At 43.3% G+C, this 72089-nt stretch overlaps 2 protein-coding genes across 2 annotated transcripts in view; both read left to right on the forward strand.

Moving 5' to 3' along the window:
- Positions 1 to 214: 214 nt before the first annotated feature.
- On the forward strand, positions 215 to 55352 carry LOC137372900 (melanopsin-like). Its single transcript, XM_068037365.1, has 9 exons — positions 215 to 439; positions 29504 to 29604; positions 37945 to 38078; positions 39994 to 40197; positions 40560 to 40731; positions 42466 to 42627; positions 45821 to 45928; positions 49224 to 49392; positions 54182 to 55352. Exons 1-9 carry the CDS (start codon positions 215 to 217, stop codon positions 54584 to 54586), a joined length of 1680 nt encoding a protein of 559 aa, XP_067893466.1. The 3' UTR covers positions 54587 to 55352.
- A 16209-nt stretch (positions 55353 to 71561) lies between these two features.
- The window catches only part of LOC137376980 (PDZ and LIM domain protein 5-like), a 241400-nt gene continuing 240872 nt past the window's right edge, over positions 71562 to 72089 (forward strand). Inside the window, 1 exon segment of the mRNA XM_068046029.1 lies at positions 71562 to 71750. The gene's annotated coding sequence lies outside the window, so the exon portion shown is untranslated.

Here is a 72089-nt window from a genome sequence, read left to right on the forward strand (position 1 = left end):
GTACTTTAGACATGGTATATACCCAACTTTCCCTATTGCAAAGCCATGGGGAAAATGCAAGAGAGAGTGTGGCTAATTGGATAATTTTTTCAAAGAACTAGCACAGGTACGATGGGCAGAATGGCATCCTTCTGTGCTGTATTATTCTAAGTACATAGTGATGCATGCATAGAGAAAAAGAAGAAAAAGCTCCACAGATTTGAAATTTGAGACAATGTTGCAGCATGACAGTTCATCTAAAACAGAATCTGAGTTCAATCTAAACAAACTTAACTTTGATTTGGATTTCGACGAGCTAAGACTTATGAAGCTGGTTTGTATTCAGATGCTTATCAGAATGTTCTGCCAGCATCCGCCAGTGAATGGAACCTGTCCAAAAACCCACTGCATAGCAGCTAAAAAGAAAATATATGAGCTAACTTCCCCAGTGATCGTGTTGGTGCTGGGCTGTTCAATTCCCAGTCTATCCCGAGTTTGCTGCTCCCCACTGGGCGGCACAGCCATTGCAATAGGCGTCCCTGGTTCTGGGCAAGGGAGTGCAAAACTTAATTCAGGTTATTAACTGGTGATCTCTGCTGTGTGTCTCCACCCATCAGCTGCTGAACCCCTTATCCATGCTTTCCTTACTCCAGACTTAACTATTCCAGTGCTCTCCTGGCAGGTCTCCCCCCTACCATCTCCCTAAACTTGAACCCATCCAAAGCTAAACCACCCAAATCCTAACATGCACCAAATCCCGTTCACCCATCACCTCCTGTGCTCATTGACCCACACTGGCTCTTGGATTAGCAAAACCACAATATTAAATTCTCATGGCCATCCCTCCATGGCCACGCCTCTCCCCATCTCTGTAACCACCTGCAATCCCACAGTCCTCCGAGATCCAAGCACACCTCCAATTCTGGCCCATTGTGCATCCCTGATTTCCTTCACTCCACCATTGGCAGCCATGCCTTCAGCTGCTTAGGCCCTAAACTCTGAAATTCCCTTCCTAAGTCTCTCCACGAGTCTACCTCTCTCTCCTCCTTTAAGTCGCTTTTTAAAACCTACCTTTTTTACCAAACATTTGGTCACCTATTTTAATATCTCTTTCAGTAGCTTGGTATCAAATTGCGTCTGATCACACTCCTGTGAAGCAGCTTGCGATGTTTTATAACGTTAAATGTGATCCTCTGAGTGAGAACCGATGTAACTCCCTCAGGGTTTTAACAACCTGTTGACTTTGCCTTGGCTGAAGGATAGCCACTAGGACAAGGCACCAGCATAGTTTCCACCATCGAGTGGGCCTTCAGGAAAGGAGAGGGCAAACTGAGGGATAATGTGAAAGAGAGATAGGGATACAAAGAGTGAGAGAGATAGAGCGTGATAGCAATTGAGAAAGAATGAGAGTGAGAGGGAGAGATAGGCCGGGATTTTACAGGACTCGGCGGGAAAAGGAAGGCGGAACCAGAAACAGGTGGCGAAGGGACTCCTGCTCCGACTCCCTTTCCCATAGTGACCTCGCGCCAGCCGGCTAATTAACATTTGGCCAGCGGGATGGCTGACGACTCAGTGGCCAGTTTTGGTTGTTGAAGCAGAGCTTGCGTGGCATCACCTCACACGGAAGGAAGTGCTGGCGCCATGTTTAAAAAGCCGCCAGTACCCGAGCCCTGATGCAAACATCCTTTGTTTCAACACTCATCCCAGCAAACCATCCTCCAAACACTGACCCCTCCAGCACCCTTCGGAACACTGAACCCGCCAGGGGAATACTGAACCCTTTAGCAGAGCACTGAACCCTCCAGCACCCTCGGAACATTGACCCCTCCAGCATCCTCCCTGTTGCCAGACATTAAAACCTGCTGAAGCTTCGATGCCCCTTGTTCCCTCCCTGTGCTTACCAATAAATCCAAAAACGGCCCCTAAAATCGCAGTCTATTACCTCATTAACTATCTTAAAAGACTGTCAACTGCTCATTTTGAAAACGCGAACGGCCTCCACATGCGGCTTCCCATCCGCCACTCGTAAAATTCAGGACCGAGGGGGGGCGAGCCAACACCATCCCGCACTATTTTACAAACCACCCACCTCCATTGCTGTCTGTTTCTGTGGCGTAAAACTCCAGCCATAGTGAGTGAGAGAGATTGTGAGACTGAGTGACAGAGAGAGAAAGATAGAAAGAGAGAGTGACAGAGAAAATTTGACTTGGACTTATGATAGTTGGATATTTGGAATTTGATACTGTACCAAAATGGTAAAAAGAAAATTGTGAATGCTGGAAGCCTGAAATAAAAACAGACAATGCTCACCCTAAAAAAGAGAAATATTTTGGACAGGGTATTGTTTCAGGAGGCAGTCACACCCCTCAGGTTAAGTACTTCAGATTAGGTTCAATAAAATACAATAGAGATGGCAGGGCAGGTGATGTGTTGCAGCAGCAGCATGTGGGAGTTGGTGCACACCAGTGTGATCCACAGCAACCACATCTGCAGTAAGTGTCTGCAGCTCGAGGAACTTCGTGGCAGATTTGATGAGCTGGAGTCTGAGCTTCAGACACTGCAATGCATTAGGGAGGGAGAAAGTTATCTGGAGAGGAGGGTCTGACTACGAGTGAGGCAGGAATGGAGATCTAGAGGTAGAATTGGAGGAGCCTCAGCTCTTGCAACCTGTGTGGCCAAGAGCAGGGACTGCAGGGAGGATGAGCAAACTGACCACAGCAACATGCGGGAATTGAAAAGGAATTGAGTAGTGGTAGGGGACAGTAGAGTTAGGGGGCTAGATACTGCTCTGTGCAGCTGTGAGCGTGAGTCCTGAAGGTTGTGTTACCTGCCAAGACAGCTCCTTGTGGATGATGAGGAACTTGGAGTGGGAGGGGAATGATCCAGTTGTCATGGTCCATGTGGGTAGCAACAACATAGGTAAGACTAAGAAAGCAGTTCTGCTGAGGGAGTATGAGCAGCTGGGGGGTAAATTAAAAAGCAGAACAACAAAGGTAGTACTTTTTGGATTCCTACCTGAGCCACAAGCAAATTGCCTTAGGGCCAATACAATCAGAGAGTTGAATGCGTGTCTCAAAGATTGGTGCGGGAGAAATGGGATTCGATTCATGGGGCACTGGCACTAGTACTGTGGAAAGAGGGAGCTGTTCCACTGGGATGGGCTTTACTTGAAGTGTGCTGGGACCTGTATTTTGGCAAATCAAATAACTAGTCTGCAGATAGGGCTTTAAAGTAAATAGTGGGGAGGAAGGTTCAAAGGGAAATTTAGAAAGTCAAAGGACAAGACAATAGTGTATTGTAGCAATGCGGGTAATGATAACCAGAATAAAGCAGAAGTGACAGAGTATACAAACATAAAAATACATCAGCAAATAGGGTCTGAGTAGGGAAAAAATTTAAAAAGACAAACCTAAAGGCTCTTTATCTGAATGCATGCAGCATTCGTAACAAGATGGATGTATTGATAACACAAATAGAAATAAATAGGTATGATCTGATAGCCATTACAGAGACATTGTTACAAGGTGAGCAAGATTGGGAACTGACTATCCAGGGATACCTGACATTTTGGAAAGACAGGCAGAAAGGAAAAGGAGGTGGAGTAACTCTGTTAATAAAACATGAAATCAGTACAGTAGTGATAAATGATCTTGGCTTGGAAGATCAAAGATGTAGAATCAGTTTGGGTAGAGATTAAGAAAAATCAAGGGCCTGAAGTCACTGGTGGGTGTAGTTTATAGGCTGCCCAACAGTAGCCACACTGTAGGACAGAATATTTAGAAAATCATAACATAATTAAGCAGAGTCAACATGGTTTTATGTAAGGGAAATCATGTGTGATAAATTTATTGGAGTTTCTTGAGGATGTAAGAAGTAAGGTGGATAAAGGTGAACCAGTAGATGTAATGTATTTGGATTTCCAAAAAGCTTTCGATAAGGTGCCACATAAAAGGTTACTGCTCTCATGGTTTTGGGGGTAATATATTAGCATGGATAGAGGATTGGCTAACAGGAAACAGAGAGTCAGGATAAATGGATCATTTTCAGGTTGGCAAACTGTAGGTAGTGGTGTCACAGGGATCAGTGCTGGGGCTTCAACTATTTACAATCTATATTAATGACTTGGATGAAGGGACCTTATGAGGAAAGAGTGTATTGTAGCCAAATTTTCTGATGATACAAGGATTGGTGGGAAAGCAAGTTGTGAGGAGGACACAAAGGCTGCAAGGGGATATAGATAGGTTATGTGAGTGGGGAAAAATGGACTATAATGTGGGAAAATGTGAGGTTATCCACTTTGGTAAGAAGAATAGAAAAGCAAAATATTATTTTTAAATAGAGACTACAGAATGCTGCTGTACAGAGGGATCAGACTGTCCTCGTAGGTGAAGTACAAGAAGTTAGCATGCACTACAGCAAGTAATTAGGAAGGCAAATGGAATGTTGGCCTTTATTGCAAGGCAGATGGAGTATAAAAGTAGGGAAGCCTTGCTGCAACCGTAATGGTGTTGATGAGACCGCACCTAAAGTATTGCGTACAGTTTTAGTCTCCTTATTTAAGGAGGAATGTGCTTGCATTGGAGGCAGTTCAGAGAAGGATCACTAGGCTGATTCCCGGGATAAAAGAGTTGTCTTATGAGGAAAGGTTGAGCAAGTTGGGACTACATTCATTGGAGTTTAGAAGAAGATCCTCTTGAAATATATAAGATTCTGAAGGTGCTTGACAGGGTAGATGCTGAGAGAGTTTCCACTCTAGAAATCTAGAACTAGGGGGCATAGTTTCAGAATAAGGGATCTCCCATTCAAAACAAAGATGAGAAGCAATTTCTTCTCTCAGAGGGTGATAAATCTTTGGAGAGCTGTGAGGCTGGGTCATTGAATATATCCGGGGCTGAGCTGGACAGATTCTTGAGCTATAGGGGAGTTGAGGATTATTGGGAACAGGTAGGAAATTAGAGTTGAAGCCAAGATCAGATCAGCCATGATCTTATTGAATGGCAAAGCAGGCTCAAGGGGCCGAATGGCCTACTCCTGCTCCTATTTCTTATGTTCTTAAGTTCTTCTACCAGAAAATTAGGGTAATTTCCAAACTGGAAACATACTTAGCAAAACAGATCTTAGCAGTATGACTATTATGTATAGTTCCCATGGTAATCATCAGACAAAACATTGGACTTAATGCATTTAAAGAGAAAAAAGTAAATTTGTTTAGAAGTTCCATTGTTACTGTAGGGCCTCCATTATCTTTAAAGTGTAAGTAACCTGACCTTTCTGTCATGGTACAACAAGCTTCAGGAAAGGAGGGGGAGAATTGAAAGAGGGAGAGAGTGTGTGCAAGAGAGAGAGTGTGTGAGAGAGGAACAAATGCAAGAAAGTAGTGGCAGAGGCATTGCTTTTATTAAGAATCACATTCATAACCTACATACATAGATCAGTTATCACATCTTCAATAATCAAATCTGACACATTAAACAAATACCGTTCAACTTCCTGAACTCTATGGGGTGGAGAATGCAGTTAAACTGGTTGGCTTAACTAATGAGGCATACAATTGAATGTACATATAGTCAATAATTGTGACAGTCAGGCATTAAGTAGGCCAGAGAGCTTCAAATCTCAAAATCACCCACAACTATGTTAGGGGGCTGTTACTGTAATTGGGCATTGTGTCTGGGAAGCATCTACATGAGCTGTTGAGTTTTATTTCTTGCTGAAATGCATTCAAATATAAAATGGTGGGGGAGGAATTAAAAGTCTGTTGCTGTTCTTCTTGCTAATCGAGGCTGTTTATTGTTAAAATCTGTAGAAAGTTCCTCCTTCCCTTCATGAAAAACAACACATTTCTCCTGCACATATCAGAGGAACTTTTTTAACTGTGTTACGTGTCAGAAAACTGACTGCGAAGAAGTCTGTACAAAGGAAAAGGAAGGGACAGTACCCAAGTTTCAGGTAAGCAACTTACGTTCATAACACCAATGCCAAAAATATTGGCAGAGCATATTATTAAAAGATCAAAAGGTACATTGGAAATACATTTCTCTACAGCGGTTGTCTATTTTTCTCTCTCAGATTGTGGGGGAAGGTTTTTAATGTCTGCTGACAGTAATGATCAGAGAAAGTTGTTCTCCCACCAAAACATGAAAGGGATGGAAGGTGGTGGGGGAGGAATAAAAAAAAATTGGGAACATTTCACTGGAGATAAAAAGAGTTTGAATATAATTTAGGGTTAAGGATTAAATAAAGTGCAGACTCTTTAATGTTGCTTCTGTCATAGGATCATTATACCCTTGCAAAACTATTAGGCCAATCTTTTACCATTTATTTCCAAATACGATTGACGAAGCTGAGGTTGTTCTTAGAAAAGAGAAGGTTAAGAGGAGATTTGACAGAGGTGTTCAAAATCATGAGGGGTCTGGACTAAAGGTCTGCAAAGGAAACCCGACCAAGCTCAAATGCAGGGCCTGGAAGTGCGACCCAAACCGACCCCCGAACCCGACACATGTCGTTGGGTCCCGTTGGGGTCAGGTCGGGTAGCAGGCCTTTACATCAGTACATGGGTACAGGCCTGCTACCCAACCAAACCCCAAAGGGACCCGACAACATGTGTCGGGTTCGGGTCGGGAATTTCCCATATAACAGGGCATTGTAATGCTTTAGTCTGGACAGAGTAGATAGGGAGAAACTGTTCCCATTGGTGGAAGGGTCGCGAACCAGAGGACACTGACTTTAAGATGACTAGCAAACAAAACAAAGGCATCATGAGGCAAAATCTTCTAACGCAGCAAGTGGTTAGGATCTGGAATGCACTGCCTGAGAGTGTGGTGGAGGCAGGTTCAATAGAGGCTTTCAAAAGGGGATTAGATAATTATCTGAATGGAAAAAATTTGCCGGGCCACAGGGAAAAGGCGGAAAAGTGGGACAAGCTGAGTTGCTTTTACAGAGATCTGACATGGACAAGACAGACTGAATGGCCTCCTTCTGTGCTGTAACTGGACTATCTTGTCAATGTACTGTAAGTATCAAATGAGGAAAGCAGACTCTGGGACAAATTAACAGGAGTTTATTTACAGGGGTCTTCTTACTAGGGTATCTACATGAACACTGATCAGCACGAGGTACAGACTCATGACATCACATCCTGTGATGATGCTTAAAGTCTATATACAAAATCTACCCAGCAACAGTTTATGTACATTATACTGCATCTCCCCCCAAGTCTCTGACTTCACTCATCAGGTCTGTAACGCTGTGGGATTCTTATGACTCTGTCATAGCGTGTTCTTCTTTCACTTGCTTGGGGTATTGAGTCTTTCAGTCCTTCTTCCTCACTTTCTTGTGTGTGAGTGGAATTATCAGATGACCCATGTTCTCTGTCATCACTGTCGTCTGGGTTATCTGTTGTTGGTTGTGTAACCGGTTCATCAACTTTCTCTGGTAGCTATTTCTGTTGATCTTTCATCAATTCTTTATTCAGATATGCCAGTACCAAAGATTGTCTGTAATCCTCCTTATCCATCTGGACTATGTATAACGGAGGATACGGAGATTTCTCTACTACTTCTGCATATCAACCGATTGACCTATTGATCCAAACCAAATCTTCAGGTCGCAGGTCTGTTTGGTTCTTTGCTCAGTAACGCTAATCATGATTCTCTATTTTAGATGACCTTTCTTTCTCTTCTCTCTCCCTCACCCTTTGTGGTCCTCACCACTGACTTGTGGCTGAAGGGTGTTTGGGAGTGTGGGTAGATGTGTCCTCAACCTTCTACCCATTAGCAACTCACATGGATTCAACCCGTTCTGGAGTGACATTAATTGGTAATTTAACAATGCTAGCTTTTACAGTAGCATTTTCATGTTTCGAATGCTTCTCTTTCTGCTTCTCCATTGCCCTGGGGGTATCTCGGAGAACCCATAACATGGGCAATCCCATACATTTCTGCAAACTGCTGGAATGCCTCATTTGCAAATTGTGGACCATTATCAGAGATCATTAGGTCTGGAATACCATGTGTGGCAAAAATCTCTTTCAGTGACTTTATTACAGCTTCAGAACTCTGGCCATTTATTGATTTTACTTCAACCCATCGAGAGTAATAATCCACCACAATGAGGAAAATCTTCTCTCTGTATTAAACAGGTCCATTCACAGGCACTCCCATTGCCTGGATGGAAACAAATACATCAGTGGCTCTCTGGAGTCCTGTCTGGTTGTAGCACATGTAATGCACAGAAACACAAGAACACAAGAAATAGGAGCAGAAGTAGACCATATGACCCATCGAGCCTGTTCCGCCATTCAATACGATCATGGCTGATCTCGAGCTTCAATTCCACTTTCCTGCCCACTCGCCATATCCCTTGATTCCCTGTGAGACTGTTTGTTTGTGGGTTGAATATCGGACGATAGCTCCCAAATTTCTGTTGCAACCAGGTGAGAAAGGGGTCTAGGGGTTCCTTCTCAGTCTTTTCCTGGTTTGACCGTAACCGGATTTAATTTTAGTTTCCCCTCAGTGAATCCTTGTTCACTGCTCTCCAATTGTTGTGACAAAGAAATCGACCAGACAGGTTTTCTTACCTTTAAACCAGAAAGGTGTAAGTTTATTAACCTTAAAGCTCTAATGCGGTTTAAACTACTATGAATATGCGACGCGACCACTCTAGCATGCATACACGATAAGCAGACATGCGGCTAGAGACAGAAAAGGAGAAACAAGAAAGGGGAAAAGTTTGAAGCAATAGCTGGAGTTCACTTACTGTTTTGAGTTCGATGTAGTCTTTGATTGCAGTTAAATCTTGCTGTTTTGTTGGGGCCCAGTGCACGCTTTCAAACTTGTTTCAATGTAGGAGTCTTCTCTCTTGAGGTTTAGGTGGCTTCAGTGGATCTGGAAATTCATGAGAGAGAGAGAGAGCTAGGGAGAGAGCCTCTTTCTTCAAGTTCAGTTGTAGTTTGACCCAAACTGTTCTGTGAGCAGTTCAAAACCAAACCTGGGCCAGCAGGTTAGTCATGTGGCAAATTTTACACAGTTCCCAGAGCAATCAGGGCTCATTTTAATCAAATCCGCCAATCGAGGAACTGGCGGGATTAGGTGCAATGGTGGTTTCTCACCCCGCCCAAATTTTACTCTCCATTCAAATCAACAGAGAGTAACAATGGGTGGGGTTATAAAAGCAGCATTCTACCCAATCCTGTGAGTTTCCCGCTAGGCAAGTTAGGTGAAAATTATCTCACTCACCTCAACTCTACCCCTGCGACATGTCTGCAATTATTCACTTAACTACTGGAAAGAAAAATCACTTTGTACATTCGTTACACAAAATAAACAGGGTAAGTTTCAAAAGCACTCGTCAGTTTCAAGTTGTTACAGCAGACAAGTTCTATTGCTATTACAGTTGCTATTAATGTCAAAATTGTTTGTAGCACAGTGAATTTTTTTGGTGGGGAATTTTTGTTTATGAAATGTGGTTGTACATTTGGGTAATGGAAAGTATCTCATTTATATTCTCTTGCAGACTGTAGTAATGGAGCCTCCCCACCATCCTGTCAAAAAGGTTGACGTTCCAGACTATGTTCACTATGTCATTGGCAGCTGTATTATTGTGATTGGTACCACAGGTGTTTTGGGGAACCTACTGGTGGTGTATGCATTTTACAGGTACATCTATAACATATAAAATCCTACATCTGCACGCGCTTCCTATGTCAGCTTTTCCCATTATATATTCCCATGTCCTTTTTTAGAATAGAAACTCCCATGTAAACTTGTCACGTTGCAATTACACCCTCCCACCAGCAATGGCACCATGTCACCTCAATTTTGCATCTCCTAACCTCCGAGCCTGAACTTCAGATTATCTTTTTAACAAAACTTAGCTTGAGCAAACTCTATTTCTCTGCTTCCCAAACTGCCATCCTTCTTCTCAAATTATTAGACAAAAAGAAATAAAGACAGAATATATGACTTTAAAAATGGCATTAAATTACATATACATACCCTGGTCCAATTATCCCAAACCCTTTAGCCCCTTTCACCTGTACACAGCATTTAGACTCAACTCGATCTCCTTAAGAGATCGGCTAACATTACAGGAAAGTGTTTTTGCCCCGTTTCCAGTACAAGAATTCAGAAAGGCTAAGGCACAAAGGACATCCTGTTTCTTAACTGTTCTGAGGGACATCATTTGAAAGATCTTATTCTTTAATGTATCTGATTTGTGCTGTTTATGGTTCAACATGTTTCTTATAATGTAGATGATCCAGGAAAATTGCACAACACCAGCTCCCAAAATATTCTAGTCTGTACAATATGGCTGTTATGCTGTATTATAAATACCTCCAGTCTGTCTATGCATCCATCACTTAGATTGGAGGCTGTTCTGAAAATCTAACATCCTTTAGGTAACTTTTGCTCAGATTACATATTATAGAAAGGGATATAAAGAATCTGCAACACACCGCTACCCGAAAAGGTGGCGGAATTAGATTGAATAGGAAATTTCAAAAGGCAATTGGACATGAGTTTGGACAGAACTATTTTGTACAGTTACGGGGAGTAAGCTGGGGTGTGGGACTAAATTGGGTAGCTCTTTCAAAGAGCTGGAGCAGGCTAGATGGGCTGAATGCCCCCCTTCTGTGATGCAAGATTCTATGGGCTGGATTTTAAGTGCCTGCCGCCAGGAGCAGCGATGGCCGAATAAAATGGGCACCGCCGAGCTGCCGCAATCTCCCGCGTGGCGGCTCATTTAAATACCCAAGTCAGCCCGTGCTGCCAATCACATGGAGGGACCGGGCTCTCCGACATCGGCAATGGCGTCAGCTGCCTGTGCATAGACGTGGAGCCTTTTTAAAGGACAGCCAGCCCTGCCATTTAATTTGAATTTTTAAATGGATTCCGCCCCCCCCCCACCCCCGTTCAAATCAAAATTCTAATGCCACATTCCCAACCCCCAAAACCAATAAAATTAAGTATCAGCCCTTCCCCACAAACCCCCCCGCCCCCCCCCCAAACACTTACCTTACAAATATTACCTTCCCCTCCCCCAGACTGTACAAAGTTCACAGTTCACCCCGACACTAATGACGAGAGTTTGACCTCATGCCCCCCCATCCCTGCACTGAAAATCTCATGTTCCCCCTTCCCCACCAGTGTGGCACCTGCCTTCCCCAGATGGGAAAGTAAAGGCACGGGAGTGCCGGCCACTGCTCTGAAGATCGCAGCAGGCCTGTAAGATGGCAGGTAAGTGTATTTTTATTTATTCATTTAATTCATTTACATATATTATTCTGGGTCTCATTGCCCAATGGCAGGGCGGGGTGGAGCCATGGAGCCTCGCTGCTGCCTGGAGATCGGGCCCGGCCCTCCCAGCGTCACGCTCCATGGCAGGCCTCTGCCAGAATGATCTTCCAGCATCCCCACCATGGAACCCGGCGTCAGGGGCCATGTAAAATCCCGGCCTATGATTCTATTCCATGAAAAATAACTGTGATCCACTGCTGGCAATTGCCTCAGAGTTTAATCCCACCTCACACTGTAACTTTACGGAAAGTGTAGCGGACACTTAATTTGTGCGTGAAAATACTTACTTTGCGCTCTTGCATCCTTTCCGACAAAATATCTGTGGCGAAGTCAGAGCAACTCTGAGGGAATCCTGGCCCTGAGTCTTCTTCATGAAAAAAAATGAGCAAAAAATCCCAAACTGTGGCATTGGAACAGGAGGAGGACATTCAGCCCCTCGAGCCTGTTCCACCATTCAGTAAGATCATGGCTGATTTGCAACCTAACTCCATCTACACACCTTTGCCCCATATCTCTTAATACCTTTGATTAACAAAAAGCTTATCAATCTCAGAATTAAAATATACAATTGATCGAGTGTCAATTGCAGTTTACAGAAGAGATTTCAAATTTCTACAAACCCTTGTGTGTAGAAGTTTATTTCCTAATTGAACTCCGGAAGGACTGGCTGTAATTTTAAGACTACACTCCCTCATCCTAGATTCCCCAACAGCAGAAATAGTTTCTCTCTATCTGCCCTGTCTGTTCACCTTAATATCTTGAATTTCGTATCACCCTCAATGTATAGATAAATGGATCTATAGTCAAAATATATAAAATGGAATCATTGCATCCTTCTCTTTCATTTATAAATGGCCTTTGCCTCATTTTTCATTTGGTGGCAAGAATGTGTTACCCCTCAACCCAAGTCCTCCTCCCCTTCTGCCCAAAATCGGTTGCGGCATAATTTCTAGGCCTTTATATGAAAGGGGTATTTAATGTCTTTTTTGGCCTCCTTGACTCGAGAGACAATGGGTAAGCGCCTGGAGGTGGTCAGTGGTTTGTGAAACAGTGCCTGGGGTGGCGATAAAGGCCAATTCTAGAGTGACAGACTCTTCCACAGGTGCTGCAGATAAAATTGGTTGTCGAGGCTGTTACACAGTTGGCTCTCCCCTTGCGCTTCTGTCTTTTTTCCTGCCAACAGCTAAGTCTCTTCAACTCGACATGCTTTAGCCCTGCCTTTATGGCTGCCCGCCAGCTCTGGCGATCACTGGCAACTGACTCCACGACTTGTGATCAATGTCACAGGACTTCATGTCGCATTTGCAGACGTCTTTAAAGCGGAGACAAGGACGGCCGGTGGGTCTGATACCAGTGACGAGCTCGCTGTACTATGCGTCCTTGGGGACCTGCCATCTTCCATGTGGCTGACATGGCCAAGCCATCTCAAGCGCCGCTGTCTCAGTAGGGTGTATATGCTGGGGATGTTGGCCGCCTCGAGGACTTCTGTGTTGGAGATACAGTCCTGCCACCTGATGCCAAGTATTCTCCGGAGGCAGCGAAGATGGAATGAATTGAGACGTCGCTCTTGGCTGACATACGTTGTCCAGGCCTCGCTGCCGTAGAGTAAGGTACTGAGGACACCAGCTGGATACACTCGGACTTTTGTGTTCCGTGTCAGTGCGCCATTTTCCCACACTCTCTTGGCCAGTCTCGATATAGCAGTGGAAGCCTTTCCCACGTGCTCGTTGATTTCTGCATCGAGAGACAGGTTACTGGTGATAGTTAAGCCTAGGTAGGTGAACTCTAGAACCACTTCCAGAGCGTGGTCACCGATATTGATGGATGGAGCATTTCTGACGTCCTGTCCCATGATGTTCGTTTTCTTGAGGCTGATGGTTAGGCCAAATTCGTTGCAGGCAGCCGCAATCCTGTCAATGAGTCTCTGCAGATACTCTTCAGTGTGAGATGTTAATGCAGCATCGTCAGCAAAGAGGAGTTCCCTGATGAGGACTTTCCGTACTTCGGTCTTCGCTCTTAGATGGGCAAGGTTGAACAACCTGCCACCTGATCTTGTGAGGAGGAAAATTCCTTCTTCTGAAGACTTGAACGCATGTGAAAGCAGCAGGGAGAAGAAGATCCCAAACAGTGTAGGTGCGAGAACACAGCCCTGTTTCACGCCAGTCAGGATAGGGAAAGGGGTCTGATGAGGCGAGGCTATCCTGAATTGTGCCTTTCATATTGTCATGGAATGAGGTGATGATACTTAGTAGCTTTGGTGGACATCCGATCTTTTCTAGTAGTCTGAAGAGACAACGTCTGCTGACGAGGTCAAAGGCTTTGGTGAGATCAATGAAAGCAACGTAGAGGGGCATCTGTTTTTCACGGCATTTCTCCTGTAGCTGGCGAAGGGAGAACAGAATGTCAATGGTGGATCTCTCTGCTCGAAAGCCACACTGTGCCTCAGGGTAGACATGCTCGGCCAGCTTCTGGAGCCTGATTAAAGCGACTCGAGCAAAGACTTTCCCCACTATGCTGAGCCGGGAGATTCCACGGTAATTGGTGCAGTCACCGCGGTCACCCTTGTTCTTATCGAGGGTGATGATATTGACATCACGCATGTCCTGTGGTACTGCTCCTTCGTCCCAGCACAGGCAAAGCAGTTCGTACAGCGCTGAAAGTGTAGCAGGCTTGGCACTCTTGATTATTTCAGGGGTAATGCCGTCCTTCCGAGGGGCTTTTCCACTGGCTAGAGAATCAATGGCATCACTGAGTTCCAATTTTGTTGGCTGTACGTCCAGCTCATCCATGACTGGCAGAGACTGGGCTGCATTGAGGGCGGTCTCAGTGACAACATTTTCCCTGGAGTACAGTTCTAGGTAGTGCTCCACCCAGCGGTCCATTTGCTTGCGTTGGTCAGTGATTATGTCCCCTGATTTAGACTTGAGGGGGCGATCTTCTTGATGGTTGGCCCAAAAGCTCTCTTAATGCCATCATACATTCCTCTGATGTTTCCGGTGTCAGAGGCCAGCTGAATATGACTGCATAGGTGTTGCCAGTAGTCATTTGCGCAGCACCTGGCTGTACTTTGTGCAGCGCTTCTGGCTGCTTTAAGTGCTACAGATGTTAACGCGCTGGGGGCTTTCTTGTAGTTCAGCAGTGCAATGCGCTCAGCGGCTATGACAGGTTCCAGCTCTTCAAAGTGAGATTGAAACCAGTCTGCATTCTGCTTCACACGTTTGCCATAGGTGGTCAAAGCTGACTCATAGATGACGTCTCTGATGTGGGCCCACTTGGTCTCTGCATCCCCTGCAGGAGTCTTTTGAAGGGCTTTTTCAAGTGAATTTAGAAACTTATGTAACAGCTGTGGATGAGAAATTATGCTAGTGTTGATGAGCGGGCGGCCCTTCTGCTTGGAGTGATGCAGCTTCTTTGGTTTGAGTCTAACCTTGCTGCACACTAGGGAGTGGTCAGTGTCGCAGTCCGCACTGTGGAAGCTGCGTGTGATTTGAACGCTGTTTAAAGAGGCTCGCCTTGTGATGATGAGGTCCAGCTGGTGCCAACGATGTGATCTTGGGTGCCTCCAAGAAACCTGGTGACAGGGTTTAGTGTGAAAGAACGAGTTTAGATTAAGATTAGATTAGAGATACAGCACTGAAACAGGCCCTTCGGCCCACCGAGTCTGTGCCAAACATCAACCACCCATTTATACTAATCCTACACTAATCCCATATTCCTACCAAACATCCCCACCTGTCCCTATATTTCCCTACCACCTACCTATACTAGTGACAATTTATAATGGCCAATTTACCTATCAACCTGCAAGTCTTTTGGCTTGTGGGAGGAAACCGGAGGACCCGGAGAAAACCCACGCAGACACAGGGAGAACTTGCAAACTCCACACAGGCAGTACCCGGAATCGAACCCAGGTCCCTGGAGCTGTGAGGCTGCGGTGCTAACCACTGCGCCACTGTGCGAGTTGGTGATGCAGAGGTTGTGATAGGTACACAACCCAAGCAGTCTCTGTCCATTCTCATTCATCCTTCCAATGCCATAGCGCCCAAGGCAGGAGGACCATGAGTGTAATTCAACCAATTTGATGAAATCTGATTTCTATGGAATTGATTGTGGCAGCATCAGAATTTCATGTCACTAACATTATCTGGTACTGTACTTCATATATATATATATTTAATATATATGTAAAACAACATATGTCTATAGAGCCTTTAGCTGAATAAAACATACCATGGTGCTTCACAGGAGCATTATAAAACAAAATATGACACAGAACCACATAAAGAGATACTTGGTCAGATTACAAGAAGCTTGGTCAGAGGTTGGTTTTAAGGAGTGTCTTCAAGGAGGAAAGTGAGGTAGAGAGGTGGAGAGGTTTAGGGATGGAATTCCAGAGCTTAGGGTCCAGGCAGCTGAAGGCACGTTGGCCAATGGTGGAGCGATTAATTTCGGGGATTCTCAAGAGGCCAGAATTAGATGAGTGCAGATATCTTGGAGGGTTGTGGGGCTGGAGATAGAGAGGGTGAGGCCATGGAGGGAATTGAAAACAAAGATGAGAATTTTAAAATCAGGACACTGCTTGACCAGGAGCCTTTGTAGGTCAGCGAGCACAGGGGTGATAGGAGACCAGGACTTGGTGTGAGTTAAGACATGAGCAGCATACATAGATAGAGAAGCGGAATATTTTAAAGTATAGTTTTGAATAAGCTGAAAATGTCCCCGGTTAATAAACATAAAACATGTTGACATCTGATTATATCTGGGTTCATAACATAAAGAGGTGTCAAAATCACCTTCTCCTTTAAATCCAAAATATTGTAAGATATTCCCACATTTGCAAGATTTTATGGACTCTGAACTTTATTCATCACAAAAGTAAATTGAACAGCTCTGCATAGCAAGACATTGCAAAACTATGAGAAGCTACAATGAATTAGACACATGGGGTGTAGAGCATGGCTACCCGACCCGAACCCGACCAGACCCGATGACATGAGTCCGGTTCGGGCCAGGTCGGGTCTCTCTTCTGGGTCAGGCATTCGGGCTCAGGTCGGGTTGGGCCGGGTTGGACACAGTGCTGCCTTTTGCTCAGGAAGGGAAAAGCTTCAAACTTTGAACAGCCAGGACATCAAGGCGGGAAACGTACATCCGGACTCCACACTAGTCTGCAGTGAGCGAGTGAACGGCTCCATTCCATCCAAGGTAGAGCGCAACCTCTTTGATATAATCAACTGCATTCCGGTGGTCAGGTCGGGTTGGGTCGGGTCGGGCGCAGGAAAAAATCAAAGGACTTGGGCCAGGTCGGGTTCGGGTTGGATGTGGTTCTGTTGGCCCCAGGTCAGGTTTCAATTGCATACCCAAGCAGGCCTTTAATGAGGTGCATCCGTTTTGATGGAAAGAATAGACAAGGTGCAATGTTCCAGAGTTTTCCACTTGCTGACGTACCTAAACCATTTCACGAGAAATGGTCCTGACAAGTTCAGGCCAGAAAAATTCCTCATTGCATCTAACTACCCACACGGAAATGAAAAGAATTTATTTTCACTAGGCAGCTGATCAGTGTGGAAATCTCTCCACTGGATTAGGAAGGTAAGATGTAACTAGATTGGTTAATATTTGCTTTTTGCAAATGCGCTACTTGTTACAAGGGATTTCCTGGCAATTGCTGGAATTGCTCAACTGAACAGGCCAGACGAATGATTAAATTTCCTTTATTTGATTGTGACAATGAAGAGCAGTTACTTATCAAAATCTGGCTTTGGAGTTGGTAACTTGAACAACACATGTTATTGAGAGAAGCGATAAATTCAAAAAACCCATGCCCAGACTTTGTACAGCTTGAGGAGTTTACAGAAGTGAAATAGGGCGAGGTCATAGAGAGATAAAACACCAGAATAAGAATTTTAAAACTGAGGGATTGATGGATCAGGAGCCAGTGTAACTCAGGGAGCACCGGAGGGTGGGGTGGGGGTTGGTAATGGTGGGGGGGTGGGGCGGTGGTGAACAAAACTTGACTTGAGTTAGGATACAGGCAGCAGAAAGCTCGGCCATGCATGTGTGTGTGGACAGAAGCAGGTTCAGCTGCAATGCAACCAATGGAGAAATAACCAGGACTCCAGCAATGCTGTCGTGAATGGCTTTAGTAACAGGGACTTGGGAAACTATCTAGGCCTCAATTACAGTGGGCTGCATGAGGCAAGCAGAGCAGGACACAGGGAAAACTCCCGTAAAGCATTTCGAGCCGGCAGCAGGAGAGCTCATCAATGCATCAGTACAGCTCAAAACTAACAAATGTTGGGAGAGCTGTCATCGAGCAAAACTGCTCCAGGCTGGAGAGAGCACATTTTAAAAACAAATTGTAATGCTGTGAAGGACAATGACCTGACTCCTTCATGTGAAAATAAATCCAAGAGAGAGAAGGGTTTAAATCCTGGGCAGAGAGAGAGGTAGAGATTTGGCAAAATTGGCATTTGTTGGTAAGAAACAAGGGTCAACAGAGCCCACCATGTGATCACACCACCAGGGAGAAGTTCTGCACTACTTGGTGAAACTGCCCCAGTTGAGAGTTCCAATCACAAATTGTGCTGAAATACCAACAGTCCGCTGCTTTGTAGGAAACTTTGTCCCTGTATCTCAAGCATTTGGATATTACACAGTGAATTTTTGGAAAATGTACATGCAGGTTAGTTTTACATTTAATGATTGTCAACCAGACATTTTGAAATGAGACAGCCTTACGATTGCTGGTGGAAACACTGCCTATCAACTAGCTGAAGCTTATATAATTCAGGGACTTACATAGCTGTTGGACATTGAGAGGCTGTGGTGGCTATGACACAAGGAGAGGAAAGAGCAAACAAAATATGTGGAAGATGTCAAATGCTTATAAAACAAATAGTTCTTAGAATCATAGAACGTTTATGGCACAGAAAGAGGCCATTTGGACCATTGTGTCTGCACCGGCCGATAAAAAAGAGCCACCCAGCCTAATCCCACCTTCCAGCATTTGGTCCGTAGCCCTGCAAGTTACGCCACTTCAGGTGCACATCCAGGCACCTTTTAAATGAGGTGAGGTTTTTCTGCCTCTACCACCCTTTCAGGCAGTGAGTTCCAGACCCCAACCACCCTCTGGGTGAAAAAATTGTTCCCTTAATCCCTCTACCAATCACTTTAAATCTATGCCCCCTACAGTCACTGACCTCTCTGCTAAAGTAAATAAGCCCTTCTCATCCACTTTATCCAGGCCCCTCATAATTATGCGAGGGGCCTTCAATTAAATCTCCTCTATGCCTCCTCTGTTTTAAGGAGGACATCCCCAGCCTATCCAATGTTCCAGTCCTGGAAACATCCTCGTAACTCTTCTCCATACCTTCTCTAGTGCAATTATATCCCTTCTGTAATGAGGTGACCAGAACTACACAGCCGTGGGCTGGATTTTAACAGCCTGCTGCTGGGACCGGCGGCTGGCGAAAGAAATGGCGGCCTGCACATGCGGGCCGTGTGGCAGCTCATTTAAATACCCGAGTCGGCCCACTGCCCCCCACCCAATCACATGGAGGGGCGGGCTGTCTGTCGCCAGCAAAAACGTCAGCTACCTGTGCGCAGGCGCGGGTGCCATTTTGAAAGGGCAGCCAGCCCTGCCAGTAAATCTAAATTTTAAAGAAATACCCCCCAAAATGTACGGAATAAAATTCTAACGCCCCTTTCCCACTCCCCAATAACAATTAAATTAAGGATCTGCCCTTCCCCCACCAAAACACTTACCTTTAGAATACGACCCCACCCCACCAATCTTTTTTTTTATTCGTTCAAGGGATGTGGGCATCACTGGCTAGGCCAGCATTTATTGTCCATCCCTAATTACCCTTGAGAAGGTGGTGGTGAGCTGCCTTCTTGAACCGCTGCAGTCCAAGTGGGGTAGGTACACCCACAGTGCTGTTAGGAAGGGAGTTCCAGGACTTTGGCCCAGCGACAGTGAAGGAACGGCGATATAGTTCCAAGTCAGAATGGTGTGTGACTTGGAGGGGACCTTGCAGGTGATAGTGTTCCCTTGGATCTACTGCCCTTGTCCTTCTAGGTGGTAGGGGTCGCGGGTTTTGAAAGTGCTATCTAAGGAGTCTTGGTGCATCTTATAAATGGTACACACTGCTGCCACTGTGCGTCGGTGGTGGTGGTGAGAATGTTTGTAGATGGGGTGCCAATCAAGCGGGCTGCTTTGTCTTGGATGGTGTTGAGCTTCTTGAGTGTTGTTGGAGCTGCACCCATACAGGCAAGTGGAGAGTATTCCATCACACTCCTGACTTGTGCCTTGTAGATGGTGTACAGGCTTTGGGGAGTCAGGAGGTGAGTTACTCGCCACAGGATTCCTAGCCTCTGACCTGCTCTTGTAGCCATGGTATTTATATGACTACTCCAGTTCAGTTTCTGGTCAATGGTAACCCCCAGGATGTTGATCATGGGGGATTCAGCAATGGTAATGCCATTGAATGTCAAGGGGAGATGGTTAGATTCTCTTTTGTTGGAGATGGTCATTGCCTGGCACTTGTGTGGACCGACTGTAACTTGCCACTTATCAGTCCTATCCTGGATATTGTCCAGGTCTTGCTGCATTTCTACACGGACTGCTTCAGTATCTGAGGAGTCGCAAATGGTGCTGAACATTGTGCAATCATCAGCGAATATCCCCACTTCTGACTTTATGATGGAGAGAAGGTCATTGATGGAGCAAATGAAGATGATTGGGCCTAGGACACTACCCTGGGGAACTCCTGCAGTGATGTCCTGGAGCTGAGATGATTGACCTCCAACAACCACAACCATCTTCCTTTGCGCTAGGTACGACTCCAGCCAGCGGACAGTTTTCCCCCTGATTCCCATTGACTCCAGTTTTGCTAGGGCTCCTTGATGTCATACTCGGTCAAATGCTGCCATGATGTCAAGGGCAGTCACTCTCACCTCACGTAGTAAAGTAACTGTAAAATGTTCACAGATCACCCCTTCCCACCATCCCCTGCACTGATGATGATTATTTGCCCCCCCCCTTGCAACCCCCCTCCCGCACTGAAAATCCTAATTCCCCCCCACCACTCCCCACCAGTGTCACGCCTGCTTTCCCCAGACGGGAAAGTGAAGGCGCGAGAGTGCCGGCCGCTACTCCGAAGATGGTGGCGGGCCTGAAAGATCACAGGTAAGTTTATTCAAATGTATTCATTTTATTCCTTTACATATTTAGATGCAGGTTCCGTCGCCCAGCGATTTTCCGTCACCCCCACCAAGGAGCCTGACGCGGGAGCCCTGTAAAATCTAGCCCAGTACTCAAATTGTGGCCTAACTAATGATTTATACAGTTCCAGCATAATCTCCCAGCTCTTACATTCTATTCCTTGGCTAATAAAGGAAAGGATTCCACATGCCTTCTTAACCACCTTATCGACCTGTCCTGCTACCGTCAGGGATCTGTGGACATTCACTCCAAGGTCCCTCACTTCCTCTACACCGCTCGGTATTCTCCCATTTATTGTGTATTCCTTTGCCTTGTTTGACCTCCCCAAATTCATCACCTCACACTTTAAAGGCCTGCTCAGTTCGGGAAAAAGAACCTGACCGATCCACAGCAGACCCGAGTCTGACCCAGCCTGAGTCCCTCCAATTTCACTCTGAGCCTAACCTGACCCGACCCCAACCCGACCATCCCTTTACTTACCTTCTGACTGGGAAGCTCCACGAAGCTGCAGCGCATGTGTGATGATGTCATAGTGACATCACTCGCTCACTGCGCAGACTCAGTTTCGTCCCGGACTCCCAGCTCAGATAAGTTTTTTAATTTCAATACTTACCAGCAGAGCACTTACCATGTGTGTCCAGCCCGACCCGACCCGAGCCTGACCCGTACCTGGCCCGACCCGACCTGAGCCCGAAAGCCGGACCTTGAAGAGGGGCCCGACCCAGCCCGAGCCCGACACATGTTGCCGGGTCCCGTTGAGTTCGGGTTGGGTAGCAGGCCTTTATCACACTACTCTGGGTTAAATTTCATTTGTCACTTTTCTGCCCACCTGACCAGTCCATTGATATCTACCTGCAGTCTACAGCTATCCTCTTCACTATCAACCACACAGCCACTTTTTGTGCCGACTGCAAACTTCTTGATCATTTACATCAGTTACATCCAAATCGTTAATATATACCATAAAAAGCAGGGGACCTAGTACTGAGCCCTGCAAAAACAGCTTTCCAGTTGCAAAAACACCTGTCAACAATTACCTGTCAACAAGCTCTTTTTTCTTGATTGTTGTAGTCAACACTCAGGCAGTCATTAGGGAAATGGTCAATAGCTTAGATAGGCTAGCAGAATCAGCAGACAAGTGGCAGATGAAATTTAATATAGAGAAATGTGAGGTGATACATTTTGGCAAAGGGTTAGGGAGAGGCAATCTAGACTAAACGGCACAGTTCTAAGGAGTGTGCAGGGACAGAGAGACTGGGGGTTCATGTGCATAGATTGAGGGGAGATTTGATAGAGGTGTACCAGATTCTGACAGGTTTGGATAGGGTAGACAAGGAAAAGTCATTCCCAGTAGCTGATGGTACAAGGAGTAGTGCTACAGATTTATGGATTATGCGAATGCATGCAGGGGGATGTGAGGAATAACATTTTTACGCAACCAGTGGTAATGACCTGGAACACGCTGCCTACGACAGTCGTGTAAGCAGAGAAGGAAATTGTGCCTCAATCTAAGGAGTTAACTCTGCAATTTGCAAGTTCTAGTGAGTAGGAAGGCTTACAGAGGAAGCAGCTTGAGAAATGTTTGGTACACATCCTGTGATTCTCCACCATTAATTTTAATGGCATAAAACCAGGAGCTGCTTGTTTGTGATTTCCCTGAGAGTGTCACTCCCTGTTCAGGAGCATTGGGTTTCAGAATCATACTTGCACTCATACATGTCCTTCTTGTTGGCAGCATAATATCAAGTGTTCCCTTCTCGAATTCTTGTGAGGCTGGTTGCTTCCTTCTGCTTTAATTACATGTATTTGCACTTTTCCTATACAGTGGACCATTGTATAAGCTTTTTGCATACTTCTGTCCTTACACTGATCCATATATTACATAATACCGTGTCGGGACTGCAATATCACATCTCTGAACATGCTGGAAGCTATTCATAAAAAAGCAAAAAGCATTCATTCTTGGAGTGATGAACTGGAACTGTACGTTAAAGCCACCATGTGGACAGCATGAGGACACTGATTTCCTGCGCTGCTCAGAGAGGTACCAAGCAGAGGCCACCTTGCAGAAGGGAAATGCAATGGAGAATCTCCAGCAGAGTGCTCTCACATGCTTTCTGTTGGGAATGCATTGCTAATGGCTTGAAAGCAAAATTATGCCCCAGCCTCTGATTCAAGAAGGGTATGGAGCACTTGGAAGGAAGCATGAAAGGGCAGGAATTGAATTAAAAATGAAGAAGACACACCCTATCATAGCATGCTACATAATTGTCATATAAAGTGATTGTCTGCTGTGGCTCAGTATCACTCTTGTTTCTGAGTTAGAAAATTGTGGGTTCAAGTCTTGCTCTGTAGACTTTACTATACAATCCAGTCTAATGCTCCCAGTGGAATACAGAGGAAGTGCTGTGCTGTCCTTTGGATGCAATGTTAAACTGAGGCCCTCTCTGCCTTCTCAGGGGATGTAGAAGATCCCAGGCCACTATTCTGAAGAACAAGGGTGTTCTGCCCGGTGTCCCGGCCAATCTTTATCCCTCAACCAACTTCACTAAAACATATTATCTGGTCATTATTGTACTACTGTTTGTGGGATCTTGCTGTGTGCAAATTTGCCACTATGTTACAACAATGACCACACTTCAAAAGTACTTCATTGGCTTTAAAGCACTTTGGGACATCGTGAACGGTGCTGTATCAAGTCTTTCTTTCACAAAAAACTATGAAAAATAAAATTGCGATGGACCAAGATTTCCCCCAAGGAGAGGGTCAGTTCAATATTTGTGATGGATGGCGACAAAGTTACTGGGAGTGTCATCCTGCCACTTCCAAAGGCAGAGTCATAAACATTTATTTTAATGCTTCCTTACAGGAAGTCCAAGCTCTCTGAAATCAATTGTCTTGGCTCTGGAACATTATAGTGGGGATTTTGAAAGACCCACACCTGCAGTGGCTGGAATGAACAGTAGTGTACTGAGTAGAATTCCTGGGACTGTCCAGGAACACTTCCCCAAACTTCTGCTGAGATGATTTGTGGGGGATTGGCCCCACATTTCCAACCATGGACTACCCCAAATTCTGCCCTGCCTCTCCTCTATGGGCAAGACGTTTGACCTGCCCTCACCCATTCCAGGAATTTCTTCCCTTTTACCAGATAATGCTGTGCATTACTGAAGGGCTGTAAAATTCTGTAGCTGCCTCTCTGATCTGATTCTTTTCATGTCCAAACATTAAGGTAGATAAGTCCACAGGGCCTGATGGGATCTACCCCAGTATACTGAGGGAGGCAAGGGAGGAAATTGCTGGGGCCTTGACAGAAATCTTTGCATCCTCATTGGCTACAGGTGAGGTCCCAGAGGATTGGAGAATAGCCAATGTTGTTCCTTTGTTTAAGAAGGGTAGCAAGGATAATCCAGGAAATTACAGGCCGGTGATCCTTACGTCAGTGGTAGGGAAATTATTGGAGAAGATTCTTCGGGACAGGATTTGCTCCCATTTGGAAACAAATGGACTTATTAGCAAGAGGCAGCATGGTTTTGTGAAGGGGAGGTCGTGTCTCAATAACTGGATTGAGTTTTTTGAGGAAGTGACAAAGATGATTGATGAAGGAAGGGCAGTGGATGTTACCTACATGGACTTCAGTAAAGCCTTTGACAAGGTCCCTCATGGCAGACTGGTGCAAAAGGTGAAGTCACACAGGATCAGAGGTGAGCTGGCAAGATGGATACAGAACTGGCTCGGTCATAGAAGACATAGGGTAGCAGTGGAAGGGTGCTTTTCTGAATGGAGGGATGTGACTAGTGGTGTCCCGCAGGGATCAGTGCTGGGACCTTTGCTGTTTGGCGTATATATAAATGATTTGGAGGAAAATGTAGCTGGTCTGATTAGTAAGTTTGCGGACGACACAAAGGTTGGTGGAGTTGCGGATAGTGATGAGGATTGTCAGAGGATACAGCAGGATATAGATCAGTTGGAGACTTGGGTGGAGAAATGGCAGATGGAGTTTAATCCGGACAAATGTGAGGTAATGCATTTTGGAAGGTCTAATGCAGGTGGGAAGTATACAGAAAATGGCAGAACCCTTAGGAGTATTGACAGGCAGAGAGATCTGGGCATATAGGTCCACAGATCACTGAAAGTGGCAACGCAGGTGGATAAGGTAGTCAAGAAGGCATACGGCATGCTTGCCTTCATCGGTCAGGGCATAGAGTATAAAAATTGGCAAGTCATGCTGCAGCTGTACAGAACTTTAGTTAGGCCACACTTGGAATATTGCGTAGAATTCTGGTCGCCACACTACCAGAAGGATGTGGAGGCTTTGGAGAGGGTACAGAGGAGGTTTACCAGGATATTGCCTGGTCTGGAGGGTATTGGCTATGAGGAGAGGTTGGATAAACTCGGATTGTTTTCACTGGACTGACGGAGGTGGAGGGGCGACCTGATAGAGGTTTACAAAGTTATGAGTGGCATGGACAGAGTGGATAGTCAGAAGCTTTTTCCCCGGTGGAAGAGTCAGTTACTAGGAGACATAGGTTTAAGGTGCGAGGGGCAAAGTTTAGAGGGGATGTGCTAGGCAAGTTCTTTACACAGAGGGTGGTGAGTGCCTGGAACTTGCTGCCATGGGAGGTGGTGGAAGCAGGTACGATAGCGACGTTTAAGAGGCATCTTGACAAACACATGAATAGGATGGGAATGGAGGGATACGGACCCCGAAAGGTTTTAGTTTAGACAGGCATCATGATCGGCGCAGGCTTGGAGGGCCGAATGGCCTTTTCCTGTGCTGTACTGTTCTTTGTTCTTTGTTCAAAGTCATTAAAGGTAGTTCGGTGTGTGCAGGAATTTAACATAAACTTATAAGCATTATAAATCCTATGTATCATAATCTGTTTCAACAAAATTCATAATGGCAAATTGATTACATAGCATTTACAGCCCAGCTGGTCCAAGCCTGTGTCCCTTAAACGCATCCGTGCTAGTCACCTCAAAAACGTATTGTGGTAGCATGTTCCACATTCTCATCACACTCTGGATAAGAGGTTTCTCCTGAATTCCCTGTTGAGTTTATTAGTGACTATCTTATATTTATATTCCCTACTTCTGGTCCCCCCCATGAATGGAAACATCTTCTCAATGTCTATCCTATCAAACTCTTTCCTAATCCTAAAGACCTCTGTCAGGTCACTCTTCAGTCTTCGCTTTTCTAGAGAAAACAATTATCACAAGAGAGTCTTGAAACTTATTTTCCATTAGCCTTTTCACTGCGTGCTTAAAGTAACAAAACGCCATAAAATACCACTATTGACACATATATTTGTTTATCTAAATATGTGATTTGTTCTGTCACAAAACAAGGACTTCAAGGAATCTGATTCACCTCGTTAACAGCTGCATCTTTGGCATATACACTCTGACTCACATATCAGCTTTCTGCCCAAATGCAACCTTGTCCATACTAATGCTTTCTTTGAATGGTGCACTCTAAGTATGATGAAAACAATCAATGTCACAAAATGTTCTCAGGTAAAAAAAAAGTTCCTGGAATAAAATGTACCTTGACACTTCCAAAACTAAGCACATAACATGTATGGGCAGGAAAATATTTGGCATTCCTTCCTATATTCCTCAGACACTGCTTGAATATATACTATTCAACTTGATAAAATATTGAAACCCCACTTGCTTCATATAGAATGTTACAGCACAGAAGGAGGCCGTTCAGCCCATCTTACCTGTGTTGGCTCTTTGAAAGAGCTATGCGATTAGTCCCACTTCCCAAATATTTTTTCAGGAGTTCAAGAGAAACCTCATACCCAGAGAATGGTTGGAACGTGGAACTCGCCACCACTAGGAGAGGTTGAGGTGAATAACGTATGTTGTGATATTGCTTTAACTGTCTGAGTATTAGTTAAAATACAGTTGAATATGTAAATAGTTATTTACTAAACTATTTATCATCGCTGGAAATGATGTAAGCTAACATGTGATATAGCAGTTGGAGTAGTGTTAGTTAACAGTCAGCACGTGTATCTTAGAGCTCACCTGCAAGGCTGTTATTTTGTAATAAAGAACACTTCATTCAACTTACCATTCAGCCTCAGATTGTTTGGTACATCGATGCATTTAAGGGGAAATTCAATAAGCACATATGAGGGAGAAGGGAATAGAAGGATATGTGGGTGATATAATAGGAAGTAAGGCGGCAGGAGGCACATGTGGAGCATAAACACTAGTACAGACCTGCCGAACTAGTTGGACTGTTCCTTTCCCCATGGCCCTGCAAGTTTTTCCTTTTCAAGTATTTGAAAGGTCTTGTTGAATCAGTATCGACAACCCTTTCAAGCAGCAAAGTCCTGACTTTAGATGTGGTTTAGTTGTTGGCACTCATGCATGAGTCAGTAGGTTGTGAGGTTAAGTCCCACTCCGAGGATTGGAGCACAAAAATCAAAAATCTGACGGTCCACATTAAACTGAGTCTCCAGCTGCCCTTTCAAGTGGACATAAAAGATCCCATGGCAATATTTTGGAGAAGAGCGGGGGAATTCTCCCCAGTGTCCTTGCCAATATTTTTCAAACAATCAACATGAGACAAAACTGATTATCTGATTATTATCACATTATTGTTTGTGGAAGCTTGCTGTAAACAAATTGGCTGCTATATTTCCTATATTACGATAGTAATCCATTGGCTGTAAAGTGCTTTGGGATGTTCTGTGGTCATGAAAGGCGCTATAGAAATGCAAGTCTTTTCTTTCTTTGTAGCAACTGGCTGCATAAAAAAAAAATCTCATCTCACCTCTGGTTCTTTTGATAATTACTTTAAATCTCCTTGGAGATATAATTGAAGTATAATCCCAGAAGATGGGTTTGCAAAAGTTCCAGTAATTACTCACGATTGTAACAGAATTTCTCGAACCAGGTTGTAAAGAAGACATACTGATAACATTCATTTGGCCAAGAGATTATTAGCTGCCTTCATTAACCATTCACAGATATTAATGTCAGTTTGGATCAGTAGTAGCACTTCCTCCTTAGAGGTAGAAAGGATGGGTTCAAACCCCAGAGACTGGAGCCCATAATATAGACTGACCCTGACACACTGCATTGTTGGAGGTGCTATCTTTCAGATCAAGGGGCCAAGTGAAAGAGTATGGTTTTTCCCTGTGTCCTAGGCAAAGGTTAAATCTCAACCAACAACAAAAACAAACTGGGTAATCATGTATCATTGCTCTTTGAATATTGCCTGCCTAACAACAGTGATTATATTTCATTAGTAATCATTGGCTTTGAAGTACTTTGCGACAGCATAAGGACATAGAAGGCACTATGTAGATGCAAACTCTTTTTTTAATGAAAGTTAAATAAAATCAATTTCTCAGAAGTTCAGCATTGACACATTGGGCTGGAATTTACCAGCTCCCCCAACATCGGGGGTCATGGCAGGGGCCCAGAAAATACCTCCAGGAGAGGCCTGCCACAGGCCTCGACGCCGGGAATGCCCCGCCCCATATTACCAGTGGTGGCGAGTCCTCACGGCGCACCACCCCCCCCCCCCCCGCCCCAGCCGCTCGGTGATGGGAGACTAATAATATATTTAAATTTATTTAAATAAAGGAATAAATACTTTCCACGTCGCAACGGCCACCCTGCTGCAATATTCCGGCTGGTTGCCGGAACTCTTGCGCCTTCGATCTCTGTTCGGAGATCCGAGGTGGAACATTGGTTGGGAGGGGGGAGCAGCTAATTTATCAGGGTGGGGGGAAATGGAGAAAATTAAATTGATTGGTGGAAGGGGTGGTGGGAAGGGTTTGAAGGTTAAAGGTTTTAAACTCTTGGGGGATGAAAGGTCAGGATGGCGAGATTAGTTTTTTTGGGGGGAGAGGGCAAATAATAAATTGATTAGTCATGGGGGGGGGAAGTGAAAGAGGGGATTGAAACTTTGAATGAATGTTTAATTTTCTCTCCCCGATAATTTAAAAAATTTAAATGATTCAGGAGGTCCTGAAGCCATATAAAAATGGCACTGGCGCCTGCGTGGTGGCGCCAGATGCCGTTGCCGGGGACGGAACATCCGCCCCCTCTACATCATCGGGGGCGGGGTGACCGTCCTGGCCATGTAAATGAGCCAACCATCGCAGCGGCTCCACGGAGCACTCGTCGCATGTGTGTCATGCCATTTTTGAAGCTGAAAAAATTCAGTCCGCTCTCTTTGCACATCATTTATTATCATTTTGTTTAAACAAATATCCAGTGTAGCAGGCCTACGACCCAATGGCCACCTACACCATTGTAATGAAACTCATCGGAAGCTTCAGGAACATCACCTCATCATTCAATTAGGCATTTAACAGCCTTCACGACTTAACATTAAATTCAACAATTGCAGATCATAACCACCACACCCATTTTCTCAGACAGCAGTTGTTGGTAACAATTCTGCAGTTGCCAGTTGCACCTCCTCTAGACCCATCATTTGTTTCTTTACTTGTCCCACTACCACCCACTTTTGCCTTGCACCATCATCCCTTTAGTCATTTAATCTCTCCTGCCTTTTGCCCCAACACAGACCTTCCCTTTAGTTCTTTCCTGTCCTCCCCCTTTCCCTGCCTTTGTACTTGTTTAAAACCTGTTACATCTCTAACTTTTTGCAGTTCTGATGAAAGTTCATCAGCCTGAAACGTTAACGCTGTTTCTTTCTCCACAGACGCTGCCTGACATGCTGAGTATTTCCAGCATTTTCTGTTCTTATTTCAGATTTCCAGGATCCGCAGTATTTAGCTTTTGTGAGAGTTGTGTGAGAATTGTTTGATGAGAATGTCCCTCTCACTTTCCCTCCATCCCTGTGCATTATAAACACACTGAGAGACTGTGCTATCCTTATGATGTACTGGAGCTTTTTAACATACTGAGAAAATCTGTTGATGCACCGTCGCACAAAGTATGTTCATGAGAGCTGTTTGAAGTCATTTCCGTTGGAGGAAAGTGTTGTTTACAAATTCTTTATGAACAGGATGCCAAACTGCGTCACATACGATCCCTTCTGGACAAAGCAGAAAAGTCCAATTTGAATAATTGCACAAGTGTGCTGAATACATTCAAATGCGTACATGTGTAAGAACCCTTTGTTTATGGAATGATAGAGGTGAATGTTGGTTTTGAACTTTCCCCTATTTAATAATCAAATGGAAAGCTCAAAACTGTCAGTAAAGTTTTGGGTTTCGAGGACAGTTTGAGAGCAGTATGTAAAATGCACAAACACCTCGTCGTTTTGAGGTCAGTGCGCTTTCAAAGCATTTTGATTATTAAGTCTCTCGATCATGTTCTGTAGAAAGCATGAGGTATTGTTGATACAATATAAATTGTAGATTCAGTTTTTATGAGAGATGTGGCTGATACTATTATATTGGCTGAAAAATATTAGGTATACAAACTGGTGTAATTAATCATGGAATCAACAGATTACTGAGCAGAATAGGGGTACAGGCATTTAACCAGTTGTATGGTGATTTCACATAATAGAGCATTCAAATGTTACATTCAGTAGCTAATAAAATACTTGATTGCAGAACACCCTCTTCACGCTATCCTTTAAATCAAGATGTGCAAATAGCATTAAATACTGCATCAATTTAGAGGTCTGGATTAGCACACAGACCTTTCACCTTTTGGGCCTCGATGGAAAGGATTAAAATCTTTTCTTCTGTACAGGCGAAGTGAACTTGAGCAGTTTCGACCAAGATCCTTAAGGGGGAAGGACATAACAGGAGCAAAGAGCAAAGGAACAGACAGTTTCAACACATGGCTGTCTGTTTGTCAAAGGATTGGTGTAAAATCCATCTTTTGTATTTACTGTCTTTTTACTGCTTACTGTTGTAGTGTAATCATTAGAATGATTGATGCCACTGTTGTATATCATTGATAGTATTTAAGATGCTAGGTCAAGCTTTGTCTGTAGAATTCTTGGAGTCTGTGTAGGTCTAAATAATAACTCATTTATTGTATTTACACAACTATATACACTCTCCATAAGCACGTCCTGCTAGCACCTCTCATGATGCTTCTTGCTTCTTCCAAGCCTATTACCCATGTGACTATTACATTATCACCACCACTACAGTGGGAGGGGTTACTTTCACTGTCTCAAACATTAACCCTTTCAATCCCTTATACAACATCTTCCCCCACGTCGTTGTCCAAATACATTTTAGATATATACATTCATACATTTTGACTTTACATACTACCCCATCTCCTCGCAAGTCTCTGACATCACAAATTCAATCTGTCAGGAGGCTTCACGATGCTCCCTGATCATGTTCTTGTTGGACTCGCAGGATCAGCAGTCTTTGTCGGCTTTCTCAGAAGTTTTGGTTGACGACTTGGATGGCTTTGACTAAGGTTTGTAGTATCTTGTTATCTCTGGGTTTCATGAACACTATCTGGTTCATCCAAATATCTAACTGATTGTTGTTTCTGAGGATTAGGGATAAGGTTTCTCCTATTTTGTTTTATAGTACCTTCTAAGGTATGTACTAAATAAGATCTCTGATAATTTTCATCTTTCTGGATGACTACACCGTCTCTTCCTAGGTCTCGCATCCATACCTTTTCCCTTTCCTTTAACTTCAGTAGGCTTCTGGTATGAAGTCTCTTATTGTAATTGTGAGCTTTTTGTTTCCTATAAGATTTCACTCTGTCTTGAACTCTCTGATAATCCTGGACATTTATTTATTTATTTAGAGATACAGCACTGAAACAGGCCCTTCGGCCCACTGAGTCTGTGCCGACCAACAACCACCCATTTATACTAATCCTATGTTGATCCCATATTCATACCACATCCCCACCTTCCCTCAATTCTCCTACCACCTACCTACACTAGGGGCAATTTACCTATCAACCTGCAAGTCTTTGGCTGTGGGAGGAAACCAGAGCACCCGGCGGAAACCCACGCAGACACAGGGAGAACTTGCAAACTCCACACAGGCAGTACCCAGAACTGAACCCGGGTCGCTGGAGCTGTGAGCCTGCGGTGCTAACCACTGCGCCACTCTAGCACTGAAAATAGTCCCTTGGGTAGAATAGGAAGTTGAGTTTTGAGCTTCCACCCCATCAACAGCTCTGAAGATGACAGTCCACATAACAATGGAGTAGATTGATAATTCAATAGTGCAGTTGGAAGATTTTCATTCTTCTTCAATAACGACTTAATAGTTCTGACTCCTCTTTCGGCTTCTCCATTAGATTGAGGATAGCTTGGGGAACTTGTGAGCTGTTCGAATCCCCACTTTCTCGCAAATTGTGTGAAATATCCCTTTGCAAACTGTGGTCCGTTGTCTGACACGACCTCATCAGGAATACCGTGCGTTGCAAAGGTCTCCTGTTAAACTCGAATGATAGATTCTGTAGTTTTGAGTACCACCTTTTCATTTCAATCCATCTCAAAAAATAATCAATCACTAACATGTAGGAATTTTCCATTATACCTAAATAAACCCATACCTAGACATTCCCATGATCTGTTTGGAAATTGTGTCAATATAAGAAGCTCTCTCTGGTCTGGTCCGTGGATGACTGAGTCCATGCTCTGCATTTCATGATACTCATGTGGACCTGTTGTATTCTTTCCACGGTATCTGACCTAAGTGAGATCGAAATGACCAGTCTGACATTATACACCAGTAAATCATCCACATCAGTGAAGTGTTTCCTGAATTCAAATAAGGCTTTTATTATCCTACCACTGGCTGTGGCCAACTCTGTGTGCAATATTGGCGTTTACAAATGCATTCCTCATCCCGCTTTTGAGCGTGACGAATTTTCTTGGAGCTTTTGTGAACTTGCTGGCCATTGTGACACTGTGCACTGTGAATACAACTCTATCTTGTCCACAAAGTTAACATCCTGTTCTCCAGGATGCTCTTGATAATGCATCAGCAGAGGTTTGCATTTTTCCTTGCATATATACCGTCTCGGTATATATATACCGCTGGCGGGCAGCCATAAAGACAGGGCTAAAATGTGGCGAGTCGAAGAGACTTAGTAGTTGGCAGGAAAAAAGACAGAGGCGCAAGGGGAGAGCCAACTGTGCAACAGCCCCGACAAACAAATTTCTCTGCAGCACCTGTGGAAGAGCCTGTCACTCTAGAATTGGCCTTTATAGCCACTCCAGGCGCTGCTCCACAAATCACTGACCACCTCCAGGCGCGTATCCATTGTCTCTCGAGATAAGGAGGCCCAAAAGAATACCGTCTCGTATGTATATCTCACCAACCTCAATCGGAGCCTCTGAATTTGTGGATGCATCCTCACAATTTCCTTCTCATCCAATAAGGAAATTGAGGATTTGTGGTCGGTCTCAATGACAACTTTTAAGCCAATCTTTCAATCTGAGAACTTCTCACAAGCACACGTCATTGTGAGTGCTTCTTTCTCAATGACAGCATATCTTGTCTCAGTTTTGGACAATGTTGTAATGCATAATAGATCAGTCTTCGACATCCATCTGGCTGTTCTTGAAAAAGGACTGCCCCTAACCCTGTAGATGAGGCATCTGCTGCAATTATGATTGGTAGTGAAGGGTTATGCACTTAGACATCTGGCGATATGAACATTGCTTTGATCCTTCAGAATGCGTGCTCTCGATGTGTATTTCAAAACCACACTTGATCTTTCTTCAAGAGTTGTCTTAATGGATTGGTAATTTGCGCCAAATTGGGTAAACATTTTGCCAACTGATTCACCATTCCAAGGAATCGTTGGAGATGTTGGACAGAAGCAGGAATTGGGAATTTCCTAATGGCTCTCGTCTTTTGCGGGTTTGCCATTACACCCTTGCTACTTACAATATGTCCTAAGAAACAACTAGACATTTCTGAGAATTCACACACTTTTCATTAAGTGTCACCCCTTCTTAAAGACAATTTAAAACCACTCGTACTTTCTGGTCATTTTCTTCAATGGATTCCCCATGGACTAGGATGTCATCTAGATGGCATATTCATCCTTTGAGGCCTTGTAGAATATTCAACATAGTTCTTTGGAAAATTTCAGGTGCAGATGTTATACCGAATGGTAAACGATTAAAACAAAATCTTCTAAATGGAGTGATAAATGTTGTCAGTAATCTTAACTTTTCATCCAAATGAACCTGCCAAAAGCCACTATTCACATCGAGTTTAGTGAACATAATGCTTTTGGATAACCTTAATAAGTTTTTGTTTACCGAAGACATCTGATAAATTTCTCTTGCCATAACTTTGTTAAGCTGCATTAAGTCCACACAGATACGAAGAGTACTATTTGGTTTTGAAACTGGAACCATAGCCAAACACCACTCTGTTGGACATTGTGACACTGTGTACTGTGAAGACAACTCTATCTTGTCCACAAAGTTAACATCCTGTTCACCAGGATGCTCTTGATAATGCATCAGAACTGATGAAAGGTTATTGACCTGAAATGTTAACTCTGTTTCTCTGTCCACAGATGCTGCCAGACTTGCTGAGTATTTCCAGCATTTTTTGTTTTTATTTCAGATTTCCAGCATATGCAGTATTTTGCTTTTATTTTGATGTTGAACTTGGTTCATCAACGGCTGTGGTATCTTCCTAGGCGTAAAGATACATATCAGTCTGGCATCTTCTCTTAACGTTATGCTATATTCGGATCCGAAAATAGTTTTGGAAAGTCTGCTTGAAAGCAACTGTTGGACTCTAGCTGTTGGATTTCATCCATTGTTTCAATTAGACATAGGTCTAAGCATGCTTTTCTGCTTAACAAAGAAAATTCCTGGATTTTCAGAACATACAGGGTTTCCATTATCTGCCTTCCCCTGTATTGAAGTGTTGCTTGTAGCTTTCCCTTGACCTTCAGTTCAATCCCTCCTGGACCATGTAACTGAGTGTCTGCTGGTTGCAAGCAATGCATCGACAATCATGGCTCTTGGTCTGACAACACTGTGACACTTGCACGTGTGTCCAATTAGAAAGTAGTAATATGTCCATTGATGTAAATGTCTGCTGTCTAGAATACCTGATGGAGATCATTAATCTACCCTAGGAAGTCTCCTGGTTTATCTTCCAATGGAAGTTCTTCCACTTCATTCACAGGTCTATGTGTGAAGACTTTTTGTTTGGCATATTTGTAAGAAGAGGTCTTGCCCTGGCACATCTTTCTGAAATGGCCCGTCTTTTTGCAATTAAAGCATTCTGCTTTACTAGCAGGATACTGTTCACACCTGTGGGTCTTTCTAGCTCTGCAGCACTGGCAGGGTTTCACAGCATCTTGCACCTTCCCCCCTAACTATACCTTCTTATCTGTAGATTGCTTTTCCACCCTGGCTTCAGAAACTGTGCCGTCATCGGATTGTTTCTGATGCAAGGCTTCTCTTCAGCCGTCATGGTGGCTCTATTTTGTCTTCTGACCTCTTGCCTGTCGCACCATCTGAATCACTTTCTCGAGGGTGAAGTCATCATTTGACTGTAAGAGATCTGACAAAGACTGGTCAGCTATTCCCACTACTATTTGGTCCCTTATCAATTCAGACTTCAGTTTTCCATAATCTCAACCCTCAGCCAATCTGTACAAATCATCAATGAGTGTCCACTGATTTGCCCAGCTTCTGATTCTTTTATTAAACTTTGCTCTTTCCAGGATCTTATTGCTTCTTAAATTAAAGTATTTACTGAAGGCTTGTAAAACATCATCAAACTTGTCTGAAGCTGCATTGATGCCTTGTCTTACAATCACATCATCAGCAGTTGCACCCATGAAGTATAGTAGATTTACTATAGTATATTTACTTGCTCCATTTCAGATTTGGTGTGCAGCTGAGAAGCTATTCTAAATCTTAGAAAACTTTTTCTCCACATCGGCCAATTCTGTATTTGATTGGGCCCTTCCAAATTCTGAAAGCTTTCAGGCATCATTTATTTTGAATCCATCCTTTGTTAAACTCTTTAGGGTGTTCCCTTACTATTTAGAAATTTCCGTTGCTTTAATGGACGTGTTCCCACTGTTTTCAGCAGTTCCCGTGCGTTTCCGAGGTTTCCCATGCTTCAGCTTCACAGTGTGCTTGAGTAATGGCCACCAACTCCAGACCCACTCTTTATGAGGGATCAGCTTTTCTCCCCGATTCGCCTGCCCAGTGAGCTGTTAGACAATGTTTCTACCCTTTTCAACAGGTTTCTCACCCGATCCCCGACTGTCACTTGATTTTGTGACTTGCAGCATGTGATCATTGGACCTGGATTCTTCTCGCAGACCACCATGCTTCTGTGATGCAACCTAAATGCCTGTGCGACTGACTCACTGACTGTCCGTGTCTTCCTTCAGCTACGGAGCAGCTCTGGAGCTCTTTGCAGTCTTCTGATGAGATCTGCAATCTTCTTGGTTCTATTGTACCAGGTTAAATCTTTCAATATTCTTTGGGCATGTTCACCTTTGCCACCATATTGGATATTGTTGATAGCATTTAAGATGCTAGGTCGAGCTTTGTCCACAGAAATCTCAGAGTCTGTATGTCTAAATAATAACTCGTTTATTGGATTTACACAACTATATACACTCTCCATAAGCATGTCTTGCTAGCTCCTCTCATGATGCTTCTCGCTTCTTCCAAGCCTATTACCCATGTGACTATTACATTATCATCACCACTACAGTGGGAGGGGTTACTCTCACTGTCTCATACATTAAACATTTAAGACCCTTATACTACAGCCAGCTTGTTGAGTAGACTAGGTTTATATTCCCTGGAGTTTAGAATGGTGAGAGGTGATCTAATTGAAAATTATAACATTTTTAAGGGGCTTGACTGGGTAGATCCTGAGAAAATGTTTCCCCTGGCAGGGGAATCTAGAACATGGGTCTTAGTCTCAGAATAGGGAGTCATCCATTCAGGATTGAGATGAGGAGAAATTTCTTCACTAAAAGGGTTGTGAATCTTTGGAATTCTCTACCCCAGCAAAGTGTGGATCTCAGTCATTGAATATATTCAAGACAGAGGTTGATATATTTTTGGGTACTAAAGAAATTAAGGGATATAGGGATGCGGGAAGGTAGTGTTGAGGTCAAAGATCAGCCATGATCTTGTTGAATAGTGGATTGTTGAAGGACCAAATGAGCTACACCATCTCTTTTTTTTGATCTTATGTTATCGGACGGACCTACATGCAGAGGACTAAAAGATATTGGTTGAGATGCAAGGCTGGGGAAGGTTGCAGAAATACATTGGAGCGAGGACATGGAATAAATTGTAAATTAGAACGAGGATTTTGAATCTGATGTATTGCGAGGAGAGGGAACCAGCGAAGATCAGCAAAGATAGGGGTGAACCATAGAACAATAGAAAAATTACGACACAGAAGGAGGCCATTCAGCCCATCATGTCTGCACCGACCGAAAGATCTAGCCACCCAATCTAATCCCACCTTCCAGCATCTGGTCCGTAGCCTGGCAGTCTACAGCATTTCAGGTGCATGTCCAGGTACCTTTTAAATGAATTGAGGGTTTCTGCCTCCACCACCGTTCCTGGCAGTGAATTCCAGACACCCACCTCCCTCTGGGTGAAAAAGTTTTTCCTCATGTCCCCTCCAATTCTTCTACCAATCACCTTAAATCTGTGCCCCCTTGGTAATTGACCTCTCTGCCAGGGGAAATAGGTCCTTCCTGTCAACTCTATCAGGGCCCCTCATAATTTTGTACTCCTCAGTTAAGTCACCCCTCAGCCTCCTCTGTTCTAAGGAAAACAACCCCAGCTGATCCAATCTTTCCTCATAGCTGTTACTTTCAAGCCCTGGTAACATTCTTCTAAATCTCCTCTGTACACTCTCCAGAGCAATTATGTCCTTCCTGTAATGTGGTGACCAGAACTGTACACAATACTCCAGCTGTGGCCTAACCAGCATTTTATACAATTCCAGCATTACATCCCTGCTTTTGTATTCTATACCTCGGCCAATAAAGGAAAGCATTCCGTATGCCTTCTTCACCACTATCTACCTGTCCTACCACCTTCAGGGACCTGTGGACATGCACTCCAAGGTCTCTCACTTCTTCTCCCTCTCTCAATATCCTCCTGTTTATTGTGTATTCCCTCACTTTGTTTGCCCTCCCCAAATGCATTACCTCACACTTCTCTGGATTGAATTCCATTTGCCACTGAGCCCTGTGGAACACCACTGGAAACCGTTTTCCATTCGCAAAAACAAGGGCCAATAAGATGTGGGAGGTGGAGTTTTAAACAAGTTTGAGATTTTTGTAGGGTGAGGTTTGGAAGGTTGGAGAAGAGGGTGCTGGTAAAGTGAAGCTTTCAAGTAACAAAACCCTGGATAAGGATCTCAATGGCACAGAACTAGCAGAAACGTTGAACTGCTATCTTTCAGCAGTGCTGAAAGCAGTAAGACTGTTTACATGAAAACTGATATGCATTGGTTTGCAATCACACAGCAACAAAAAGCTGAGGACTCCACCGAATTTCTTCATAATGAACCTGGCTATTAGCGATCTCCTGATGTCTGCCTCACAATCACCAGTTTTCTTCATTAGCAGTCTGAACAAGCGATGGTTATTTGGTGATATTGGTGAGTGCTTGCTAACTTTTCACTATCAGATGCATTACCATGTCATGAACAGTATTGGCCCAGCGTAGATGTATCTGACACTGGCATCTCTGCTTAGTTTAATTAGGAAGAAAAATTCAGTAAATGGCAGAATGGTCCTTATAGCTTCTGGATAATTATGGGAAGGAAGAACTTGCATTTATAAAACACCTTTCATGTCCTCAGGAGGTCCCAAGGCATTTTACAGCCAATGAAGTAATTTTGAAATGTAGTGACCTAGTTTAATGTAGGAAACGTGACAGTCAATTTGTGCACAGCAAGGTCCCACAAACAGCAATGTAATAATGACCAGATAATCTGTTTGTGATGTTGGTTGAGTCATAAGTATTGGCCAGGATGCAAGGGATAACTCCGCTGTCCTTCTTCAAAACAATTCCATGGGATTTATACATCAACCTGAAAGGACAGACAGTGCCCTTGGTTAACATCTCATCTGAAAGACAGTACCTCCAACAGTGCAGCACTCCCTCAGTATTACACTAGGGGGGGGACAATTTATGCTGGCGCCTGGGGTCCCAACGTCAGGGATCATTGTGTCCCCTCTTCTACAGAAGCCTCGACAAATTTAGTGCCAATCAGCTACTTAACTGGACAGCAGCGGGCCTTCCATAAGATTTAGGACCCTGTTGCTGGAAGTCCCGGCCTTGCAGAGCTGCTGGCCAATTAGAGCCAGACGTGGTGCCTGCTGCTGTAGCTGCAGCGATCAGGCACTGATGAGTTGCAGTGGAACCAGGCTCAAGATAGGTCAGAGTGGGAGGGATTTCACGGGGTGGTGGTTGCAGGGGAGGCGGGAGGGGATTCAGCAGCAAAGGCAGGGGGGTGGCCCTCGGCGGGCTCCCCCACCCCCCTTCCCAATGCTGGGCCCCTTGTTCAGGCACTAAGTGCCTTTGAACGAGGTATTCCCCACCACCCCTCCCCCCCCTCCCCACCCGGAGCAAGGAAGCAGCCCGCAAGGTTTTACGTGTTGTGCTTCCTGTGCAGAGGCAGGGCCGCCCGCCACACGGGTAGGGCTGGATTTTGTCTTCCCGCTGCCGCACGGAACATGGTGGCCACGCCCATGGGACCTGGCCCACTGCATGGACGCTATTATGCGGCGGGCAGCCATTTTACATATTCATGGTGGCCGCCGCACCCAATCACGGGGCGGGGCGGCATTGGCGATACCATTCACAGCACCAGTGATGTGGAAGCAGGTGCTGGCGCCATTTTTAAAAGGCTGCCAGCCCTGCAGACAGTTCAACAAAATACAGAGTTGACACCTTACCCCCCCACCCCACTTCCCTCTGCACAAAGTGCAGAGTTCACCCTTTCCCCACCTCGGTGGCGCCAGCTTTCTCTGAACAGAAAAGTGAAGGCGTGCGAGTGCCTATCGTCGTGCTGACGATTGGGAACTGAAGGTAAGATCACTGCTGTTTATATTTTAATTCATGCCAATGTGTTGTTTAAATATGCCAAGTCAGGTCCCATCGCAGAGAGACAGAGGTGCTGCTGCGGAGCTTCGCTATCGCTGGGAAGATCGAGCCTGGCAATCCTGGCATCAGGCTCCATGGCTGTTGCTGCTGCTCCAACATCACAAAAACAGATTATCTGGTCATTATCAAATTGCTGCTTGTGGGATCTTGTTAGCTTCTGCACTTCCTACATTACAACAGTGACAACACTTCAGAAGTACTACATTGATTGTAAAGTGTTTTGGGACATCTGATGGCCATGAAAGGCACGATATAAATGCAAATCTTTTTTTTAAATCACCTCCAAAGTTACAATTACTCTGAATGAGCAAGAAAACCTCTGCAGAATTTCACTCCTATAGAATGATATTCAGCCCAACATGTAGACCATTCATGGTTAACTTGAGTACTTTATATTGCTGTAGGTTGTGAACTGTATGGCTTTTGTGGGGCATTGTTTGGAATTACCTCCATGATTACTTTAATGGTGATATCTATTGACCGTTACCGAGTCATCACTAAACCATTGCAATCACTTGGTTTAACAAGAAAGAAGAACACTCAGAAGATCATTCTTGCTATTTGGCTGTACTCACTTGTATGGAGTCTCCCTCCACTGTTTGGATGGAGTAAGTACATCTGTTGATTATTATTGTCATATCATACTCTGATTGTATAGAATTAGTATGTTAGCTCAGGGAAACTTTGTTGAATTTTGAATGTATTTTGAGAAGGGAGTCCAGTCTTAAAGCCAGTTGCTTAATTTACTTGATGACCTTTTTTCTAAGATGCACAATTGACCTAGACCAACATTAAACACACCAGAATATTCATTAGTGCAGTAATAAAATGGGCAGTTTGAAAGATGCCATGGAAATTCAGTGTTATCTAAGTTATGTAGGTAAACGGTTTGGTGCTTTGTCCTATGCTTGTCCCCTTTTGAAAGATTATAGTCAAACTCTTAAAAGTTGTATTTTGATATTTGTCGCAGATTCATATATTCTTGAAGGTCTAATGACATCCTGTACCTGGGATTACGTGACAACTTCGCCATCTCACAGGAGTTACACCTTGATGCTATGCTGCTTTGTATTCTTTGTGCCATTGATTGTGATTTCATATTGCTACGTATGTATGTTCAAGGCCATTAAGAGCAGATGCAGGTAAGAAGGTCACTGTAGAAGTCATGACTGATTCTAAGGACCCTATTGTTGAACTCTGGTAGGGGTGGGGCGAGGCAGGGGGGAGAGTCCAGAATAAGAGGGCATAACCTTTAAATTCGAGCCAGGCCATTCAGGGGTCAGGAAGCACTCCTTCACACAAAGGGTAGTGGAAAACTAGAACTCTCTCCCCCTAAAAGCTGTTGAGGCTGGGAATCAATTGAAAATGTCAAAATTAAGATTGCTAGATTTTTGTTAAGCAAGAGTATTGAGGGTTATGTGACCAAAGTAGGTAAATGGAGTTAAGATACAGATTAGCCATTATCTAATTGAATAACAGAATAGGCTCAAGGGGCTAAATGACTTCCTCCTGTTCCCATGTTGCAAACTTTGACCACTTGAGTGACTTCAAGAGATGCAGAAAAGAGTTTTAACATTATACAGATCAATAGCACTGTAATTCATATCACAAACATAATTCTGTCAGTCTCCTTTTTTTAAACTATCTCATGGCAATGGCTTTCGTTTGTTTGAAAAGAAACTTTACAATATAAATATTCTAAACCCACAACGTTATACTGACTGTCCTGGTACAGTATTGGCAGTGCTTGTGTAGAAGTGTGAGTCCAGGGCACGCAGTCATTCTGGGCATTTGATGTGGATGTGGGAGGTAAGGGTGCATGCATAGTGAGACTTCTTAACTTCCCTACAGCTGCTGTATTTTCTACTGATTGAATGCCCCATCAACTCTTCACAATCAATAGAAAATAGGGGCAGTATTGGAAGTCTGCAATTACCTCCCTCAAAAGGCCATGAATGCTGAATCAATTGGAGCTGAAAGATGAGGGATATGGAGCAAAGGTAGGTAAATGAAGTTGAGGTACAGATCAGCCATGATGTAATAAAAAGAACAACAGGCTTGAGGGGCTGAATGGCCTACACCAGTTTCTATGCTGCTAAAGGCTGTGAGTTCATCTAATAAGTTAGCAGCCTCCTCTTGCTCCAGTCAGACACAAACTCTTACAGCTAAAGGTCTCGGTTTGGGCTGAGGCCTTTTACTGGGAGTCTTCATTCTGATCTTTGTGGACAGTCCAGACCCTTTAAAGTCCTTCTCTGCCTCTACTACTGCTGCAGCAACCAGCATGGTTGTATTAGTGAGCTCTCCTTTAATGATGGAAATCTTGCAAGGGGCGATTAACTGGGAAGATGCGTTAGGATTGAAGTGGATATGATAGGAAATGGAGACATGTCCTGTCCCACCAGAACTCGACTTCGAAGAGGAGAAATTCCTATCCCATCCCACCCACACACACACCACCAAGATTCTGTTCGTCAGCGTTATTAGTGTTAAAATATCAAATTTTCTAAATGTGTGCCATATATTTTACATTTTACATAGCTCCCTCTGCAAAATTATATGACTGTTAGTCCTGGGAAACACATTACTAATTTACAAAGTAGTCCAATGCTTTGACATGCTAGGAATTATGGATCATGTTTAGTCAAATGTATTGCAAACTTCAGAGGTCCGGGGAAGTAATTCTTACCAAAAATTGCTCCTCCGCAATTTTAAATGGAACTGAAGTTAGTGGGATGTAAAAATGTTTGGGAAGAGAATAGACTTTGTCGCAAAAACACTTGGCACGATTCCAATGGTTATCATTTTCTATATTTATCATTTTATACTTTAAAATACCTCTAACTTGCACTTGTTAATAGTTGTTGTTTTCATTTTAGGGATATTGAGACGATGGGAAGTTATCGAAGAAAAATATATGTTAGCCAGCAACAGACAATGAAGCATGAATGGCAACTGGCCAAAGTTGCATTTGTAGCCAACACTGTATTTGTGCTGTCATGGTCTCCATATGCATGTGTTGCATTAATTGGATGTTCAGGGTAAATCATTTTCTATATTACTATTTATCTTGTATTAAACATGGCTTTCAACCTTTAAACAAAGCTCTTTCTACCAAAATAATCTCAATTAAACTCAACCATTTATTCACCCAAGTATTGATATTTAGGCAAAATAATTCCTAAGGAAATGTTGATGATTCCTACTGCTCATTATGATTAAAGCCTCTTCCCTTTGTATTTTGCAAGCACCTTATCAGATGTTTTTAAGGAGGTGGAATGATATTATTCTTGGTGTGGGAAGGAAGATGGACATATATTGGCCCAAATTTTCCATTGAGAATAACAGTGAGGCTAACAGCATTCACTATTATTATGGAATAAATTGGACAACAACTTCCCGAGTACACACACATACAGTTAAACACTGAGATCCAGAGTCCACCTGCTCCTCCATAGATTACCCTACACTGATACCTCGTTGAGAGACGCGGCATTGAAATCACTGCAACAGTGTGAAGTGGGGGTACTTACCCACTAATTACCTATTAAACACAGCAGAAAAAGTTGAGACGGGTACATTCAGGTGTACATGAACTTTTAATGGTGTGATAACTCTTAATGACTGCCAAGTAACCTCTCTGGCCCTGAAAATTTAATTTTACAAGTGTGGAGTCTCATTCCTTAAGAATTTAATTAGTGTTGGAGACTCTTTAAAAAGTAAAAAATTATGTTAATTATTTTTACTTTTTCTTTTTTTTAATCTCTCTCTTAATCCTATCTTTTTTCACAATCTTTATTTCTCTTTCTGTGCGTGATTTAAATCTAATTTATAATCCCAGTTTATACTTCCTGGTTTAGATCACTGCTTCCAGGTGGAAAGTTCAGCACCGAAACGGATTTGCCTATTTGATATCGGGCCCATAAGTCTCCAGCATTAAGACCAGAGATGTAATCTCAAAGAAATGTAACTTACGATACGCTATCAAAACTTTTACTTTTGTTGTACTGCACCAATCAGATTTTCCTAAACCATTGCTGCAGTGTTCCAGTGAACATCAACGCAAGCTCGAGGAACAGCATCTCATCTACCGATTAGGCACACTACAGCCTGCCGGACTGAACATTGAGTTCAATAATTTCAGAGCATGACAGCCCCCCATTTTACTTTCATTTTTAGTTATTTTTTCTTCCTTTTTTTTACATTCCTTTTTACATATTTTACAATCTTTTTTTGCATTTATTTCATTTCATCTTAGTTTGTTCAGTTTGCTTACCCACTGTTTTTTTCAGGTTGTTTTTCTTCAGGTTTGCACTTGCTGCTGTTCAATATTCAGTGTATTCACACCTAATCTGTACTAATGCTTTGTCTTTCAACACACCATTAACATATTGTTTGCCTTTTCTCCGTGACCTTTTGGTCAGCTATGTGGCCTGGTCCAATCTGCACCTTCTCCTTTGTTATCTCTTGCCCCACCCCCACCTCACTTGGTTATAATCTGTGACTTTTCTAATATTTGTCAGTTCCGAAGAAGGGTCACTGACCTGAAACGTTAACTCTGCTTCTCTTTCCACAGATGCTGCCAGACCTGCTGAGTGATTCCAGCATTTCTTGTTTTTGTTTCAGATTTCCAGCATCCGCAGTATTTTGCTTTTATTTCCTAAACCATTACCTGCTTTTCCTACTCTGAGTAAGAATAATCTGACAGGCTAAATTTATTGCTCAATACCAAATAGGAAGCCAGTAACAGGAAGACGCCATTCAGCCCCTCGATCCTCTTCCATATTTAATTAGATCATGGCTGATCTGTAGCTTAATTCCAAATACCTGCTTTGGTTCTGCAAATAGATGTCTGTGGAGAATCATAGTAAATAGTTGTCAGACCGTGCACTTCTAGAAGTATGCTGAATGAAGAAAAACAAAAGAATAAATGTCACTTGCACTTTAAATCTATGGTGCATTTTCTTTTTTCTGCTGAGTACTGGACTGGCCTGTGGTCGGTGTACTAATCTAATATTTCAAGCTACAGAGATAGTAGATGTATCAGTCACAAGATCAAGTCAATATTAGATTTATTTTGCTGTTGGTTAACCACACAAGGATGTTTATATTCATGGAGAGCGGGAAAAAATGTTTATGGTTCCCATTCTGGATTCTATGGAGTCACTCCTAGTGTGAATTGGGTGCGGATGGGATCAACTTTTGTTGTCATACTTCTCATGGTTAGGTAGCTTGTTACCACTCACTATCCAGGTTTGACAGAGCAAGAATTGGAGACCGGTTGAAATCACACACCCGCTGTCCCCCGCTCCCACCCCACCCTGCCCACTCTCCCTACACACACCAGAATTTTAGCACCAGCATGTGCAGCAGTGTTGCACCTGAGCTTGGGAATGTGTTGCGTCTAGTGGGGCCAGTTGAGGGACTGAGCCAGAATGAGATCAGATTTGCAGACTAGGATGATGCCAAGCCACGTATCAAGATCTAAGGGATTTCAAATACGCTGATTTCCTTCAAGTGGGAGCTGGGCCTCCTTCTGGCTGTGGTGAAGATCACCTCATACATAATGTAGACAATGTGAGGAACTGCATGAGCCAGAGTGATCTCCTGTACCAGTTTCAATCACGTAGGGGGATTGGAGAGGAATTTACAAAAAAATTTTCCCCAAATTAGCCTGGGTTTTTATCTGGTTTTACACCTTTCCCAGGAAATCACTTGGTTTCGGGTTGGGTGGAGAGCATGTATATTGTATATTGATACACAACATTGTTTGGGGAAGGTTGGAGAGGGCAGACGGTTTTTTCAATCTGTCTTTATTTGTGTATATTGCATTTAATACAATGTAAAATTACTATATTCTGTACTATATACTATCCAAAAAATTCAGAATGAGAATATACTGTGACACTTTAGAACTGTTCCATAACTACAAACACTGTACCTTGATGCATTAAATAATATATAAGTTTTGGTTGGGTAGTTAACTCTCCTGGCAGGTACATTGGTAATTTGTGAATTTGATTGGTCATAGTGCATAAAAGTGACCAATTGTATTCTCTGATTGGTTATTGTCTACGCTGTAACTGGTTTCCCAATCAGGAGGCAGAAAAATCACAGACTAAACCAAACAGAAATATTTTATAGGTAGGCTGTATGCAGCAGATTAGATTTTATTTACTAAAAGTGTAGAGCTTGTAACTCAGTTTATATGTTTTCTTGGTTCCTATCTTTCAGACATGGCGATATCCTGACTCCATATTCAAAATCAATACCTGCTCTATTAGCAAAAGTTTCTGCCACTTACAACCCCATCATCTACACAATAATCCACCCCAAATACAGGTATCAATTTTCAATCATAGTTCAGCTTCTTTGTGTAACACTGCTGAGCCTCCATTTTTTTTCAACAAAGACATCTTTAAATTATTGAAACTCCCAAATTCTCGGGGAATTCTCATCAACTGATTGAGGATGACATTAATTATTTGATGCATTTTGCAGCATAACATTCATTTGCAATATTCTCTACAATCGACTTAGTCACTGAGGTTCTTGTTAAGGTTTTAGGACATTTGATCACCTGTCCCAATGTCTCTTTCTTTGACTGAGTGTCACTTTCTGTCTGATTGAAGCTCCTGTGTAGCGCCTTAGGACTTTTTATTACATTGAAGGCCCTATATAAATGAAAGTTGTTGAAATCACAATTTTAAAATCTATATTGGGATGGAGCTTAAGTAGGAAAGATTATGAATGAAGTATCTCTGTAATAGACCTAGCTTTAATATGCCACGATCTTCTCTATGTCTACCCTATCAAAGCCTTTCATTATCTGAAAAACCTCTATCAGGTCACACCTCAGCTTTCTCTTTTCTAAAATAAGGGCCGCAAGCATGTTCAATCTTTCAAGGAGTGGTTGAGATGAATAGCATAGGTGCATTTAAGGGGAAGCTAGTTCACTACATGAGAGAGAACGGAGTAGAAAATCATAGAATCATAGAATGGTTAGAGCACAGATGGAAGCAATTCATCCTAGCTGCAAGAACAACTCAGCTACTCTCACTCCCACCCAGCCCCCCACTTTTCCCTGTAACCCTGCAAATATTTTCTCTTCAGATAATTATCCAATTCCCTTTTGAAATCCACGATTGAATCTGCCTCCACCACACTCTCAGACAGTGCATTCCAGATCCTAAACACTCACTGAACCAGCCTCCACCACACTCTCAGACATTGCATTCCAGATCCTAAACACTCACTGAACCTGCCTCCACCACACTCTCAGACAGTGCATTCCAGATCCTAAACACTCACTGAACCTGCCTCCACCACACTCTCAGACAGTGCATTCCAGATCCTAAACACTCACTGAACCTGCCTCCACCACACTCTCAGACAGTGCATTCCAGATCCTAAACACTCACTGAACCTGCCTCCACCACACTCTCAGACAGTGCATTCCAGATCCTAAACACTCACTGAACCTGCCTCCACTACACTCTCAGACAGTGCATTCCAGATCCTAAACACTCACTGAACCTGCCTCCACCACACTCTCAGACAGTGCATTCCAGATCCTAAACTCTCACTGAACCTGCCTCCACCACAATCTCAGACAGTGCATTCCAGATCCTAAACACTCACTGAACCTGCCTCCACCACACTCTCAGGCAGTGCATTCCAGATCCTAAACACTCACTGAACCAGCCTCCACCACACTCTCAGACATTGCATTCCAGATCCTAAACACTCACTGAACCTGCCTCCACCACACTCTCAGACAGTGCATTCCAGATCCTAAACACTCACTGAACCTGCCTCCACCACATTCTCAGGCAGTGCATTCCAGATCCTAAACACTCACTGAACCTGCCTCCACCACACTCTCAGACAGTGCATTCCAGATCCTAAACACTCACTGAACCTGCCTCCACCACAATCTCAGACAGTGCATTCCAGATCCTAAACACTCACTGCATAAAAAAAAGTTTTTCATGTTGGCATTGTTCTTTTGCCAATTATTTTAAATCGGTTTCCTCTGTTTCTTGACCCTTCCGCCAATGGGAACAGTTTCTCCCTATCTACTCTGTCTGGATCCCTCGTGATTTTGAAAACCTCTATCAATTCTCCTCTCAACCTGCTCTTCTCTAAGAAGAGCAACCAAAGCCCTACCAATCTATCCATGTAACTGAAGTCTCTCATCCCTGGAACCATTCTTGTGAATCTTTTCTGCACCCTTTCCAATGCATTCACATCCTTCCTAAAATGTGGTGCCCAGAATTGGACACAATACCCCAGTTGAGGCCGAACTAGTTATAAAGGTTCACCATAACTTTGTTGCTTTTGTACTCTATGCCTCTATTTATAAAGCCCAGGATCCCGTAGAATAGCAGTGGTCTAATAACGACCCCAAGGAACTGCGCTACATTTTTCTAAAATAAAAGCTGCAAGCCTGTTCAATCTTTCAAGGAGTGGTTGAGAGGAATAGCATAGGTGCATTTAAGGGAAGCTAGTTAACTATACGAGGGAGAATGGAGTAGAAGAATCCTCCAGTTCACCATTCACCACTCCTCTCTGTTTCCTGTCACTCAGCCAACTTCATATCCATGCTGATACTGTTCCTTTCATTGCATGGGTTTCGTATATTGATGGAGTTAGATGAAGATGGCTAGGATGAGGCTTGTGTGGACTATTAACACCAGTTTGTAGTTGTTGGGCTCCATATAGCTTCATACACTTGGCTGGCAAAAATCTACCAATCTCAGATTTAAAATTATTAATTGAGCTAGCATCCACTGCTTTTTGTGGGATAGAGTTCCATGTCTACCACCCTTTGCATGAAGAAATGTTTCCAAAATTCTCTCCTGAATGGCTTGGCTCTGGTTTTAAGATTATGTTCCCGTGTCGCAGCCACCATCACCAGCGGAAAAGGTTTCTCTCTATCTACTCTATCATTTCCTTTCAAAATGTTAAGAACCTCAATTAAACCCCTCTTAACCTTCTCTATTCTAGGGAATACAAGTATAGTTTATGTAATCTGTCGTCATGATTTAAACCTTGGAGCCCCGGTAAGATTCTGGTGAATCCGTGCTATACTGCTTCCAAAGCTAATATATCCTTTCTAAAAGGTGCAGTGCCCAGAACTGTACCCGGTACTGCAGACGTGGTCCAAACAGGACTTTGTAGAGGTGTAGCAAAATGTCCTCTCCTTTATAGGGAAGGGCAAAGCCATGGAGGAATTTGAAACCAGGGATGAGAAATTTTAAATTAAGGTATGTAATATTAACTATTGCAGCCCTTATCTCCAGTTTGTAATGTATAAACCCTCTTTCACTTAAACATAAAGGTCAGTTTGTTGTTCACAGACAAAAGTTGTTCAATCTCAATTTCCTTCACCAAATCTCACTGTGTACAGCTAACAACCATATGGTATGCACAAGCCTATGTCAAAGACCCAAGCTTTTCCACACAACATTCCGAGAAAAATGGATGGAAGCAAGAGGAATAAATTAAAATACTTCTACTTATCTACAATGATTAGCTTAAAATAGCCACTTGGGTAGACACTAATGTGTAAATCTAGCTTCTACACGACAGGTTCAATAATAAAATAAGATGCGTAAACTTTTATTCTCCACAGAGCAACACTTGCAAAAGGAATCCCTTGTCTTCACTCTTCGACACGTAAAGTGAAGAAGGATTTCGTGTCTGATTCTACAAGTGATTTCTCAGTAAAAGAATTAGTCCTCAGTTGCCAGTTTTTTGCTATGAATCCCACTGTTGTGTCTTTAGCATCCAGTAGGGAAACGGTAAGTATATTTGCACCTCTTAATAAGCTCAATAGAAAATAGGTTTTTCATGGGCCAGAATTGAATGCAGTTGCTGAATGAAAAGTGTTTAGCATTCCTTAAGCTTGTTTATTTTTCACAAACGTTTGCAGAGCAAGTTGCTGTAAATCTGAAATGGAAACAGTTCAGCAACCTCGACAGGGCATCTGGGGGGCCTGTGTGAACAGGACGAGCAACTGTGTATCTCCTTAACCAATCAGATTGAAGAACTGTTAATGAGCAGTGCAGAGGCTGAACCAGGAAGTATAAATTAGAATGGGTGAATTTAGTGTCAGATCAGACACAGGAATCAAAATAAAGAGAAGGAAAGAAAGATTGGGTTAAAAGAGACAGAAAGAAAAAGTGAAATTAAAAGCTGTTGGAATGAGGCTTCATGCTTTTATTAGTCATTTTCAGTATTGGAGAGGTTGTTCGGCAGTAATTAACACCTATCACATCATAGATTTGGTGTACAGGGCACAACTTCAAAATTTTTGGGTGACACAAATTTTGGAAAGATTGTGAACTGTGAGGAGAATAATGTAGAACTTCAAAATGATGTAGACAAGTTGGCGGAATGGGCAGACAAGTGACAGACGAAGTCCAATGTGGAGAAATGTGAAGTGATTCATAATGGTAGGAAGAACATGGAGAGACAATATAACATAAAAGGTACAATTCTAAAGGGGTTGCATTGGCAGAGAACCTGGGGTAGATATGCATAAGTCATTGAAGGTGGCAGGACAGGTTGAGAGTGCAGTTAATAAAGTATACAGTATCCTGGGCTTTATTAATAGAGGCATAGAGTACAAGAGCAAGGAGGTTATGTTGAACTTGTATAAGACACTAGTTTGGCCTCAGCTGGAGTATTACATCCAGTTCTGGGCACCGCACTTTAGGAAAGACGTGACGGCATTGGAGAGAGTACAGAAAAGATTCACGAGAATGGTTCCAGGGATGAAGAACATCAGTTAAGAAGATGATTGGAGAAGTTAGGACTGTGTTCCTTGGAGAAGAGAAGACTGAGAGGAGATTTGATAGAGGTATTCAAAATCATGAGGGGTCTGGATGGAGTAGATAGAGGGAAACTGTTCTTACTCGCGAAAGGATCGAGAACGAGAGGACACAGATTTAAAGTGTGGCAAAAGAAGCAGAAGCGACATGAGGAAAAACTTTTTCACACAGCGAGCGGTTGAGGTCTGGAATGCACTGCCTGAGAGTGTGGTGGAGACAGGTTCAACTGAAGCATTCAAAAGGGAATTAAACTGTTTTCTGAAAAGGAAGAACGTGCAAGGTTACGGGGAGAAGGCAGGAGAATGGCATTAGGTGAATTGCTCATTTAGAGAGCCATTGCAGACATGATGGGCCGAATGGCCTCCTTCTGTGCTGTAATAATTCTGTGATTCTGTGATTTAAAAGGGTACTTCGACAGAAATGGACAGTCCATAACTTTCTGTGGCGAGATTGCTCATATTTGCTCTGCAAGTACAGGAAGCTCATGCCCTTCAATGCATTTCACTGGTGAATGAGACAGCAAGATGCTGTTTTGGCATCTGGGGCTTTAGTCTTAGAGTTGAATGTCATGCAAATCCACATGACACAGTTCAAGACAATTCTGTTTGGATATTTTCCAAGCACTAGAATGACCTTTAATAGGAATCAGTTCTGCCTGAGAATGGGGAGGTGTAGAAATGTTCATCTCCTGACATAAACTGAGCTTTGACAGTAGTCATCAAAGGAATTCACATTCTGAATTAAAATTCTCCAATTATCAAGAAAGCACGAACTTGCATTTATATAGCAGCTTTCACAGCCTCAAAATGTCCCAAAACGCTTCACAGCCAAATGAAGTATTTTTGAAATGTGGTCACTGCTGTAATGTAAGAAACACAGCAGCCAAGTTGCGCACAGCAAGCTCCCACAGACAGCAATGAGATAATGACCTAGATAGCTTTAGTCCTGTTGATTGAGGAATAAATATTGGCCAGGACACCAGGGAGAATTCCCCTGCTCTTCTTTGAAAAGTGGCACAGGAACTTTTACGTCCACCAAATGGGACCTCAGTTTAACATCTCACCTGAAAGACGGCATCTCCAACAGTGCAGCACTCCTTCACTATTGAACTGGGAGTGTCAGCCTTGATTTTGTGCTCAAGTCTCTGGAGTGGGTCTTGAACCAACAACCTCTGACAATTACGTCCTTGTAATTGCAAATGATGGATTCAAACCCAAGCAGCAGCCACGCTTTGTTTGACTGTTGTATTCCCGAATTGGAGCTGTATTGGTACAATAGTTTCCCATTCTTTATCTGCATTGCCTGGATCCATTTACTGGATCGCACTGACACTTACAAGTGTTGCTTTTTGAAAGTTTGTTAGAATCAAAAGGTAAAAAGCCTTAACTCCATTCAAAACCAAAATGCAGAGCAAAGAAATCCTTATGATCAACGTGGACAGCAGCCATTCTTCTGCTATAAATGTTATTTTTATCTGAAAACATTCAGTACCCTCCTAAATCCTTGTGTAGCTCAGTGTCAAATTTTGTTTGCTAACCCTCATGTGAAACGTCCTTGGACGTTTTACTATTAAAGGTGCGATATGTGTGCAAGTCAATGTTTTAGATCCTTCACCAGTTCAGTTGTGCTTTTTGACTGTTTATTGAATATGAGGTTTCAGGTGTGAGATAAAATGGTGCTTAAAAAGGCAGCACCTAAGGTGTGGTGCCTCAGGTGTGACAGACAAAGGTGCATGTGATATATATCTCAACTAATTATATATTGAATATCCAATTTCATTTGTCATCATCTTTGACAATTGTTGCTGGCAGTTAATAGTAATTTCACTGCATAATTATATTTTAAATAGGACAATTTATCATGTTCTAAAATGGTTAAGAGGCAATCAACAATGTGATAGTGTGGTTTTAGTCACTCAGCTTAGCAGTGGGCTGATACTCATCTAGTTAATTTAGCTCAGGCAGCTTTCCTTGCAAAGTTCATTGATACTTTAAAGGTTCTTGTGGTGCAGCAAAGAAATTGCCATGACTGAGTAAAGGGAAATTTTGTCCTCCAGATCTGCTGCTTTTCTGATGCTGTCGATAAAGATTGAACCATGACAGCAATATCTTTATTTAAATAGGCTCAAACCAAAGAGATTGGATGTGATATCTCACTTTGTGCAGTCCTTCTCTTCTCTTGTCCTCTCCTGAAGCTGTTGCTTTTCCATACTGTAGTACCTTACACAAGTGACTGTCACTCCTGCCTCAGCCTCGATGGTGAATGTCTACGAGCTATTCTGCAACTGTGGTACACACTAAATTTGGAACAGCCGCTGCAAAGGCTCAATGGGGAAAGACCATAGAATAAGTCATCCCGCCATAGTATACCGAAGGGCTGGAACCCATGTAAAATCCCTTGGGCTCTATGAACCAGAGAATGTTTGACGTGAAATGTATATTTTTTTTATTTGTTCAGGGAATGTGAGCATCACTGGCTAGGCCAGCATTTATTGCCCATCCCTAATTGCCCTTGAGAAGGTGGTGATGAGCTGCCTTCTTGAACCTCTGCAGTCCATGGGGTGTAGGTACACCCACAGTGCTGTTAGGAAGGGAGTTCCAGGATTTTTACCCAGCGACACTGAAAGAATGGCGATATAGTTCCAAGTCAGGATGGTGTGTGGCTTGGAGGGGAACTTGCAGGTGGTGGTGTTCCCATGCATCTGCTGCCCTTGTCCTTCTAGCTTTGCAGGTTTGGAAGGTGCTGTTGAAGGAGCCTTGGTGAGTTGCTGCAGTGTATCTTGTAGATGGTACACACTGCTGCCACCGTGTGTCTGTGATGGAGGGAGTGAATGTTGAAGGTGGTGAATGGGGCGCCAATAAAATGGGTGGCTTTGTCTTGGATGGTGTCACGCTTCTTGAGTGTTGTTGGAGCTGCACCCATTCAGGCAAGTGGAGAGTATTCCATCACACTCCTGACTTGTGCCTTGTAGATGGTGGACAGGTGTTGTCGCCACAACATTTATGTGGCTGGTCCAGTTCAGTTTCTGGTCAATGGTGACCCCCAGCATGTTGATAGTGAGGGATTCCGTGATGGTAATACCATTGAACATCAAGGGGAGATGGTTTGATTCTCGCTTGTTTGAGATGGTCATTGCCTGGCACTTGTATGGTGCGAATGTTACAATATTAATATTGTAAATATAACCTGTAATTATAAGTGTAGTGTGGCAGCTCAGAGTGCCACATTCTGTGTTGAAAAAAACTGAACTGCATTGCACTTTATGTAATGCCAAATTTGAACAGTTATGTAATGTAATTTTGCAAAAGTTTATGAATAAAGTATATTTTTTGAGGAAATAAAGTTCCACAACAGGGGTGCAGCAGTGGAGCTAGTAAGGTCCACACATGCATGCATTTTCAACAGGGATTTCTGGAAACAGGCCTTTGTAGGAACCCTAGCCAACTTTCCTCTTAGGCAATAAGAGACCAATTGTAGTGTTCATTATTGACCCATAAAGTCAGCAAAGACTGGAGAACAATATGGTATGCACACCCCAGCTCCTCACTACTATCGTTAACAGGAGGATCCAAAATTTAGTTTAAACGTGCTTTCCCCCTGTCCCCCCAATCCTTTTCATAAAGGTCCCATATTACAGATTTTATTCTGCATAAACGCAAAGGCATAGAGATTCAGTAATAGTGAGACTATTGACTGAAGAACACTTGAGAATTGTAACATTAGTAAGGTGTGTTTTTATTTCTTTCTCATCACTTAGGAAACCCTGTCGAGCAACTCTGAAACAAAGAAACAGGGAACTCTTTCATCAGACCAGGAATGGGAGCTGGTATCTGGCTCCTTGAGTCTTGCCTACTATCCACTGTGGATCGGAAACTACGGGAAGAGTCAGTGTTGTAGTAAATCGATCGCCGACAATGAAGAGAATCCAACTGAAGATGATGTTGATGTCTTTAGTGATTTTACTATTCCCCACATTGTCAGTTTGTATGAGGATATTCTGCCCAGTGGGAGGGATGCTTTACCAGGGATGAGTACCCAATCCATAGTGCAAATCCAAACTGATCAGAACTATATAGAATCGGACATCTTTAGAAGAATCCCAATCTGGCCCACTTCAGACCAGTTTGTGCTGAAGTATAATTCAGTTGGGCTATCCATTTAATAACATGGGGTGGGGCAGGGGAGGGGGAGATTTTCCCCAGGCTGCTTCTACTTCCCACCATCATATGGCAGAAAGCAACTGAGTGGGCAGACAATGCTTCAGTTAAATGTCTCATCCGAAAGATGGCACTTCCAACTGTGCAGCACACTCCCAGTACTGTTACAAAGGGCGGAATCTTATCAGTCACGCAGAGGCCGCTTTGAAGGTGGGAGGGCAGTGAATTTTGACATGTGTGTATCAGGTCCTCTACCCAATGTGTTCCTGCCTCCAAGCAATGTTGCCAGAGGCGGGCTGATACCGGCAGGTAGCTAATTATAAGCAATTAGGTGCCCACTTAGAGGCAAATTGGTGATGCCGCTGTCAATCATGCCTGGAGACTGTACTGCCGTAAGTGAGTAGGATTGATTTTTAGGTGCATAATTTGTATTTTGTAACTATCCTCCACTCGCTGCATTTTGCTAGAGAAGTAATTCTGCTTTTCTGGGAGTCTCTGCCATAGGGTTGGTCATGAGTTCCATTTGCTGTAGTGAGTTCTTAAATAGACTCTATTTGTTATCTGATGAGTAGTCTGTAAAATAGACTCTGTTGACTAAATAGATAGTAAATTAGACTCTTTACTGTTTGATGAGGAAATACGACATAAAATAAACACTGTTTGCTATTTGTTGAGTAACTAGACTGTAAAATAGACTCTGTTTGTTGTTTGATGAGCAAATTGATTGTAAAACAGATTCTTTTTGCTGTAAGTTGCACCCTGCCTCCAACTCTGTGGTGTTAATACTCACTCTGTTGATAAATAAATACATTTGCTGTTATTGTACAACAGGAGCGACAGCCATTCCTTCATGACTTTGTCTTCAATGTAAGTACTTCCTCCCAAATTAATTTTATATGCAATTTAATTTCTTGCGCTCATCAGGATTAGCAAGGGGAAATAGAAATTTATGACATGAGGAACCCAGTGTCAACAGTAAATACTTTCAGATTAAGCATAGAACTATTCAGTGTGACATAAAACTCCATCTATTCAATCTAAGGCTGCACCCATAAATGTCAATTGTTGGATGGGGCGTACAGTGTATCTACGGAATGGATGTCAAGGCCCTTTGGGGCACGGGGTTGGTGTTGATGTTAGGTGTGTAATAGTGATGGTTGGGGTTGAAGGTCCGGTTGATGTGTAAATTCCACATCTTATTTTGTTTTTCCTTTTCCTTTGTTGATTCAAATCAATTACTATAACGTTTAGAACTGCTAAAAGGTAACCAAGGTAAAAAATTTACATTTTCCTGCAGAGAATATCCTCTAAAAAATTAATTATCCTATTTTATTTCTTCAGCAATTGGATTTCTCGCAGGCTTTCATGTATTTATGTATATTTTAACTTTCATCACACGCAAAGGAATATTATATACACCCACAGTTTCAAGTTACAAAATTTGTGAAACTGTTTATTTTTACGAGTCCTTGAGTTGTTAACCTTTTTTGCGGGGGACTGTAAGCTTTGTTTTTTGAAGCTTTGGCCAACTTTGGCTCTTTTTAGATTTAGGATGTATGTGTTCTTCAAGCTCATTCTCTCCTGCCTCAGACTAGCCTCTTCTGTTTCACACACCAGCAATCCTGTGGACTCTGAACAAGACTTTCATCCAATCGGGTTTGGAGTAGATTCAAACCCTAGTCCCAGAGGTGAAAGGTCACCCAGTTCCACTTGCATTTTAAAAAAAATTTAATTTCCTATTTGCATATCTGTGGTAAGGAAGGAAGCTACCATCCAGAATGAACAGTAGAGATTACCTTTCTCCCCCTCGCTCTCATATGGCTTTCAGATGTGCAGCCTGGATGGTTTGATGGAACTATTTGTGTTGCTAAGGTCAGCCGTGGCCACAATAGAACTGCTGAAGACTCAACAGTTTCCTCTGCTGGGGAGATTCTGGTGGTGGAGACTGTGATTAAACTGTACAGTGCTCTAGTCAGTCCTCACCGTGAGCTTCGTGCCCAGTTCTAGTCACAAAAATACAAGGCAAACATTCAAGAACTGGAGAAAGCGCGCAGAAGAGCTGACCCCAAGTGTTAAGATGCCTGAGTTTATTTTTTATTTAGAGATACAGCACTGAAACAGGCCCTTCGGCCCACCGAGTCTGAGCCAACCGACAACCACCCATTTAAACTAATCCTACATTAATCCCATATTCCCTACCACATCCCACCACCTACCTATACTAGGGGCAATTTATAATGGCCAATTTACCTATCAACCTGCAAGTCTTTGGCTGTGGGAGGAAACCAGAGCACCCAGTGGAAACCCACGCAGTCACAGGGAAAACTTGCAAACTCCGCACAGACAGTACCCAGAACTGAACCCGGGTCGCTGGAGCTGTGAGGCTGCGGTGCTAACCACTGCACCACTGTGCCACTCTGCACCAGTTGTGAGGAAAGTCTGAAGGAACATGGGTTCTCCAGATTAGTGCGGAGATGCCTGAGGGCTGATAGAAATATACAAGATAATTATGGCTAAATTATATCCTGAAGAGTATTTTGAATTAAACTGTGAGAGTAGGAGAATGGGACACAGGTTCAAACTAGTAGATTGCATGCAACCTTATCTCAGTTCTAATGTTCATCTCATCTTTTGTCTTCACTCCATACTATCGTAGAATCATACAGCACGGAGGACGCCATTCGACCCCATCGTTCCTGTGCCGGCTCTTTGTCCAGTTGCAATGACCGCACAATGAGACATCCTCACCTGGCACTGGGTTTACCATTCACCAGTACTGACATCCCACACCCTGCGAGTGGAGTTTGTTCATTCTTTCGCAAGAGAATTGCTTGAAAATCATGACTTTTAAAGCGTACGGGGATAAGCAAAAGGGTGTGATTACACTTGGAGGCTCTTAGGGAGAAAAACATTGGCACAGACTTAAAAATGTAAGAACTAGGAGCCACACAGCCCCTGCAGCTTGGACAGCCATTCAATAAGACCATGATCTTCTACCTCAACACCATTTTCCCACCCTATTCCCATATCCTTTGATTCCCTTCGTGTTCAAAAATGTATTGGTCTTAGTGCTGATTTTACTCAATTACATGTTTCTCTTTGTAGCATTCTATGATTAGTTCACACACTAAAATAAGCAAAAATAAAGCAAACTTAGCCTTTGAAATGACACCAAAGTTTAAGAGGTCATGTAGAGATTGTATTAATCACCTCCTAGGGAGGAACAACCATGTCGCTAATAATAATTTGTATTTATGTGGTGTCTTTAATGGAGTAAAGTGTCTCAGGCTACTTCACAGAAGCATTACCAAACAAAATTTGACACTGAGTCACGTAATGAGATATTAGGATATGTGACCAAAAGCTTGGTCAAACAGGTAGGTTTTAAGGAGCATCTTAAAAGAGGAGAGAGAGGTTGAGAGGTTTAGGGAGGGAATTCCAGAACTTAGGGTCTTCAGCTGAAGGCAGGACCACCAAGGTTACAACACAGTCACTGGGTCACAGCTTAATTTGCAGCCATGAGTTACATCAGGACTGCATCTGAGGAGCCATAGCTTTTCAATCCATAGTACCATAGAGTCAACGAATCAGACAGCACAGAAGAAGGCCATTCAGCCCATCATGCCAAGGGCCAGCTTCTGAAAGAGGTACCAATTAGTTCCACTCCCCTGCTCCTTCCCCCATCATATAATCACATTGTTCTTGAAATATATGACATTATCTAAATTCCTTGATTTGCTATTAGCATGTAAAAATAATGTGGCACATTCCCTGAAATTTGAAGATTTTTTAAAACAAACTTCTGGGAATTTGGAATAATTGACATTGCAAAATTTTCCAAGATTCCATGTCTCCATAAGTCTCCAGATAATACATTATGCACTATGCAGCATTGTAAACACATTTTCATAAAACAGGTCATGAACAACACTAAGGGAGAGCATTAGTAATATGGTAAAAAAAAAAGAGTGTGCATGTATTTCTTTGACGGTCACATCACATTTTTAAGTCATGCTTTGCTGTCACACTTAATTAATCCTTGCACACAGCCCAGGGGATTATTGGAAAATATCGGATGCACTGCTTGCAATTATTCTGTCGGTTGACATTATTTCATTGTACCAAATACAGCCAAAATATAATCAGTAAGAAAGTCTAGGATGCATAAAAATATGGAACAGCAGCAGAATGCATGGATATTTAGCAATAATAAGCTGTAGAACGAATGGAAATGTAGCCATTATACAGACCCGAAATGACCAGAATTCTACTGCCAATATTTTTGACCTCAGCAAATTTTTTCAATCTGCTTTTAAAATCCCAAGATCCATACGATGTCAATTGTCAGAATAAATGGTTCTTTATCGCACGTAAAACATATGAACTTGGTGTTCACAGTTAGTGAGGCATGTCTTCCTTTGTGATTTAACTGATTTGTGTATTTATGTAAGTCTGCGCCTGAGTAATATTTATATATAGTGACGGAAATTCACATGTCAGCACCATTTGGATCTGACCGAGTTAAGTTTCGTGAAAGCAAACAAAATGGACTGGCCAGGTCAGCTTTGAATTAAACTAACACATTTTTGGGGAACGAAAATTAAACTACTTTTCCTAGTGCAGTCGAAATTGCCATAATGGAAAACAGACATGTTTTTCAAATGTTGCTAGACACTCACTGGACCTGTTGCAATAAATATATATTTTTTCTTAATAGTCATACCTCCTCTCTGAGACCCTCACTGAGATATGGTACAATGGTTGCTCTTATGGAATCACACTCAGGCAACCCTTTTCACAGAGATTTCATGCAGCTTACGCACAGTATTGTATGTCTGGAGTGCTTATTGGAATATTTGCTGTGGAAGATCACACGCCTGTTAAACAGACCCGCCTGATTTACCATCCATTCATGTCAATAGTGGGAATATTGATGAGCTGTGAAAACAGATGCACTTACCTGTCCAGGTACATTGGGGAATGATATTCCTGATGCATAAGCCTACTTAGTGGGTGTTGGCAGGCTGTTCAAGCATTGAGCGTGCATGAGCTCACATAAATGAATAAAAACAACTTGCCTTTATATAGCGCCTTTAACATAGGAAAATGTCCCATAGTGCCTCACAGGAACATTATCAAACAAAATTTGTCACCCAACTGCATTTGGAGATATTAGGACAAGTGACCAAAAAGCTTGGTCAAAGAGCTAAGTTTTAAGGAGTGTCTTAAAGGAACCCTCCCACATTCTACCCTTCATAAACCTGAGGTTATTCAAAACTCTGCTGCCCGTGTCCATACTTGCACCAAGTCCCAATCACCCATCACCCCTGTGCTTGCTGACTTACAATGGGGCTCAGTTAAGCAACACCTTGATTTTAAAATTCTTTTCTTTGTTTTCAAATCCCTCCATGACCTCGCCCGTCCCTATCTCTGTAATCTCTTCCAGCTCTACAACCCTCTAATTCTGGACTTTTGGACATCCCCGAATTTAATCACTCCACCACTGGTGACCGTGCCTTCGACTGCCAAGGCCCTAAGCTCTGCAATTCCCTCCCTAAGCCTCTTGACCTCTCTACCTTAGCTGGAGCTCAGTTGCAAATAAATTTGTTGTTTTGGGAATCTGGAGTAAAATTAAAATTGTCCCAAAACAACGACACATATGCACTCACATTTTTTATCTTACAGCTGGAATCACTGGGTAATGGGAGCCCCTCAACAATTTTTCCCAGTCTAAGTTTCTGTAGCCAACTGGAGTACCCCTGTTGCCTTGCTTTCAGCTAGCTCACCAGGGGTCAAACGTAGGGTCGTCATTTGTCTTTATGACTCAGTGGACATATCTACTGAGCCATTCTTTAAGTCAGTGGTGGGAGGGTATAATTACAGAATAAGAAAACTTTGCATAAACGGGTTCAATTATCAATGTATATGTAGGAATTAACAGTAGGAAAAAGAAGACAAGAAATGTTTGTGGACTTTAAAAAAAATATTATAGTTATTTTTGAATGACAGAGAAAAGTTGGCATTTCACATCAAGTAAAATACAGCCAGATGTGGATCATAATCAGATGTGCAGTCCAGTTCTTTCTGTTCCGGCCAAACGATATGCCTTATCTGTAACCTCAGAAAACACCCTATATTTTAGCAACATGCATTTTCACATTTTCTATACTAGCCATCCTTCGGAATGCTACCCAATCCTCCAGATTAGCAAATGTGTTCATGTGACCTCCACCTGTACCTTGTTGATTTTTTTTACTCACCTTTGTGGAAACTGAAGGGAACTATTTATTTCGAACCTGTCCGATTCTCTCCCCAATGCCAGCTTGCTGTCTTTATCCCTTCATGGCCCTCCCCCCCAACACGCTAATGGAAAACCTGCTCATTGCCCTTCGCATGTTAATTCCAATGACAACAACAACAATCTGCATTTTTACAGCACCTTTAACGTAGTAAAGCATCCCGAGGTTTTTCACAGGGACGTTATCAAATCAAATTTGTATTCATCCATTCAATTTTGCTTTAAAATGCCTTGAGATGTTTTATTACATTAAAAGTGCTAAAGATATTAAAGGTGTCAGCCATTGCTCAGTTGGTAGCACTCTCACCTCTGAACCAAAAGGTTTCCGGGTTCCAGCCCACTCCAGGAGTTGAGCACAAAATCAAGGCTGACACTCCCAGTGCAGTACGGAGGGAGTGCTGCACTGTCGGAGGTGTCATCTTATAGAGGGGACAGTAAACTGAAGCCCTGTCTGCCCTCTCAGGTAAATATAAAAGCCCCCATGGCACTATTTTGAAGAAGAGCAAGAGCGTTCTCCCCAGTGTCCTGGCCAATATTCATCCCTCAATCAATATTACCAAAAAGATTATCTGAGTGTTATCACATTGCTATTTTCAAGAGCTCATTGTGTGCTGTGGCTGCTGCATTTCCTACATTATGAAAGTACTTCATTGCCTGTAAAGCGTTTGGAGACCTCCAGTGGTTGTGAAATGCGTTATATTAAATGTAAGCCATTCTTTGTTTTATATCGATATGAGTTGTTGTTGTTGTTGAGAGAGCTATGGAGCATTGGAGAGTTCTACTGAGGGAATTTCAGAGAGCTTAGGGCCTCACCAGCTGAAGGCACGGCCGCCAATGATGAAGTGATGAAAATCGGGGATGTGCAAGATTACAGAAATCCTGGAGGGTTGAAGGGCTGCAGGGCCCCTACCATTGATATACTTACTCTCTTTTGTCCTTACTGGAAGATATTTGATTTGTAACCTTTTCATCTCCTGTTTAGATGTTTCCTCTTGCTGGTCTGAGGCCTTATTTGGTGATGTTCCCTCCATTTAATCTGGGCCTTTTATCTCACTAAAACTCCCTTTTTTCCACCAGGCCTCTTGCCCTTAACCTTTCTTTTTCCTTTCCTAGTCACACACTCATCCAATTAAATTGTGATCACTGCTGCCCAAATATTACTATACCTTACCCAGAAATAGGTCAAGTAGCACTTCCTTCCTTATTTAGTATTAAAGAAACCATCCTGAACACAATGTAAAAAAAAAACCTTCCCCTTTTTCACCAGAAACATTAACCCCATCCCAATCCATTTTTAGACAATTAATAACTCCTACAACTGTAACTCTATTTCTAATCAAGCTTCCCTAATTTACCAACAAATTTCATCCTCAATTTCCTTTCAACCATTTGGTCCTATGACTGATTCCTTGCTATTCTTCAACTAACTCCAAGGGATGTTTGGGCCACTTCCCAATTTAAAATGTTATGTTCTAGTGTTATAGTCGGTAACCAGAGGACACGGATTTAGGATAATTGGCAAAAACTCATGGAGGTAGAATGCACTGCCTGAAAGGGTGGTGGAAGCAGATTCTACAATAACTTTCAAAAGGGAATTGGATATCTACTTGAAAAGGAGAAATTTGCAGGGCTGTGCAAAAAGAGCAGTGGGAGTGGGAACTAATTGGTAGCTTTTTCAAAGAGCTGGTACAGGCACGATGGGTAGAATGGCCTCCTTCTTGTGCTGTATGAATCTCTGATACTGTCATGTTTGTGGACATTGATGTGCAAATATAGAATAAAACTTTTCCCAATCCCCAACTATTGGAATAGAAAAGGACAGCTAAGTATGAGAATCCCACCGCTGAATTGTAGGTACTTATCTCCATTCTGGTTTGCAGGCTTCCAACGCTTATGGAAACTATGCATCTGATCTCGATGTTCAGATGGGAATATAAGGCGGGATATTTTTAAATGAGGCTGACCCCAGTAAAACTTCACTGGGATTATGGACCACGATAGTATCTTGTAACTAACCCAATTGGACGATCAGTCAATCTCGACTTTATCCAAGGAACACCCCCCCACCAACCACCCACCCAGACCCCTCCCCACAAGCCACTGCAGGATAAAGAACTCCTCTGGCTGACACCAGCACTGGGTCAGTGAGCTGGACAGGAGTACACTTCCAGTGCACAACTAAAGGTGGCAGAAAATCTCTTCAAAGCTTATAACTTCAATTTAGCACCATTCATTTAAACAGTGGATGGCTACCATATACATCAGTTTCGAGACAGCTCCTCAATTTCAAACGCTCGGCAAACAAAATAACTGAGGGACCTATGGAAATGAGCCTGAGCATCCTTGAATGGGCTATTCTCAGAAAAGTATTTGCCCTCAATCTGCGAGAATAAAACACAGCAACCTTTAGGTTCAAAATCACTTTATCATACCATTACTGCCCAATTGATAAGTGTAAAAGGTAATACACTGTCCATGTCCCAGAAATAAAAACATACAATTTCTGCAAGCCTTGGTTGTCAGTGAGTGCTTACATTCGGTTGCCACCACCAGAGGGTGCCACATTGCCACCAAGGCCTCACTTTGATCAGCTGGTTGCTTTGTTGCACTTTCATATAAACCTTGTTGTCTTACTTTCATGTGAAACTGAACAAGTCAAAATACCACAAAGCAAACCCTATGCTATTAGAATAGTTTTTAATGCACAGAGATCAGCAAGACACAATGTAGCCCCTGGTGTGGGTGGGCAGTAGGGTTGCCAACCGTCCGGGATTGCCTTGGAGTCTCCAGGAATTGAAGATTAATCTCCGAGCGCACTGCTGCGAGCAAAATCCAGGAGAAAAATTAGTGGGCCATTGAACAAAGTTGTCCGTTCTTTTTCATTTTCCTTGGAAATTTTTGTTTATTAGTTCTAAAAAAATTGGAGATGTGAACTGATGTTTGTCTGACAGTCAAGAATCATCCAATTGGATAACCCAAGAGTCTGTGAATTTTCTGATTGGTGTAGGGAGGCATGAGCTGGCAGGATAGACGTGTTGAGTGACCAATGGTGGGAGCATGGGGGCGGGGCAGTCAGAGGTGGCAGGTCATGTGATGAAATGTTCTGGAATAGATTAAGCAAAGTTGGCAATTCCAAGCAGGTGGGTTAAAATGATGGTTGGGTGTTATCAGCTGTATTCCCGATGCATACATACCCACTTCCATTTTAACCCCACTGATTTGGGTCAAGGGGGAAAGGCACCCACCAGAGATACATCATCTATATTCAAATTCGATTTTCATGAACAAATGTGCAGGGGCTGCCAGTGATACCTAGGCAGAAAGCGAGCAGGACTGGAACCCAGAAGAGACCCTCTTGTTTCATTTTTTAAAAATTCCTTAATGTTTCCTACGTGTAGAAGAGCTGAACAGTTTGGCCCTGTACTCGCTGACCTACATTGACATCACCTCTGGCAACGCCTCGATATTTACAATTCTCATACTCGTGTTCAAAACCTTCTATTGCCTCACCCCCTCCCTATCTTATGCAAGGAGACAAAACAAACAACACATGTCTACCAAATGTAGTTCAAAACCTATCCCAATAAGGCCGCGCCATGGCTAAGCCTCTCTCTGGGGACAGCGTATCCTATCACAGAAAGCTAACAGTTCGAGAGTATATTATACAATGTGACCTGCATCCTTTACCTAGGATATAATGCTATTGACTATTTCCCCAATGGATCGCCTTAGCATTGACCACATCAGTCAGGACTCAGGAACTAGTCATTTTATAAGCTTTGACATCCTCCCACATATTGTTTTCTCTTTCCCTTCCTTATGGCAAAGCTGCCACAGCCTCTCAATCTCCAGCAGCTATGTAAGACCCTGTGTTATGCGAGCTTCAGCCCAGTTAGGGTTTCCACCAGCAATCTCTTCGGGCTGGTAAGATAGGGTAAGGCTGGCTCACTTCAAAATGCCTGGTGGACAATCCTTAACTGTAAAACTAACCTGCATGTACATTTTCCAGAAATTCACTGTGTACTGTCCAAATGATTGAGATACAGGGACAAAGTTTCCTACAAAGCAGCAAACTGTTGGTATTTCAGCACAATTTGTGAACTCAATTGGGGCAACTTTACCAAGTAGTGGGCGGCACAGTGGTTAGCACCGCAGCCTCACAGCTCCAGCGACCCAGGTTCAATTCTGGGTACTGCCTGCGTAGAGTTTGCAAGTTCTTCCTGTGACTGCGTGGGTTTTCGCTGGGTGCTCTGGTTTCCTCCCACAGCCAAAGACTTGCAGGTTGATAGGTAAATTGGCCATTATAAATTGCCCCTAGTATAGGTAGGTGGTAGGGGAATTGTGGGGATGTGGTAGGAATATGGGATTAATGTAGGATTGGTATAAATGGGTGGTTGATGGTCGGCACAGACTCAGTGGGCTGAAGGGCCTGTTTCAGTGCTGTATCTCTAAATAAATAAATAAAAACTTCTCCCTGGTGGTGTGATCACATGCTGGCCTTTGTTTCTTGTCAATTTTGCCAAATCTCTACCTCTCTCTCTGCCCAGGATTTAAACCCTTCTCTTTCTTGGATTTATTGTCACATGGGAGTTGTGAAGGAGTCAGTTCATTATCCGTCACAGCATAACCATTAAAAAAAAAATGTCCTCTCCAGTTTGGAGCAGTTTTGCTCGATGACAGCTCTCCCAACATTTGTTAGTTTTGAGCTGTACTGATGCATTGATGAGCTCTCCTGCTGCCGGCTCGAAATGCTTTACGGGAGTTTTCCCTGTGTCCTGCTCTGCTTGCCTCATGCAGTCCACTGTAATTGAGGCCTAGATAGTTTCCCAAGTCCCTGTTACTAAAGCCATTCACGACAGCATTGCTGGAGTCCTGGTTATTTCTCCATTGGTTGCATTGCAGCTGAACCTGCTTCTGTCCACACACACATGCATGGCCGAGCTTTCTGCTGCCTGTGTCTGGTCCCGATACTCCAGACATCATGCTATGGGCAGGCTTGATTTACCAGCTGGTCTTTTCCTGCCCCTCAATTTTGTACACTCGCGTTCTGGTTTGATATTTTGAGACATTTAGTGAGTGGTAAATATTTTTCAGTGTACAAGATATAACTGAGAATCTGGGACAAGAGGGTTGTCCTATGAGGAGAGATTGAATAGAACGGGCCTATATTCTCTACAGTTTAGAAGAATGAGAGGTGATCTCATTGAAACGTAGAAAATAGTTAGAGAGCTTGGCAGGGTAGATGTTGAGAGGCTGTTTCCCCTGACTGGAAAAGCTAGAACTATGGATCATAGTCTCAGGATAAGGGGTCGGCCACCTAGGACTGAGATGAGGAGAATTCTTTTGGAATTCCCTACCCGAGAGGGCTGTGCATGGTCAGTTGTTGAGTACATTCCAGACAGAAATTGCTAGATTTTTGGACATTAAGGGAATGAAAGGATATGGGGATAGGACAGGAAAGTGGAGTTGATGTGGAAGATCAGCCATGATCTTACTGAATGGCCTAAGGGGCCGAACAGCCTACTCTGGCTCCTATTTCTTATGTTCTTAAAGGGTAAAAGCAAGTTCTTCTTTGGGAAAGCAGATTTCACCACAGAAGTGCTTATGCTTCTCTCATGCTTCCGTTGGGCAAGTAGGCCTAACCCATCGAGGAAATGATGTTGCAACTCAGGACCTCAATTCCAGCAATTTGAGCTTCCATGAGTGAGGCTACGATGGCAACAAAACCTCTGTTGTGAGGGGCTGGACTGTCGATTAGCCTTGGAACTGCCACTTGTCCCAAGGCCGTTGTGTGATCTCAATGAATTGACAGCAGCATCTGATGCACAGGTTACGGATTGTCAACATTTGCCACTGTGTATCAGAAGCAACAATGACTGCAACAATCTCGTGTGCATTGCCAACAGCTTCAGAAGGAAGCGACCCCTTGCTCTGTCTCTCAGAGGGGCTCTTCCTCTGTCTGATCTCCTCCCCATGCACCTGCTCAGTGCTGCATGGTTCATCATCTGTAGTGTTGTCCACAAACTGATTAATTGCATCTCCCAGGTAGATGGATCTAGGCCGGTGCTTGCTAGATTCACACTGTACTATGAAGTGTGTGGTGAGATGTTGGTCGCGGACCTGGGAAGGATCCTGGAACAGCTTCTTCTTAAGAGTCGCAAAGAGTCTATCACTTTAGTGCCCTGCCGATGAACACTTCAGCAGGCAGCAGATGACACTGAATCCCAGTTGTGTTACTGCTGGTGAATTACTGAATAAGAATGTAGATTGAAGGTTGCAGTAATGTGGTACCAACTCTGAGCTGGGTAACTGCCTCCTGCTTCCCCGTCTCCAGCCCCCTTCTACAAGCCCCCTCCCCTGCATTTGGAAAGCTCACTCTTTGAATGTGATGACCTCACAGAGCATGGCAATCCCCTTCCACTTAGCAGAGATCAGTCTCTTACGATTCACTGCCTGCTCCAGTCCAAACAATAAGATTCCACCGATGAGCTGTAGGGTTGCCAACTCCGGTTGGACAAATTCCTGGAGGTTTCATCACATGACCTCCTGCATCCAATTGACCCCCATCCCTCCCCAACTCCCACCATTGGTTGGCCGACATGTCAATCCTTGTAGTGCCCCACCTTGCCATGGCCAATTGGAAATTGAATAGACTCTTCGTCACCCAATTGGATGAGTCTTTACTATCAGTCAAACAGCCTTTATTCCTAGGTTTGATATTTTCATAATGAAAAAACAAAAGTGTTCAAAGGAAATGACTATTTTGTAATGGCACTATGACTTTTCCCTTAGGTTGCCTGAAGCAGTGTCCTGTAGACTCCAGAGCAATCCTGGAGCGTTGACAACCCGAATGAGCTGTCAAATTCTTTACTCACGGTGTGAGCACTGCCCCCACCCCCCCAAATCTCTGTGTGTGAAAGGCTCCCCTTAGGGAATACAAAGGGTGAACAATGTAGCAAACAGGTGGTAGGTGTTGTCATCGGAGTCGTCTTGGCCATATTTGTATACAATGTGTGTGTGGATTGCGAAGAGACTTGGTTCAAAGGCAGTTGCGATGGGAATCCACCGCAGTGGGATGAGTCACGTCAGAGCACAAACAAGAGGTGTAATGGGATAGACCTGCCTTTCCGTCCTACTGAGGTCATGGGAACATCACCACCTGCAAGTTCCCTCCAAGCCACACACCATCCTGACTTGGAAATATACTGTCGTTCCTTCAAAGTCGCTGGGTTAAATTCCTGGAACTCCCTCCCTAACAGCAGTGTAGAAGCACATTCACCACACCGAATACAGTTGTTCAAAAAGGTGGCTTACCACCACTTTCTCAAGGGTGATTAGGGATGGACAATAAATGCCAGCGATGCCCACATCCCTAGAATGAATAAAGATAATTTCTTCCTGCAGCCAAGCCCTTTGTACAGCACACCTTGCTTTCAGTTTCAGCTAACTCCTGCCAAGCTCTTTGACCCACACACCTACCTACCATGGCCAGGAAAGAGCCCCTCCCTCCTTTAACTGACTTCCTGCAGCAAGTGTTACACACTGCCATTATCAAAGCAAACAGTATTCTCAGAAATCATTACTCATTTGAACCAGAATGTGCAATAAATGCTCAAAGCATCAGAGAATAAGAACATTTATGGCACAGAAGGGGGTGCTGCCGAGCCACTCTTGGTGATGCACATTGACGTTCCCCACCCAGAGTATATTTCGTGCCCTTGCTACCCTCAGTGCTTCTTCCAATTGGTGTTCAACATGGAGAAGCATTGATTCATCAGCTGAAGGCAGGGACAGGGTTGGGGGCGCGGGGGTGGGGGGAGGTTTGCGTGGGTGGATGCAGTAGGTGGTAATCAGCAGGAAGTTTCCATGCCCATGATTGACCTGATGCCATAAGACTTCATAGGGTCAATGTTGAGGACTCCCAGGGCAACTCCCTCCTGACTGTATACCACTGTGCAGCCACCTCTGGTGGGTCTGTCATGCTGGTGGGACAGAACATACCCAGGGATGGTATTGGTGGTGTCAGGGACGTTGCAATATGTGATTCGGTGAGTATGGCTATGTCGGACTGTTGCTTGACTAGTTGTGGGACAACTCTCCCAGTTTTGGCACAAGCCCCCAGACGTTAGTAAGAAAGACTTTGCAGGGTCGACAGGGCTGGGTTTGCTGTTGTCGTTTCAGGTGCCTAGGTTGATGCCTGGTTTCATTCCTTTTCTTAGACTTTGTAGCAGTGTGATACAACTGAGTGGCCATTTCAGAGGGCACTTAAGTGTCAACCACATTGCTGTGAGTCTGGAGTCACCTCTAGGTTAGGCCAGGTTAGGACAGCAGATTTCCTTCCCTAAAGGGCATTCTTGAACCAGATGGGTTCTTACAACAATCAATCATAGTTTCATGATCACTACCAGATTAGATTTTAATTCCAGATATTTTTTTATTAATTGAGTTCAAATACCACCATCTGCCGTGTTGGGATTTAAACCCATGTCCCCAGAGCATTAGCCTGGAACTCTGGGTTACTAAGTTAGTGACATTACCACTATTACCACGGTTTAGACACTACACGTGCAATGAGGATTTCTGCCTATTTCACCCTTTCAGGCAGCACAAACATCTTGCACCTCAATTAAATCAAAAATAGGTTTAAGTGAAAAAAATGACATACCCTTTGCAGATGCATTAGGGCCTTTAAGAGCTGCAACACCCCAAAAATATTCCGAGCCATACAGCTGCACCAATGGCACCATTCATGACGCCTGCTCACAGAACGTCCTTGTCGACAGTCGAAAGGGACAGCAGCCGCTATGCCTCACTTGCAGGTGAAGCGCATATCTGCGGCATTATTCCTCTTTCACAACAGGGTTTGTGGGGGAAACAGGAAAATCAGTGCCTGAAATTGTAATATTACTTGTTCCTTTGATATATGAACTATTGTAACACTCACAGGACGACAAGTAATAGCCAAAGAAAATGTGAAATTTTATCATAACTAAACTGGAACATATATATATATACAGTTACTGCTCCAGCCACATCTAAACACCTCTCACTGTGTCGGGCTACACCCACAACTCCATGGTCACCTGTGACGCGATATCACTTCCTCCAGTGATCTTCACCTACAGCTCTTAAGGTGGTCTCTTCATAAGGTGGTCCCACAACAGGAATTGGGGTATGGACACCAGTGCATCTGATTTGCAGCCTGCATGTTTTTCTGCCCATTTTAACCACAGTACAAGATGGTAGAAAAATCATGCAATGGGAAGCAGATACCTGGTACATAGCTGTTCTGCAGGGACGCAGGAGAATTATTGGGCTTACTTTGGGACAGGGTAGTCGAATGGTTTTGACGGAATTGGGGAAGAGTCCTAACATTTGGCAACAGTGAAGCAAGGGTTGATAGTTTTCATCTGAAACATTTTTGCTCAGAAAAAGGTTTTTAAGAGTTTCTTCCATTGTTTTGCCTTACCTGCACAATGCATTAATCAGAATGTTTTCATTCTGAAAGTAGGAAGTTCAGTAGCCCTAATCAGCCTTTGTCTTTGTTGAACGTTTATCTGAAAAACTTTGCTTTTGATCCAGAAATGTAAACAGGGCACTGCTTCAAATAATTAGCGTGTGCCTTTGTGAAATGTTGATGTGAAAAGCTTTCAGTGGCTCAGTTGGACAACAGTGCAGGAATTGTGACTCCAGCCTGGTCTGGCTGATATGAAAGTCCAGTATGACACTACATAGTTGACTTCTATAAGTCCAATTTAAATTTCAGTGGTGGCAGACATTGATCAGCACATTGGTGTTTGAGCCAGATGATTATGGGCTTGAGCACAAAAGCACTCTAACCTCAGTTCTGGACTGAGAAAGTGCTGCACAGTTAGAGGTATTCTTTTGGATGTGCTGCTAAACAGTGGCCCTGTCTTCCAGGTGCATGTAAAAATAGCCCATGGCACTATTTTGACGAGCAGGGGTGTTATGCCTAGTCTTCTGACTAATATTTACCCCTCACCAACATAAAGACATAATAGGACCTGGAGTAGACCAGTCAATACTTGGAGCCTGCTCCACCATCAATAAGATTATTGCTGATCTCCCACCTTAATCCCACCTTCCTGCACTATCCCTTACTGTTCAAAAATCTTCTCATTTTTCTAAACTCCAGGGAATATACCCAAAAATAGTCAATCTCCATTCATAGGACAATCCTCTCATCCCAGGCCAGCCAACCTTCATTGCACTCTCTCTAAGGCAAATATATCCCTCCTTAGGGAGGGAGCAGATTATCTAGTCATTGCTGTTTGTGGGAGCTTGCTGTGCACAAATTGGCTGCCGTGTTTCCCACCTTACAACAGCGACTGCACTTCAAAACTACTTCATTGGCTGTATTGAGGGGGTCCATTGGTCACGAAAGGCGCTACATAAATGCAGGTCTTCCTTTGCATGCACACTGTAAAGCAAATACGTGGGGGGCTTTGTGAAATTCTGGATATATTCCTGCAACTCTCAAAATAGTCAATGGAAGCGAGATTTTTTTTTAATTCCAGGATGTCAGAAGAGAATTGAACTAAAATGGGTTGTTTATTTTTTGCTTGTTGCAAATCATACTTTCAGTCAATGGATGATAAATTTCCGACAAGGTGAGCTGACTTCTGCCGGCAGATTCTACCCCCTTCTCTGAAATGCTTGCTGTTACGTAGGTGGGTGGGGAAGAAGGCAGTTTTCTTCCCCCCTCCTCCTCCTCGCTTGGTGAAAAGACTTGAATGGGACGGAAGTGGAGAGATAAGGGAAGAGCTTTGCAGAGCAGAGGGAACGCGGACCGGATCGCGAGTGGCAACACAACGTTCGAATAGAATCCTGGCCCGGATCGCCTGCAAAAGGTGAGGGGGAAAGCCGATCGCTTGCAGCTTTTGGAAGAAGGCTTGTGACATATGCAAACTCTTTTGCAAGTTGCAACGAAAGAAAAGGGAAGGAAAGGAGAGGAGAGGAGAGGGAGGGGGGTAAAGAAAAAAAGTTAGTGACTCTGTGCGCTTTTTAGAAGGTGGAGATCCCGATGCATTTCTTATTTATTTCAGTTAGCTCTTAACCTGCAAATGTGACTCTCACTTCCACGCATCTTAAACTCTTACTTCGCAAGGCGCTGCCCTGCCTATTAACAAAAAGCGACCTGAAATTAACTTGATAGAGGGAGGATTTGCAATGGTATTATGCAATGAAGA

This window comes from Heterodontus francisci, chromosome 1, assembly GCF_036365525.1.
Source record: "Heterodontus francisci isolate sHetFra1 chromosome 1, sHetFra1.hap1, whole genome shotgun sequence".
In the NCBI taxonomy this organism is placed as follows: Eukaryota; Metazoa; Chordata; class Chondrichthyes; order Heterodontiformes; family Heterodontidae; genus Heterodontus; species Heterodontus francisci.

Excerpts from the sequence above, each read along its gene's own strand:
- LOC137372900 (XM_068037365.1), top strand. The coding sequence starts at position 215 with ATGTTGCAGCATGACAGTTCATCTAAAACAGAATCTGAGTTCAATCTA. Across the intron at positions 40,198-40,559 it reads CCCTCCACTGTTTGGATGGA|ATTCATATATTCTTGAAGGT; the intron begins GTAAGTACATCT and ends TATTTGTCGCAG. Across the intron at positions 40,732-42,465 it reads GCCATTAAGAGCAGATGCAG|GGATATTGAGACGATGGGAA; the intron begins GTAAGAAGGTCA and ends TTTTCATTTTAG.